This window comes from Apium graveolens, chromosome 4 (genome assembly GCF_009905375.1).
Source record: "Apium graveolens cultivar Ventura chromosome 4, ASM990537v1, whole genome shotgun sequence".
NCBI classification, from domain to species: domain Eukaryota; kingdom Viridiplantae; phylum Streptophyta; class Magnoliopsida; order Apiales; family Apiaceae; genus Apium; species Apium graveolens.
In genome coordinates, this window is record NC_133650.1 from 211,280,009 (window position 1) to 211,352,097 (window position 72,089).

The 72,089-nt window shown below is 37.1% G+C and overlaps 1 protein-coding gene across 1 annotated transcript; it reads left to right on the forward strand.

Annotated features, from left to right (window-relative positions):
• The first annotated feature begins 47,575 nt into the window (after window positions 1–47,575).
• LOC141719347 (protein FAR1-RELATED SEQUENCE 5-like) lies at window positions 47,576–48,379 on the forward strand. Its single transcript, XM_074521721.1, has one exon. It carries the CDS (start codon window positions 47,576–47,578, stop codon window positions 48,377–48,379), a length of 804 nt encoding a protein of 267 aa, XP_074377822.1.
• Window positions 48,380–72,089: the final 23,710 nt, after the last annotated feature.

A 72,089-nucleotide genomic window follows, 5' to 3' on the forward strand; every position in this document is an offset into this window, starting at 1 on the left:
ATTTTTCGACTAGGATTTTCGTCCCTTTCGGTCAGGATTCTTGTTTTTCTGACCGAATAAACCATCTTCCTTGCCTTGGTCGAAGCTATTTCGGGCAGGGCTAGTTCGACCAGGATTTTCCCTTGGTTTCTAGTCGACAAGGTTTCAGGCATGGCTTTCTCGATCAGAATCCTGACCCTTTCGGTCAGGAAATAATATTTTGACCGAATTAATCTTTCTCTCAGCCTTGGTCGATGCCCTTTCGACCACAACTCATTCAAGGAAAAATACAGTTCGTGCCTTGATCGAATTGGGTCAAGAACATGTTAATGCATATATTTTCTTAGGGTCATACGTCTGGGCTGGACTCTATTGGGCCCTTGATTTGGGCCTGGATTTTTTTTTTTTTTTTTTTTTTTTTTTGGGCCACCCTCTTAGTGGGTCTTAATCCTGGGCCCATTCCTTAAATCTGGGTTTTGTTTGTCAACTAATTGGGCCCCCCTTTTTTGGGCTGGTTTTATGGGGCTATCCTTTGGGCCCATTGTTTTTTAACTGGGCTTTTAGCTCACGGGCTTTTTTGAACCCTATTCCAATATGCTGGGCCTTTTAAATGGGTCCCTTTCAAAAAGATATTAGGGCCTCAAACAGGGCTTTTATACCTGGGCCTTAGCTCTGGGCCTTTTTAGCCCTACACACTTGGATTTTCCAAGATTCTTATAAAATTGGGCCTTATCTCTAAGTCCAAATTCCAAGTTCTTTCTTCTAAGGTTTTTCTGGATTCTTCTAGAATCTTTGAAAAATTAAAATTCTTTACTTGGTCCTTCCAGGAATTTCCAGGATTTTCCAGAACCTTCTCTTTGTTGGGCCCAAATGGGCTTTTTGAGGCCCAAACCACCTCTTCTTTGGCTATATAAAGGTGGGTGGGGGGAGTGTTCCTACTCACACTCTTCACTCCTCATTCCTTCCAACTTCCTACTCTCTCAACCTTCCTTCCCTAGCTTTCAGCCTCCTTCCTTCCACAGTTTCCAGGCTTTTCCCAGCTTTACTAATGGCTGACAAGAGTTCTGAGAGGGCGGCCAAGATAGCCTCGGCTTCAAAACGAGGTAAGGATATCGAGATCCGCTCTTCATATATGTCTTTAATTGATATGATTAACACTAGGGGGGATGAATATCCTTCCACTGCACATCTCGACTCCTTTAATCACTGTAATACTTGGCATAACATAGATTTCAATAAACTAAATGCTCGTTATAACGTCCCTCCTCCCTTTAGACTAGTTCCAGTCTCTGGTGGTGACCGTACTTGCCACTGGAGGCCTGATACTCTCTTCATCTACACCGACGCCCTTAATGCTGGGCTTAGGTTCCCTTTCCATCCTTTTATCCCTCATCTTTTGGCTGACTTACAAATTAACCCGTGTCAGCTTCCTCCAAACGCCTGGAGGAATATTCTATGTTTTATGGTTTGTTGTCTTAGGGAGGGCTTTCCTCTTTCTGTAGCCGTTTTTAGGAAAGTCTTTCAATGTTACAATAGTTCTTCCAATATTTGTGGCTGGGTTTATGTCAAACAAAGGCCCAAAAGCAAACATATCTTTAACAGCGCCTCTATTCCGGATAATAATCCAAATTGGAGGAATAGTTTCGTCGGGTTACGTTGGGAGAATGGCGATTGGGGCACGCTCTTTCGATCTTCCTTCGGGAAGGTCAGTGATGGTAGCCTCAAATCCATTCACTTAACTCCTGAAGAAACTATCATTTATAATGGGCTCACTCAGGATGATGGCACCACCACCAGCTGGACTCTTTTAGAAGAGTTTTCCCTGATTCATGTGGGACTATCCTCTGTTTCTCAACAGGGTATTTCTCTTCCCTTCTCAATTTTTCTTTATTTCACGCATTATTAACATCACTTATTTTGTCTTTTGCTTTGTTTCAGCTGCTAAGGAGATTAACGAGGACAATGTCCCCTTGGTCGAGGAAACAGCTAGGATGAAGAAAGCTCGGTTAGCAGGCCTAGACACCCGAGGAAAGGCGACAGAGCCTATCTTCTTGAGAAAGCACAAGGAGCCTATGGGGGAGGCCTCAACTGAAGGAGCCGAGGGCCATAATGCTCCTATCACTGCTGCTGCCCCTGCTGCTGCTGCTACAGGCGCCTTTCAGCCTCTCTGGGGATTCCGCCGAGGGGATACCGTGGTTGGTTCCACGAAGCATGCTTGGGATTGGTCCTACCATAGCGTGACTCCAAAGGACTTTACTGATGTGGTGGCCACCCCTGACCTTGAGAGGATTAAGCTCATGGGAGCCCAATCTCTGGCTTCGGTATGCCTTCTCTTTTTTAAACTTATTTCTCGTTCTTGTAGCACTTTCTTGCCTTACACTTTGTTAATTGTTTTGTTTCAGTCTAACGCCTACTTTCAAGGCGCTGTGAGGCAAGCCGAATCATGGAAGCGGGCTTCTGATAAGGCCGATAATGCCCTCAGGAGGCAGCAGAAGAAGTATGCTACCCTGGAGAAGAAGCTCAAGCGCAAGGAGGAAGAACTCGGAGAGTCTAACGCCGAGCTGGTGGTACTTCGGGCGGAGAAGGATAAAGCTATAGACAATTATCTGGACTCGGAGGAGTTTGCCCAATCCATGAGGATTAGGGATGATTCAGTCTTTCCCGAGTTTTTTAGGACTGGTTGGGACACGGCCCTTGGGACCGTGAACGAGGCTTGTCCTGATATTAACCCGGCGGACTACATCTGCCCTGACGATGAGGCTTTGCTACAGAGGTTTCGTACTCGAGTAGTTGTCTCGGATCATGTTCCTCAGGATCCACTTCTTCCTCCTCCCGAGTCTTCTTCCAGACCTGCTGAGGATGACAGCTCTTCCTCCTCCGAGACGACGGAGACATCTAGCGAGAGCGGAGAAGACGATGATATGGACGCCGAGGGCACCTCAGCTCCTTAGAGCTTTTTCAGCCCTGCGTGGCTTTTTTTATTTTCGAGACTTTATTTATCAAACTTTTGTAACATCTATCAGATCTATCTCATTTATCACCTTTTATGCTTTGCATCCATGCATTTGATTTTTATTTGTTAGGCCACAAACATACTTTGAAGAACTTATGAATTTCATAAAATTGTCTGGGATTCGTCCCTTACACAAGTCTTAATAAATTTCGTAATAAAACTAAAACATATAAATCCTAAGCAAGCAAAGCTTCAAGGTGCTTTTTAACCTACTCGCCATCCTGACGAGTGAGAATCGTACTTCGACCATCTTACACGTAGTAAACCTTCAGGTTTTGTGCGTGCCAGGTTCTCGGGACTTCAAAACCATCCATAGTCTCCAGCTTGTAGGTTCCTCTACCCTGAACGCTCTTGACTCTATACGGCCCTTCCCAATTTGGGGCAAGCTTTCCTTTCTGTCCGACACCAGAAGCCTCTATTTTTCTCAAGACTAGGTCACCTTGTTTGAAAAACCTCTCTTTAACCCTTAGGTTGTAGTAGAACGAAGCCTTTTTCTGATATTCTACTATCTTTGCGTGTGCTTTATCTCGTACTTCATCGATTAAATCCAGGGCTAACTTCTGCCCTTCCTCATTTTCTTTTTCATCAAAAGCCTGAATCCTTGGAGAAGAATGTGATATCTCCACGGGAACTACTGCTTCCGCCCCATATGCCAACATGAAAGGAGTTGCATCTGTCGTGACTCTACAGGTAGTCCTATAAGCCCATAATATGGGAAGTATCTCATCTACCCAATTATTTCTCGACTTTTCGATCCTCTTCTTTAGTCCATCCAGGATTATCCGATTTGCTACTTCCGCTTGCCCATTGGCTTGCGGGTGAGCCACAGAGGTGAATCGTAACTCAATTTCATTTTCTTCACAATACTTCTTGAATTCCTCATTGTTGAATTGCGTTCCATTGTCAGTGACGAGGATACGGGGAATTCCATATCGGCACATAATGTTTTCCCACAGGAATTGTGCAACCTGCTTAGTTGTGATTTTGGCCAAAGGTTTGGCTTCGATCCACTTGGTGAAATAATCAATGGCTACAATCAGAAACTTCCTTTGTGCTGTGGCCATAGGAAAAGGCCCTAGAATATCCATCCCCCACATAGCAAAGGGAATAGGTGAGTTGATAGAGGTCAGCATCTCGGGGGGTTGTCTAGCGACTGGTGCATGCTTCTGACAACGATCACACTTCTTTACATATTCTTTGGCATCAGCCATCATTTCTGGCCAATAGAAGCCTAAACGAGTTATCTTATGAGCCAAGGCCCTGCCCCCCAAGTGTTGCCCACAAATGCCTTCATGCACTTCCTCAAGAGCCAAGCGTGCCTCATCGGGCCTGAGACACCTCAAGTAAGGAACCACGAAAGATCTTTTATATAGAATCCCATCTATCAAAGAGTACCTTAGTGCTCGAACAGTTAACTTCCGTGCCTCAATTGTATCGCTTGGCAACCAACCGGTCTGAATGTGAGCCTTGATGGGATCAATCCATGACGTCCCCAAGCCTACGGGAGCCACAAGCTTAACATCTATGCTTCGTGTCTTCAAAACACGGAAGTACACACTTCCTGAACTTTCTTCAATCTCAGATGAAGCAAACTTTGATAGCGCATCTGCTTTAGCATTTTCTTCCCTTGGAATGTGTTCAACATGGCATTCATTAAATTGGGTCATCACAGCCCTTACTAGGCGAACATACTTTGCCATCGTATCATCCCTTGCTTCAAATTCTCCCTTTACCTGGGATATGATCAACTTCGAGTCTCCACGGACCTTTAAGTTTTTAACTCTAAGTGTCCCAGCTAGACCAAGGCCAGCAATCAGGGCTTCATACTCTGCCTCATTGTTTGTGGTTGGGAAGTCTAGCTTCATGGCATACTCAATTAAGAATCCATCAGGGCTTTGCAAAACCAACCCTGCTCCACTGGAATTTGTTTTTGATGCTCCATCAAAATAGAGAACCCAATATTCTTTCTCCTTGTCCCCATTGTCGACTCCCTTGTCTTGAGGTGTGGTATCTTCCTGCCCCCCGACTTCTTGGTTGGGTATGGTACATTCCACCACGAAGTCAGCTAGTGCCTGGGCTTTTATGGCCATACGTGGCTTATACTTGAGATCGAACTCTCCCAACTCTATTGCCCACTTAATTAGTCTCCCACTTGCCTTGGGACTGTGAATGATATTTCTCAGTGGTTGATTTGTTAGCACTTCAATTTGGTGAGCTTGAAAATAAGGACGTAGCTTTCTTGAAGCCATCACCAAGGCTAAAGCGAATTTCTCAATGGCTGAATAATTCAACTCAGCACCATGCAAAATTTTGCTGACATAGTATACGGGTTTCTGGACTTTCAGTTCCTCCTTAACCAACACCGCGCTCAAGGCGCTTTCTGAAACAGCCAAGTACAAGAATAAAACTTCACCCAGAACTGGCTTGGCCAACAACGGGGCCTGGCCCATATACTTCTTTAACTCTTCAAATGCCTTCTGATTTTCCTCACTCCATACAAAGTCTTTAATATTCTTTAATGACTTGAAGAATGACAAGCACTTGTCTCCTGACTTGGAGATGAATCGTCCTAGCGCAGCAACCCTTCCTGTGAGTTTCTGAACATCCTTGACAGTTTTTGGGGGTTCCATGTCCAGGATTGCCTTTATTTTATCGGGGTTAGCCTCAATTCCCCTCTTTGAGACCATCAATCCCAAGAATTTTCCAGATCCTACTCCGAAAGCACACTTCGTGGGATTCAATATCATCTTGTGGTACCTCAGGACCTCAAAAGCTTCCCTCAAATGGGTTATATGATCAGTCTTTACTAGACTCTTGACTAGCATGTCATCAACATAGACTTCCATAGTCTTCCCAATAAGATCCTTAAAGATTTTATTCACCAACCTTTGATAGGTGGCTCCTGCATTCTTGAGACCAAACGCCATAACAAGATAACAATAAACACCAAAGTCAGTGATAAATGATACCTTTGGAATGTCATCCTTATGCATTTTGATCTGGTTGTATCCGCTAAACCCATCCATGAAACTTAGCATCTCATGTCCAGCGGTGGCATCAATCAAAGTATCAATTCTAGGCAGCGGAAAACAGTCTTTGGGGCATGCATCATTCAGATCGGTGAAGTCTATACACATCCTCCACTTTCCATTAGCCTTCTTCACCATTACAGGGTTTGCTAACCACTCCGGAAATTGAATCTCCTCAATGAAACCAGCCTCTAAGAGCTTTTCCACTTCCTGCTTTATAGCCTCTTGTCTTTCCGGGGCAAAATTTCTTTTCTTTTGTTTCACTGTCTTCCGGCTTGGATCCACGTTTAACTTGTGGGTAATTAACCCCGGGTCTATGCCTGGCATATCAGCTGCTGACCATGCAAACACATCACTATTTTCTTGCAAAAATTTCACTAACTTCCCTCTAAGGGGCTCCTCTAATGTAGCTCCAATGAAAGTCATCCTCTCAGGATTCTTGGGATCTAAAGGAACCGAAACCAATTCTTCTGCTGGCCTTCCTCTATTCTCATCATTTTCTCGAACATCCATATCTTCAATAGGAAGAACCTGCCCCCCGACTCCATCTGCCCTCAAGGAGGCCACATAACAGCTTCTAGCCATTTTTTGATCTCCCCTCTCTTCTCCAATCCCGTTTCGGGTGGGGAACTTCATGACTGAATGGTAGGAGGAGGGGACTGCCTTGAAGGCATGTATCCCTGTTCTCCCCATGATAGCATTATAAGTTGAACTAGCCTTTACCACCATAAAATCCAGCATCTGCGTTGCTTGCCTTGGCTCCGTACCTATGGTGGTTGGTAATTTAATTATCCCTTCCACAGGACATTCTACTCCAGCAAATCCATATATCGGCATGTCGGTTGGTGTCAACTGGGAGTCGTTATACCCCATCCTTAGAAAGGTGTCGTGGAGCAAGATATCCACAGAAGCACCATTATCCACAAGGACCCTCTTAACCGGGCTATTTCCTATTATCGGCGTTATGACCAGCGGGTCGTCATGGGGAAACTTCACACCCTCTAGGTCGGAATCATCAAAAGCCAATGTTACTTCTGTCCTGGCCCTCTTCGGGGCTTCTCCAACAATATGCATAACCTCTCTAGTATATGCCTTTCTGGAATTTTTGGACAATCCAGCAGCGGTTGGACCTCCAAAGATTGTGTTTATCACAGGCCCTCGAGGTCTCGGCCCTCCATAAATGGTGTTTATAACTGGTCCTCTAGGTTGGGGATTCCGCCCCTGATCATCTTGGTCCCTCCTACGATCTTCAAAGTTCTTCCTTCCATTATTGTTTCTGTCTCCTCCATCTCCAGTATACTTGTTCAGCCTTCCTTTTCGAATCAAAAACTCAATTTCATCTTTCAACTGCCTACACTCATCGGTGTCATGGCCAACATCTTTGTGAAACCTGCAATACTTGCCCTTATCTAGCTTGGCGGGATCAGCCTTCAAGGGCTTAGGCCAGCGAATATCTCTGTCTTTCTCAATCTCCATCAAAATCTGACTTCTGGGGGCATTCAGCTTAGCGTATTCAGTGAACTTTTGCCCAGGTCCTCCCTTCTTGGGGGTTGAATCAGGGTTTTGTTCAGTTCTAGGATACTTATCCTTAGCGATATACTCCAAATCAGTTTTTCGTTTCTTGCCTCCAGTGGGCTCATTACTTACTACGGTCTTCCTCATACTCTCTTCAACCTTGATATACTTCCCTGCCCTCTCTTGGAGCTGCAACATGCTCTCAGGGGGTCGTTTGGCCAAAGACATCTTGAAAAACTCATCCCTAGTTCCTTGTTGCAGTGCTATCATGGCTACCTTATCATCAAGGTCTGGGACTTTTAAAGCCTCCTTTGTAAAACGATTTAGGTAATCTCTTAAGGATTCTTTAGCTCCCTGCACAAGACTCATAAGAGATGCTGAACTTTTCTCATGGACTCTTCCACTGATGAATTGCTTAATAAAAGCCTGACTTAATTCTCTGAATGATCCAATAGAATTTGGGGGTAGGCGACTGTACCATCTTTGAGCCATACCCGACAGGGTTTGAGGGAAGGCCCGACATTTTATAGCATCATTCACGGGTTGCAGTAGCAGTGCATTAGAGAATGTCCTAACATGATTAGCGGGGTCTCCCGTGCCATCATAGGCTTTGATAGTGGGCATCTTAAATTTTCTTGAGATATGGGCATTCATTATCTCTTCTGTGAAGGGTGGAGTTGGATCATCAGGATCTCCAAGGGGAAGGAGATTGCTTGGATCAGTTCTTGGGACAGCAGCCCTTCTTCTTACCGGACCATCCAGGTCTATGATAGGAGGAGGATTTCTCCCCCTAGGAGGTATGTGGGGTCTGGTGGCTTGGTGAGCCTCCAAATCACGCCTCAGCCTTTGGATTTCAGCCTCATGAGCCCTGATCTTTTCCTGCACTTCTTGGGGATTCGCCCCTGGGGTGCTTTGGGGGCGTTGTCTTCCATCGGCCATTGGCTCTTTTCCAGGACGCCTCCTTCTCGGGGCCACTTCATCATCCGAAGATTCGGAGTCTCTCTCAGTGTATGGACCAGAAAATTCCCGATCCTCAGGGATAGGATCCAAACCTCGTATATAGGGGGGCGACCGCCCTCGTGCTTCGCTTCGCCCAGCATATCCACTTCCTCCAACCTCAGGGTGAAGGGGCATCCCATAAGGGGGGTTAGTAGTAACAATAGTTGAGTATTCATACCCGACGGGTCGAGAATTCACAGGTATATGTATTTGTTGAACTTGAGGATTCGTACCTTGAATAGTCGGGGGAGTTGTCCCTTGTGGCTGAGGATGAGTTGCCCCTGTCTGGGCTTCCCCCTGAGTAGATGCATAAGTTGAATGGGGAGGAACCTCCACGGTTGATGAAATCACCTGGGTTGTCCCTGATGGTGTTCCCTCCTCCAGAGTGCTGGTTGTTCTCCGTGTTCTCGCCATGGTTGTTGTTCCGTTTTTCCCACAGACGGCGCCAAATGTTATGGATTAAAACTACTATATATAATTGCTGTATTTAATACTAAGGAACGTGAGCTTCGAGGCTCGATTTGACTGCTCTTGTGTTTCGTGACTCAATCTGCCTTAACAAGATGCCTACGTACCTTGCTGATTGCCAAGGATCAAGTCAAAAAACGTAGTTCTGATGGGTGGGGGTGAGACCCCTTATATAGATGTGGGAGTCCTTGAATTGGACTTGGTATAGGAGGCTTGGTGGATAAGCCTCTGAATTAGGATAGACTTAGGAGTCCTAGGAAGTAGGAAGCTGATTCCTTATCCTTTCAGGTCCCCTTGAGGCTAATCTCTAAGGATTTATATCCTCATCGGGACTCTTTTCAACATCTGATTTCTCCCTTATTAATTAATTACGAAATTAATTAATAATCAGGGCTTTTTGGGCCTTTTTTATTCCACCAGGCCTAATCTGGTCCGTCAGACTTAACCTTTCTGGTCTGAATATTATACATCTTATTATTGGGCCTAGCAGCCCATTAATTATAAAATCAGGACTTATTTATCTCTATCAGAAAGCAAGTCACAAAGGCACTGACACATCCTCCATAACTGGTATTCTTCAATTATTGCACATGGATTTGTTTGGACCAGTTAATGTTCTTTCGATGTCAAAGAAGTGTTACTGTCTTGTGATAGTTTATGACTATTCCAAGTATACGTGGGTTTTATTCCTTCACTCTAAGGATGAAACACCACAAGTTGTGATTGATCATATCAAGTTGATCGAGTTAGATTCTAATGTCCCTGTTTGAGCAATAAGGTCAGATAATGGAATAGAATTCAAGAATTCACTTCTCAATGGATTTTGTACAGACAAAGGGATTACAAGACAATATTCAGCTCCTAGAACCCCTCCGCAGAATGGAGTGGTAGAAAGGAAGAATTGTACATTGATTGAAGCTGCAAGAACTATGTTAAGTGAATCAGGTCTTCCAATGTACTTTTGGGCTGAAGCTGTCAATACTGTATGTTATACTCAGAATCGAACTCTAATCAACAAGGACCTCATAAAGACTCCTTATGAGATTATGAATGAACTGAAACCTTCTATCAAATACTTTCATGTATTTGGTGCCAGATGCTTCGTGCTCAAGGATGGAGATGATCGTCATGGTAAATTCGAGGCAAAGGCATATGAGGGTATTTTTGTTGGTTATGGAAGAAGATCATACAGGGTGTATATCATTGATCAACACAAAGTAACTGAAAGTGTCAATGTTACATTTGATGACACTAAACTCCCTAGTATCCAAACTGAAGATCCTTCTGAGAAACTGAAGTTTGATGATATGTCAGATTCAGAATCAGAAAATGATCAAGAACCTGAGGTTGTTGCTGGTGAAGAACCTATTAATCATGATGATACTCAAGGTAATGGTGATGGAAACATTGGCAACAATGGAGATACCACTGCTACCGAGAAAGAATCATCAAGTCAACCTGGAAACAACTCAGGGGGAGATGCTGAAGGATTAACTAGTAGGACACAACATCCCAATGTATTTCAAGGAAAATCATCAAGATCAAATCTTCCAAGACAGACTGTCTGGAATAAAGTTCATCCTTTTGAGTTGATTATTGGTGATTCAGATGTTGGAGTCAGAACTAGACGTGCTACTCAAAATAAATGTCTGTTCTCAGGATTTCTTTCTGAGATGGAACCTAAGAAGATTGAGGAAGCACTGACTGATCCAGATTGGGTGATTGCTATGCAAGATGAACTTAATCAGTTCGAACATCAACAAATCTGGAAACTGGTACCTAGACCTACACACAAGAAAGCTGTTGGTACTCGGTGGGTATTCAGGAATAAACTAGATGAAGATGGTGTGATTATAAGAAACAAAGCAAGACTGGTAGCTAAAGGGTATTCTCAAGCTGAAGGCATTGATTATGATGAAACCTATGCTCCAGTGGCTAGACTAGAGGCCATTAGGATATTTCTGGCATTCGCAGCATTCTCGAACTTTAAAGTTTATCAAATGGATGCCAAGAGTGCATTTCTGAATGGAAAGCTGGATGAAGAAGTGTATGTAGAGCAACCTCCTGGTTTTGAAGATCCATATCATTTGGACTATGTCTACTTTCTTTTCAAAGCTATTTATGGTCTCAAACAGTCTCCGAGAAAATGGTATGACAATCTTTCTGAATTTCTTATTGAAAATGGCTTTATTAGGGGTGTCATAGAGAAAACTCTCTTTTCTAAAAAGCATAAGAATGATACTTTATTAGTCCAAGTCTATGTGGATGATATAATATTTGGGTCTACTAATGATAGTCTATGTAAGAGATTTGCTAAGTTAATGCACAGCAAATTTGAAATGAGCATGATGGGAGAGCTGAAGTTCTTTCTTGGATTACAAGTAAATCAAAGGTTAGATGGAATATTTATTTGTCAATCCAAGTATCTCAAGGAACTCCTCAAAAAGTACAATCTAGAGGATTCTGCATCAGCAATGACTCCGTCATCTACAGCTGTCAAGCTTGGACCATGTGAAAACTCCATTAAGGTAGATGTCACAAGCTATAGATGTATAATTGGCTCGTTACTCTATCTTACTGCAAGTAGACCAGATATTATGTATGCTACATGCTTATGTGCAAGGTTCCAAGCGGATCCTAGAGATATTCATCTCGTTGATGTTAAACGAATCTTGAGATATCTTAAGGGAACACCAAATCTAGGTATTTGGTACCCTAAAGAATCTGGTTTTAACTTTGTTGGATATACATATTCAGATTATGCAGGAAGTGTTGTTGATAGGAAAAGCACCTCAGGGAGTTGTCAATTCCTAGGTAGCAGGCTAGTCTCATGGTACAGCAAGAAACAGTAAACAGTTTCCAACTCAACGGCCGAGGCTGAATATATTGTTGCTGGAAGCTGCTGTGCTCAGATCTTGTGGATTAGGAACCAGTTACGGGACTATGACTCTGTATTGAACAAAATTCCTAATCTATGTGACAATACAAGTGCAATAGCCATCACCAACAACCCTGTGCAGCACACAAGGACCAAGCACATTGACATCAGGTATCATTTTATTAGAGAGCACGTCATGAATGGTACTGTTGAACTATTTTTTGTTCCAACAGAAGAACAAATAACATATATTTTGACTAAACTACTTGATGAATCCACATTTACCAGATTAGTTGGTAAATTGGGTATGTTGAATAGCTTTAGTGATTAAACTAGTTAATATCTGAGATCTGTTCTTGAATGAATTTACAAATGAATTTTTCATGAATGAAAAATTCATTTGCAAATTTATTTTATCATGTTTACCATATTTCTTGCTTATTCCCATGTAATTTTTTATTATCTTATCTTATTTATTTTTTCAACTTGTTAATTTTAATATCTCAAAATATTTATTTTCTCTAAAAATATTTTTCTATGAATTTTATTTGCTAAAATTCAAAAGAAATCTATTTTTGGACTAAAATATAATTATTTCTGAATATTTTAATTATGTAAATATGTTCTGCATTTTTTTTGCCATAGTTTTATTATTCTTTATTTGTCTATTCTGTAATTATTAATATTATTTAAGTTTTATGTAATTTCTAATATTTTCTGTATTCTCTTTTCTATTTTTTAAGTTTTTATATATATATAACTGCAATGACAATCGGCAAGACTATTGCAATTGTCTTGCTGAAAGTCATTCCAGTTTAAATGTGTTTAGTTTAATTTTCAGTATAATTTTATACTGGCATGACAATCGGTATGACAATCAATTGTCTTGCCAGTTATAAAACTTATATTCTATATAATTCTAGTTTTATTTTCTACTAGAATGACAATCGGTATGACTATCGATTGTCTTTCCAGCTGATTCGGTTTAAATTCATGTTATTTTTTACTGGTATGACAATCGGTATGACTATCATATTGTCATACCAGTTATTTTTAGTTTCTTTTAAAAAATCAAATCGTTTGCCTGGTATGACAATCGGTATGACAATCCCGGATTGTCATACCAGTTGTGGTACTTAGGTTCAGTTGTTGTGTTTATTTATTTTCATCAGTTCACAAATCAAGTCAATCGCCTGTTTTTTTTTCTCTCTCTTCGATTATCCAACAGTCACCATTGTTCTTGCTCGAGTTTTTACTCAGCCTAACTAAAAACCTCACCACTGTTATATATACATATACGTGTGTATACATACAGGAAGGAGTGCTGCCAAATTTTTTATGTGTTTATTTCAGTTCATTTTTTTCTTTCAAATCAGTTTTTTTTCTCTTCCCTTTTTCTCTTCAAAAACGAATTTGTTTGGTTTGTGTCTTGTGTTTTTGTATTTCAATTTGGTTTTGTGTCTTGTGAGGTTGCAAATCTAATTGCTTATCTGATTTTGTGAGTTAAAAACATTAACAAGATACATTTCTTTCTAAATTTTTCGGATATAATTGAATTAATTCGAATTATTAATTTTTTTTAATTCGAATTTTCTTAATTTAATTCTTAAAATTCTGAAAGTGTGTGTTTTATTATATTTTTTAAAGGCTCTCAATTTCCAGATTTTCTCGCATAATCATGTTGGGTATTTTAATCCGGATAATTGTAATGTTGAAAAATTTAAGCCTTGGATTCGATTTTTAAACGATCATTCGATTGTTAGCTCTGCTCTTAAATCAAATGTTCAATTAAATATCGATTTGCTTAGACTGATTTGCACAACTTCTACTGTGGCCCCTGATTCTAAATCTTTTTCATTCACCTTGGCAAACACACAGTATGTAGTTGATGAAACAGTCATCAATCGAGCGTTAAATTTTCTAATGGACAATTTCTGTAATTTACCCTCTGACAATGAGATTTCAAACTTCTTCCATGCCATTCACTATCAGGGGGTGATTAATTTAACCAAGTTGTCTAAATCCAATTTGGTTTCTGAATGGGATATTTTCTTCAATACACTTTTCAAAGTGTTTGCCAACTGCACTAAATCCAATTTTCACAACATCACTTCCACTCTGCAGTATATTGGTCTTGCAGTTGTTTTCAATCAAAGGATCAATTTTGGCAAAATACTTATACCCATTCTTCTGAGACGTCTCACTGCAGCTTTGCGTGATCATTTTACGAATCGTAGGGTTTCGTGCTACTACACTCATTTTCTTATGCTTATAGTAGAACATCTTCTCTCACCTGAGCATAAGGCTCTTTTTGCTAACTCATCAGTAGCTGAACCCCCTCCGGTAAGCAAAAAAATCTACACACGCCAAGACACTACCTTCAAATTCATGCAAGTTCCAGTACTTGTATCTGCTTTCATGGCCACTTTCATTCCTTTACCAATTTTCAATCTTCCCGGTCATAAACGCCAAGCTCAACCTCCAGTGGTTCAAGCCACCCAGGCACAAACATTTGTTGGTCTTCCACTGCAGGTAATAATTCCTCACTCTCAAACTATTCCTACTTCTTTTGAAAGACCCCCAGTGGTTGATAGGGCTGACCATGAAGTTGTAGAACCGCAGCTTCAATACCAGGTCATAGAGCCAAACACAGAGTCACAACCTGTCTCAAACTCTCCCCCACTGTCAAAAATGTTACCGAGAAGGTTAGTAGGAGTGTGCTTTTGGATGTGAATGAACCCTCAGCTCTGCCTCCTTTCAAGAAAAGAAGAGCATTTATTGAGGCATCTGAAAGCCCATCCTTGTCCTCTTAACAGGACATGGACTTTGAAATGTCCAATGAACAGTTACTAGAGACATTCTCTCAATATGATGAATCTATTGAAATTCGCCATAGGGCCATGGCATCTTGTACTGAGTCAAGCACAGTTCCATTACTTACAATGGAAGCATACATACCAATAGATGATACTCAGGACATAGAGAGAGGAGTGCACATTGAGTCGGTTACAGTGCCTGCCATAGTTATGGCAGAAGAGCAGTCACATGCTTCAGAGGGAAAATCTGACTCTCAGCCACCTCTAATAGAGTCATTTTCTCCCCTCCCAGATCCAACACCTCTGGCTCCCTCACTGGATTCTCCACTCGCAGATTTATCTGGAGAAAGTGGAGGGCAACTCGGTCAATCTATCCCTGAAGCAATTCAGACATCTATTTCACATGAAAAGATAGATTTGACTGAGGATCGGGACTCGCGAATTCCCATTGCACCACCACTGACCTCTCTTGAAGAGGCTAGGGTGATTTCAATTACAGGTACAGAAGACCAGCAACAGGATGGCTCCTCACGAGCAATTATATTGAGAGAAACACAAGCACGTGAGATGAGTGAACCAAACACGAGAGATATTCAGGTGAACGCACACACAGACACAAACACTGAAAACCTGTTAGCTCAGATTGCTACTCTGAAAGAATAACTTGTTAAAAGTCAGGCTGAGGCTCAAACATTCAAAGCACAAGTGGTTGAACGGTCTTCTTCTTCCACCTCTGTCAACAATCAGCTGGTATTCATCAGGAATGATATCTCATATTTGAAGACCACTGTGATACCAAATCTTAACTCCATTCAGGAATCTCCAACTTTATCAGCCGAAGATATTGCAAACTTCTGCTCTCTCCATACTAGAATGAATTCTCTTGAAGACCTGGTTGAAATGAATCATTCACTGGACTCTTCCAGATTCGTGAAGATAGAAAAGGGAATGGAACATCTCAATGAAGGGATGAAGCACTTGTATTTTATGATTAAAAATTCTCACTGCCCTAATGAAGAGCAAATGGCTTTCTTTGAAGGGCCGTCTAGTGGAGGCTCAGGCTCTGGAGGTAATGGAGGTCAGGAAGGGTCTAAAGGAAAATCTGTAGAGGATTACTCAACTAAGGGGGAGAAGCAGGGAAGAAGTACAAAAGGAAAAGAAAAAGATTCTTCTGCTGGAGAGACAAGGAAGGCTGATGATGTCTACTATAGTGGAGAACAAGATGACTTCGATATTATTGATGTTCCCACTGAACCAGTCTTGGAAGATAAAGATGGTATCTTTGAAGCAGAGGAGGAGAGTAATTTTGAAGAATGGGAAGAGGAAGCTCAAGTGGATCCTATTTTTGAGAAAGAGTTCCAGCAGCCGCAGTCAGAGTTGAAGAGAAAAGAAGCCGAACTTAAAAAGATATCTCAGATCATTGACATGAGGAAAGACATCCAAAGAACAGAAACTCTTCAAAAGCAACGTCTTCATGACATTAAAGCTAAAGAAAGGAGAAGAGATGTCAAGCTGAAGATTGGTGTTAAATGGGATGAAGCAAGAAGAGTTCTTGATATACCTCAGCTGACCACAAACAACGATAGAGAGTTTCTACATCTTCTTGACAGGCTGGAAATTTCTAATCCAAACAATGACATGTACATGAATGCTATCAAGACTGAAATCTCAAGGATCTCAGCTGCTTTTGACAGATCACTAAATGAAATGAGCATATTTGTATATTGTCAGAGTGAAGGATCTTTTAAGGTATCACTTCATCTATTTGAGAATCGTTCTTTATCAGAGATTTGGGTTCTTCTCAACAAAGTCAAAAGAAGCTCAGAATTGAATGAAGTCCTTCATGAAAGGCTAAAAGAGTTTGCTAATAGGGCTAGTCCTCAAGTGGTCAACTTGCCCTTTCAAGTAAGATTCTTTAAGTCGGACTGTCTTCAAATCTGCCAGCTCGATTCATAATCTCTTAAAGACTACTCTGTTAAGCATCTTGTCTGGATGGAACATCACTTAAGAACTACTGGATACTCATCTGAGTTAAAAACTAAAGCTGCTGATCTGATTCAAGCTTATTGTGAAAAGAACATTAAAAGGTACAATCAGTTAAAGAATAAACTAAAGTCAGTTGGAGTTCAACCAGTTAGCCAGACAGTTTCACTTCAGAAAGGGATCGTGTCTATGACAAGGAGTTGCTGCAAGATTTGGAAGAAGGTGAATTTGGAAGAGAAGACAACTGAATTCAATAGCTCAAAACTTAATGTAATATGCTTAAAGCTTTATGAATCAAGATAAACAAATGTATTCATATGTTCAGACTAGGGGAACACCTATCTTGTATTCACTTGTAAATTTCTTTTAGAATCTGTAAAATGTTAAATATAATCCAGAACTTTTCTGCTATTTACTTTGCATATCTGTTTATATCTTTTTCTTATTTGTTAGTTGAGTTATCCTCTAGGTATTTGTTGTTATTGTCTAACAAACAAATAGGGGGAGACTGAAAGGCATATGTCATAGCCTATTTGTTTATTTGAGGATTTAACTCAACTCTAATAAGAATGTAATAAGTAAATAGTAGATCCACCGTCAAAGAGATATCTTAAAGTAACATCTGTCAAAGGATTCAGAAATAATGTTCATCTACAGGCTTGAGGAATTACTTCACTGGAAGAAGTTCAAGAAATTGATCAAGCCTCAGTGATATAAATCAAGCGTGTGGATTTAATCAAGTGACAGAGATCTTGTCAGGGTATCAATTAATTACAGGGATTTAATCTGAAGAAAATCATGTTATCAAAATCAAGACATGAAGAGACGTCACGGAAGTTAGTCATTCATGAACCAGACAGTACATCGAGTGTCAACATTGAAGTGGTGGAATTGATTCATAATTTTCAGTGATTTTCAGAAGATTCTCAGAAGAGTGGTTGTTGTTCAAGAATAGTATTAATTCTCTATAAATTAATTAAGTCAGATAATTTAATTAAGAAAATAAATTATATCTGCAAAGATTAATTTATTGATTAATTGAATTAATTGGTTAATTAATTCTGAATTAATATTCTGTATTTTCAGAATTAATTTTAAATTAATATTCAATATTAATTCAGCAAGACAAATATTTGAACTGGTATGACAATTCAATTGTCATACCGAAAGTCTCTCCAGCTCAAAGGATTGTCTTGCCGATAGTCTTGCTAGTTCATTCAATAGTCTCACCGATTGTCTTGCTAGATCAAAGGATTGTCTTGCCAGTATAATTCAATTGGATTGATTGATTACTTAAGTAAACAAAAGCAGATCATTCAAGACGATCACATTGAATATTCAACCAACTCAAGAACACAGAAAGAAAAGAAGCAGAGAACTTATTATCTTCAACTGCAATATTTCAGGACATTAATTTCTAGTATTTATTGTTAAATTTAAACCACTAGAAATCATTCTCTTGTTCTTGTGTAACTATCTAGCGGATCTAAATCCCTAGAACTTAATCTCAAATTGCTTTTAGCATTTGATCTTTTTATTTCAAAAATAGAAAAAGTTCATGTCAAATTTATTCTAGATTTGGAATAATTTATTTGAGATTAATCCCTTGTAAACGATACCGTTGTTGTAACACCTTTCAAGTTTAATAATAGTTTTATTTAACTTGAATTTTGTTTCACTTTATTATTCCGCATTATATTCGATTAAATGGTATAGTTTGTATTCAAACCCCCTTCTACAAACATATTGGGACCTAACAAATACCCACTCCCAATAACACAGATCGTCAAGTTTATGATGGTGGATCATGAGTCATCTCATAATGCTCTTCTCGGGCAACCATTTGTATAAAATATGCGGGTCATCACCACCATTTATCACTTATCCATGAAGTTTTCAACACCTAACATCATAGGATGTGTCCGAGGATGTCATGCGAAATCAAGGGAATGCTATAACAAATATGTGAGAGAATTCTATAAGAAGAACCCTAGCCGGAATGAAAGGATCAACATGTTGTATTCTTTTAACGAGTTAGAGGTAGAAAATTTGGAAGCTGAAGATACGGACATTGAAGACGAAGTGTAGGCAGATGCGACTTTGGCCGTAAAGGACATAATTTGGAAGACTCCCCTAAAAGAAGATGTGCAAGTAGATAAGATGGAGAAAGATCTCAATCCCAGTCTATGTATGATGTTTGGTTTACACTATGCTGAAGTTATGAATGAAAAATGATGAGTCCTCATGTACGACGCGGCTTCAGCCCCTTAGTCGCCTACGTATGTTATAATTGAGTCAAGTAGGGCTTAGCCTGAATAGTAGACTAGTAGTAACAAAATTTCTCCTAGATTAGGGGGTAGTGCATACGTTAGGGTGCATTACGCCAAAGTGCATTGCACATTGATGAAATTTTGAAATTTTTTATTTTAATGAAATTCTGAAGTTTTTTATTTCAAGACATAAAGCTCAAGTCTCGCCGTTATATTCAAGACATGAAGTACAAATGAAAAGTCGCATGAAAGTCAAAGACAATTTTCGAACACGCAGGGAGAAAGGACATTATTCACGCAAACAAGATGACGCAAAGCTTCCGAGGAAGCTCCACTCTCCTAGGGCGTGCTCAAAGGGGTGTCCACCCTAGGAAGGAATTTGAGAAATTCATGTTTGTGTTTGATTGATCGTTATCTTATTTTTAGTTTTTTGAAGAACTGAAACAATTCAAGGAAGGTAACTTCCAAGAAAGGAGGGAGATGTGAAGACTCCCGAAGAAGTCCTACACCTCATGGGGAGCGCCCAAGGGGTTTTCATCCCAAGAAGAAGATTTTCCGGGTTACGACTTTGTTCACAAGTTCATTTACGAATATGTTTTCAATCGTCAAAAGATTAAAAAAGTTAAGAGAAGAACGTCCAAACATGCAAGAAGGCACGAAGACTTCTGGAAGAGCCTTACACCCTATAGGGCGCCCTCAGGGGGGTGCTCCCCCAATATGGAGATTCCTCCATCATATAATTTTACTCACAAGTCTACTTTTTATTTCATTATTGCTCTTTAAAAATATTAGTAAGAATAATAGAATGACTTTCAAGTATGAAAGAAGATGCGAAGCTTCCCAAGGAAGCTCCACCACCCCTAGGGCGCGCCCTAGAGGGCCCTCCTCCAACATTGAAGTTTTTAATTCAAGTTGTTTGATCTACGAGTTCACTCATCTTCTCATATTAATTTTGGATTTCAAGATTATCAAGAATAACTTTTGGGCATGCTAGGAGGAGCAAGGCACTCCAGAGGGGCCGTATACTTTCCAGGGCATGCCCGGAGAGGTTTTCCCCCCTAAAGGAAGAATTTTTGGAGTTACTTCATTTTAGTTACAAGTTCCTTGGTTGTTTTTGCAAGATGAAAATATTATAAGGCAAAAGTAAAGTGACAACATATGAAATGATATATAATATGGTGTCTAAATGCAAAGTGCGATAGGTAAATGAGTTTGTACAAATTACAGGGACTTTACAAAGGCTCGCACCTCGAATAAAAGTCATAGTGATAGTCACAATGTAGCAAAATATATGGAAAGCAACACAAGATATAAAAGGCTTAAAGGGAGAACCTCCATAAAGACGGATGGAATAGCAAACACACCCCTACACTCGGGGGGTGGACAGAAGATAGTCTGTGTAGGGAAAAGCCATAGTGGGATGAACATCACTCACGAGGATAACATCATCTGTCGGAGCAATATCATCATGAGGAGCACCACCGCCTTCACTAACTCTCAAACATTTAGGAGAAGAGCGGGTGGCGCATGAACAACCTCCATGGGAGGAGGATTAAGGCGCACCTCACGCCAAGAAAAAGGCTAAATAACGTTCATCATGGGAACCACCTTCTCAGAAGCCAAATCAAGCCTACCCGAAGCATTTCAGAATCTAAGGCGCCATACCTAGGAGATAAACATAAGATGGCTCAGTACTAAATATCAAGTAATGCATGGTATATGAAGAAAATACGTGAAATAAAGATATGGGGGTGAAGACGTTAGTAAAGTGAACATAGAGATGATATATGCGCGTATGAAGAAATAAATGCAAAGTATGGCACATAAGGGTGTGAAAAAGAAGTTAAGGAAAAAAACCAAAGGGAGACTACTCCTAATGAAGGTTTTACAACTCTCAGGGTGCACCCTGAGGGTGCGTACTACCTAAGGCGCACCCGGGACATACCAGAGGAAGAAGGGAAACCCTTCTCGGAATCTGCATCATTCATTTTCTTAATGAAAACTCCTTTCTTTCACTTCAAACCCATATTAGGGTGGAAAACTCCAATCTTGCTAAGATTATCTTCCATAACTAGAGCCTCAAGGTTAAATTCCTCTCTAAGAAGATGAAGTATGACATTCTCTCTTTACACGGCCGCACCGCTTAACTTCGAGACTTTTCTATCATCTTTTCAAAACAAAGAAAGTAATGTCACAAAATGAAAGAAATATTGATACAACGCCAAATGAAAGGCAAGTTAGAGAGACGTACAAACATCCAAGCTAAATTGATAGCATGTGATGAAGATGAAACAATGAAGATGACAAAGGAGATGGCTACCGAAGCGAGGTGGTGAAAACCCCAACTTACGGTTGAATTCCTCAAACAAATGAAAGGGAGTAGGCGAGTCATTGATAAAAGAAAAGTGGTTAAGACGCGCCACAATACCAACAAAAATCAAAAATATTTTTAAGAAGATAAGGCATGCCCCAAAAAGGAAACAAGGTCACAACCTGGGCTCTGAAAAAGCTTCAGGTGCGCTCCGCACTATGCGGAGATCGCGACCCGTGAACCCGAAAGCTCCGGGCGCGCCCCAAAAAGGAAAATCTGGGGTCGCGATCGAGAGCCGCATGGCATGCCTCGGGAGCCCCCATGTATGAAGTGGGTGTAATCGATGTCCCAAATTTCAAATTCAAGCTATGAACAAACATAATTGGAAGTCAGTGTGAAGATTCTACAAGATCTGCAAGTTATGCATGTTTAACATGCAAGTCAATGGGAAAGCGTAAGATGAAGAACAGATGTATGCCTGGAAGCAAATTCTGAAATTTGTTAAAGCTTCAACACCGAAACTAACCCCCAGGGGTAGGACGCGCCCCACAAGGTCTCAACGACGGAGTGGAAGAAAAATATTTACGGAAGATATTTGCGGAAGATATTTGAGGAAGAATTTGCGGAAATAAAAACTGAAGTACTTGTTATGGAAGTTGAGAAGAAGAAAAATTTACAACCAAAATTTTCAATTAAAGCATTTTTTGACAGAAGAAATAATATATGCATATGGAATGAAGTTTATTAGCAAAAGATGAAGGGAAGACATTGCGTATAATAAAGGAAGAATTATTCACAAAAGATCGAAGGAAGAAGAAGAAGATTTTCCACCTTGTTTTTTAACAAACTAGAAAATTGGAGGTTAGTTGTTATACCATAAAATCATCATGGGTTTTGATTTGGATGGGTTTTTATAGCATTAATTTTGTGTTCCGGTTTAAAATTTTTAAAATTCAAACTCTATCTTAGCTAGTTTGGCTGTTATATATTTTGTTTTTTAATTTAATTCTATAATTTATATTTTATGAATATAAAAAATTATGAAAATTTAAAATAAAGTATAAACTAAAAAACTATAGAGTGCATATCGTCAAAATATTAAAACTATGGGGTGCATATCGTCATTATATGAACTTTTAAAAGAAATTCTGACTTTACCTTGACGGTAACAATTATTTTGGACAAAAATTATTAAAAGGGTGCAATATGAAGTGAAATTTAAAATTAAGGGATGTATTATATCAAAATTAAAAGTTTAAGATCAAACCGAAAAAATGAATATTTATAAGGGGTGCAAAATTTAATCTTAAATTTAATATGTGAAAGGAATATGTCCTAAGTCCAATCATGTATTAGGATTTAGGAATAACTTTTATGTAATCTGTTTTGATTTCATTGATATTAATAAAAGACTTGTTTTGTTTTTATTACGGGCTCTATCTATTTAAGTGTTTAAATAAGATATACCATATTTTAGAGTAAAGCTTTTATGGATTATGATGAGATCCTAATAGTGAGACCTAAAAGATGATAACTCTAAACTTAAATAGTTCATGGTCATAGGATTACTAACTGGTAATTAATAATCCGCAAAGATCGGTACATACTATGCTTGCTTCATTTTGAAGGATGTCTGTTCTCATAGATATTTGTGTGGTGACACTATAGCTAGTATGTAGGTGCTTATTATAGAATAAGTTCACTGAACATGACTCGCACAGCTGAACAACTGATGGAGTTCACTCACGTGTCAGCAGTTGTTCACATAGTGATAGTTGTACAAGTATCCTTAGACTTGAGGTCATTATAGTCATCTTGTGTACACTGAACTATGATTTGGTTTAGTTCTTAGTCTCCAGGGACAATTATTAGGGCTCTACTGGGTATAGGAATTTGTACACGAAGATATTGTATGATCAATAAAGGATCTACCCCTTCCAGTGAAGGAAGCGAATGTTCAAGGCTGATCCACTTATGCTAGTTCAGGAATCTCTGGCCAGAGTGAATGAAATTAGAAAGGAGTTTCTAATTTGCATAGAACTAAGCATAGTAAATGGTAAGCAAGTGATTAAATTAGATAGGCTTGACACGAGATCCATGCCTTGTATTTAATCAGGACATTGTAGGGTAGAAGGAGTTTATTGTACGGTAACTATTCACTGAATAGGTTCTAGGTATTCTAAGCAGTGAATTCGTATTATCCGGATAGTCACGATATGCTGAGAAGTATCCCTCACGATGTAGAATAAATATGATAATTAATTAATCATATTTAATAAATTAGAGAATTTATATAAATAATGATAAAATAGTTTTATTATTATTTATTTCTACTACCGGCTTAATATTGAACCTACAGGGTCACACCATAAAAAGAGAATGATTTAATGGTGGAGGAATTAATTAATTATGGCAGATAATTATTAATTTATGAAATAAATAATTAATTAGCAAATTTAATAATTGATTAAATGAGATTTAATTGATTATAAATTAATTAAGAAAAGTTCTTAATATTATTAATTAAGAATTTAATTTTTGGAAATTAAATCTAGAGAGAGAATTATTTCTAAAGTGTTTAGAAAAAGGATTAATAATTAAAAGGTGTTTTAATTATTAATGAGAATAATAAATGGGTTAATAATAATAATATTTTATGGGAAAATTTCAGCTGAAAATTTTGCCTATAAATATACTATTATAACCCTATTTTTATTCTAACCTGAACCCAAAAGTTTTTAGAAAACCTAATTCTCTCCACCTCCTCCTCCTCCTTAACATCATTTTCTTGGTGGATACCGGTGGAGTGCTTCACGTTTGAGGAGCAGCTACTAAGGATCTCCGATCGTTGCTTTTGGATCGCTATTAAAGGTTAGTAATCGATTCATATGTTTTAATCACGATTTATATGCTTTTATTTGGATTTTATATGTGTAAAAGTGTTTTACCATGCCTCCGCTGCGATTAAAATCCAACATTGGTATCAGAGCATAGGTTGTATGCATATAGATCTGTGGTAAAAATTTCAGATTGAACAAACTAATAAAAGAAAAGGGATGATGAAAGTCTCACTTCATTGTGGCACTGCAGTCTCCATTTAGTAGACATGGAGAGAGGGCTGCAGATTTGCTAGGATTGGTACACACAGATGTATGTGGACCAATGTCTACGCAAGCCATGGGAGGATTTTCGTACTTTATTACTTTCATAGACGATAGATCTAGATTCGGATATGTGTTTGATGAAACACATGCCTGAAGCCTTTGAAAAGTTCAAAGAGTATAAGTATGAAGTGGAGAAACAAACCAAACATAGTATTATAATTCTTCGATTAGATCGAGGTGGTGAATACTTGAATGGAGAGTTTCTGGATTATCTCAAAGTAAATGGTATAGTCTCCCAGTGGACGCCTCCAGATTGGTATCTGAAAGGAGAAATAGAACTTTGTTAGACATAGTTCGGTCCATGATGAGCTATGCAAATCTTCCAGTATTCCTATGGGGTTATGCATTGGAAACCTTAGCATATTTACTGAATAAGGTGCCTTCCAAATCTGTTCCTCAAACTCCGTATGAGATATGGAAAGAAAGGAAACCGAGTCTTAAACACGTTAAGATTTGAGGATGTCCAGCTTATGTCAAGTAAGTTGACCCAGATAAGCTGGAATATCGATCCGTAAAATATAGTTTTGTGGGATATCCTAAAGAGACTTTAGGGTATTACTTTTACACCGATCATCGGGTGTTTGTCTCCGGACATGCTACCTTCTTGGAAAAGGAGTTTATCCTTGAAGGAAACAGTGGGAGCAAAATTGAACTTGATGAAGTTCAAGAAGCACAAACTACTACGGATCAAGTGGAAACACCTGTTCTGACTGATCAACCTTCTGTGGAATAGCCCATTCATAGGTCAGAGAGAGTGTCTCGCCAACCTGAGAGGTATTATGGCCTTGTCATTGAGAATGACAATGAGTTGTGAATCATTGATGAAGATGACCCTAAGACCTATAATGAGGCTATGAGTAGTGTTGACTCAGATAAATGGCATAGTGCCATGAAATCCGGAATGGAATCTATGTATACGGTATACAAAAGATAGATTATAGCAGATGGCTAGGTGGAGACCTTTAAGGCCAGGCTTTTGGGAAGAGGATTCAAACAAAGGCAATGGATTGACTTTGATGAAACCTTTTACCTGTAGCCCTGTAAAAATCAGTTCGAATTTTGCTTGCGATTGCTGATTACTACGACTATGAGATCTCGCAATTAGCCAGATGGTTTTCTTTCCAAGAGAAATGAAAACCTAGTGTGTAAGTTGCTGCGAACCATATGTGGTTTAAAGCAAGCTTCTCGTAGATGGAACATCCGTTTTGATGAGACAATCAAAGAGTTTGATTTTATGAAAAATGTAGATGAACCATGTGTCTACAAAAGGGTTAGTGGGAGCGCGATAACATTTCTTGTGTTGTATTGAAATAGAGTTTACACACATAATAACATAGCAAACCCACTCACAAAGCTACTTTATGAAAGTCACTTTGATCGTCATAAAGACTAGATGGGTATTAGATACCAGAGTGATTGGCTTTAGTACAAGTGGGAGATTGAAAGGAATATGTCCTAAGTCCAATCATGTATTAGGATTTAGGAATAACTTTTATGTAATCTGTTTTAATTTCATTGATATTAATAAAAGACTTGTTTTGTTTTTATTACGGGCTCTATCTATTTAAGTGTTTAAATAAGATATACCATAGTTTAGAGTAAAGCTTTTATGGATTGTGATGAGATCATAATAGTGAGACCTAAAAGATGATAACTCTAAACTTAAATAGTTCCTGGTCATAGGATTACTAACTGGTAATTAATAATCCGCAAAGATCGGTACATACTATGTTTGCTTCATTTTGAAGGATGTCTGTTCTCATAGATATTTATGTGGTGACACTATAGCTAGTATGTAGGTGCTTATTATAGAATAAGTTCACTGAACATGACTCGCACAGCTGAACAACTGATGGAGTTCACTCACGTGTCAGCAGTTGTTCACATAGTGATAGTTGTACAAGTATCCTTAGACTTGAGGTCATCATAGTCATCTTGTGTACACTGAACTATGCTTTGGTTTAGTTCTTAGTCTCTGTTGGATTTTTAAACGCAGCGGGGCATGGAAAAACACTTTTACACACACAAAATCCAAATAAAAGCATATAAATCGTGAATAAAAATTCGAGAGATCGAATCTAACCTTTTAAAATTAATTCGGAGACAACGATCAGAGATCCTTAGCAGTTGCTCCTCAAGTGTGAAGCACTCCACCGGTATCCACCAAGAAAATGACTTTTAGGAGGAGGAGGAGGTGGAGAGAATTTGGTTTTCTAAAACTTTTGGGTTTTTTGGGTTAGAATAAAATATGGTCTATAATAGTGTATTTATAGGCAAAATTTTCAGCTGAAATTTTCCCATAAATATTATTATTATTATCCCATTTATTATTCTCATTAATAATTAAAACACCTTTTAATTATTAATCTTTTTCTAAACACTTTAGAAATAATTCTCTCTCTTGATTTAATTTCCAAAAATTAAATCCTTAATTAATAATATTAAGAACTTTTCTTAATTAATTTATAATCAATTAAATCTCATTTAATCAATTATTAAATTTGCCAATTAATTATTTATTTCACAAATAAATAATTATTAGCCATTATTAATTAATTCCTCCACCATAAAATCATTCTCTTTTTGTGGTGTGACCCTGTAGGTTCAATATTAAGCCGGTTGTAGAAATAAATAATAATAAACCTATTTTATCATTATTTATATAAATTCTCCAATTTATTAAATATGATTAATTAATTAATCACATTTATTCTACATCGTGAGTGATGCTTCTCAACATATCGCGACTATCCGGATAATATGAATTCACTGCTTAGAATACCAAGAACCTGTCAGTGAATAGTTACCGTACAATAAACTCCTTCTACCCTACAATGTCCCGATTAAATACAAGGCATGGATCTCGTGTCAAGCCTATGTAATTTAATCACTTGCTTACCATTCATTATGCGTAGTTCTATGCAAATTAGAAACTCCTTTCTAATTTCATTCACTCTGGCCAGAGATTCCTGAACTAGCATAATTGGATCAGCCTTGAACATTCACTTCCTTCACTGGAAGGGGTAGATCCTTTATTGATCATACACTATCTTCGTGTACAAATTCCTATACCCAGAAGAGCCCTAATAATTGTCCCTGGAGACTAAGAACTAAACCAAAGCATAGTTCAGTATACACAAGATGACTATGATGACCTCAAGTCTAAGGATACTTGTACAACTATCACTAAGCGAACAACTGCTGACACGTGAGTGAACTCCATCAGTTGTTCAGCTAGGCGAGTCATGTTCAGTGAACTTATTCTATAATAAGCACCTACATACTAGCTATAGTGTCACCACACAAATGTCTATGAGAACAGACATCCTTCATAATGAAGCAAGCATAGTATGTACCGATCTTTGCGGATTATTAATTACCAGTTAGTAATCCTACGACCAGGAACTATTTAAGTTTAGAGTTATCATCTTTTTAGGTCTCATTATTATGATCTCATCATAATCCATAAAAAGCTTTACTCTAAACTATGGTATATCTTATTTAAACACTTAAATAGATAGAGCCCGTAATAAAAATAAAAACAAGTCTTTATTAATATCAATGAAATCAAAATAGATTACATAAAGAGTTATTCCTAAATCCTAATACCTGATTGGACTTAGGACATATTCCTTTCAATCTCCCACTTGTACTGAAGCCAATCACTCTGGTATCTAATACCCATCTTGACGATCAAAGTGACTTTCATAAAGTAGCTTTTTGAGTGGGTCTGCTATATTGTTATGTGTGTCAACTCTAATTCAATACAATATAAGAAATGTTACCGCGCTCCCACTAACCCTTTTGTAGACGCATGGTTCATCTACGTTTTTGATAAAATCAAACTCTTTGATTATCTCATCAAAACAAATGTTCCATCTTTCGAGAAGCTTGCTTTAAACCACATTAATCGCAAGCAAAATCCGAACTGATTTTAACAGGGCTACATGTAAAAAGTTTCATCAAAGTCAATCCATTGCCTTTGTTTGAATCCTTTTCCCAAAAGCCTGGCCTTATAGGTCTCCACCTGGCCATCTGCTATAATCTATCTTTTGTATACCGTATACATAGATTCCATTCTGGATTTCATGGCACTATGCCATTTCTCTGAGTCAACACTACTCATAGCCTCATTATAGGTCACAAGGTCGTCATCATCAAATGATTGACAACTCATTGTCATTCTCAATGACAAGGCCATAATACCTCTCAGGTTGGCGAGACACTCTCCCTGATCTATGGCTTATTCTACAAAAGGTTGTTCAGTCAGAACAGGTGTTTCCACTTGATCCGTAGTAGTTTGTGCTTCTTGAACTTCAACAAGTTCAATTTTGCTCCCACTGTTTCCTTCAAGGATAAACTCCTTTTCCAAGAAGGTAGCATGTCTGGAGACAAAACACCCGATGATCGGTGCAAAAGTAATACCCTAAAGTTTCTTTAGGATATCCCACAAAACTACATTTTACGGATCGATATTCCAGCTTATCTGGGTCAACTTTCTTGACATAAGCTGGACATCCCCAAATCTTAACGTGTTTAAGACTCGGTTTCCTTACTTTCCATATCTCATACGGAGTTTGAGGAACAGATTTGGAAAGCACCTTATTCAGTAAATATGCTGAGGTTTCCAATGCATAACCCCATAGGAATACTGGAAGATTTGCATAGCTCATCATGGACCGAACTATGTCTAACAAAGTTCGATTTCTCCTTTCAGATACCAATCTGAAGGAGTCCAGTGGGAGACTATACAATTTACTTAGAGATAATCTAGAAACACTCCATTAAAGTATTTACCACCTCGATCTGATCGAAGAGTTATAATACTATGTTTGGTTGTTTCTCCACTTCATACTTATATTCTTTGAACTTTTCAAAGGCCTCAGACTTGTGTTTCATCAAACACATATCCGAATCTAGATCTATCATCTATGAAAGTAATGAAGTATGAAAATCCACCCATGGCTTGCTTAGACATTGGTCCACATACATCTGTGTGTACCAATCCTAGCAAATCTGCAGCCCTCTCTCCATGTCCACTAAATGGAGACTGCAGTGCCACTATAAAGTGAGATTTTTATCATCCCTTTTCTTTTATTAGTTTGTTCAATCTGAAGTAAATTATGTCACATATATACAGACCATTATTTAAAGCACCACGTCCATAAAGAATATTATCTCTAAGAATAAATCATTCATTATTCTCAATAATAAATGAAAAATCCAGCCAAGTCTAACATGGGAATAATATTCCTCACAATCGAGGGAACAAAATAACAATTATTTAAAACAATAGTCTTGCCCGTAGGCATATGTAAATGAAATTATTCTACATCTTCAGCAGCAACTCTTGCTCCATTTCCATCAGTAGAATCACCTCCTCTTCCTCAAGAGTCCTACTTCTCCTTGGTCCCTGCAACAAATTGCAGATATGAGAACCACAGGCGGTATCTAATACCCAAGTAGAAATGACATATTCACTTTTATCATGAACATACCTGAATCAGAAGCGGTAGTCTCACTACCCTTCTTCTTCAATTCTGCAAGGTAAACCTTGCAATTCCTCTTCCAGTGCCCCACCTTGTTACAGTGAAAGCAAACAACTTTGCTCTTCGGGTCTTCAGCTTTTGGTGGAACCGGCGTTTTCTCAGCTACTTTCTTCTTCTTGGAAGGGTTCCTCTTCCTTTTCTTAGGATTGGAACCTTCACCAATTAGAAGAACAGAACTCTTCTTAGGGGGAAAATTCGATTCCACAGTCTTCAACATGTTGTGGAGTTCAGGCAGGCTGACATCCAACTTATTCATGTGAAAGTTCACAACAAACTGCGAGAACGAACTCGGAAGCGATTGCAAGACCAAGTCTTGGCTCAGCTCCCCATCCATGGCAAAACCAAGTTGTCCAAGACGTTCAATCAAATTGATCATCTTAAGTACATGGTCATTCACAGATGATCCCTCAGACATCCTACAACCGAACAACTCCTTCGATATCTCATATCGAGCTGTCCTCCCCGCCATATCATACAACTCTTGTAGATGCATGAGGATAGTGTGAGCATCCATATGCTCATGTTGCTTCTGTAGCTCAATGTTCATGGAAGCTAGCATGATGCATTGAGCAACATTTGCATCATCTATCCACTTACAATACACAACATGTTCATCATTATGTGCATCACTAGCAGGTTCAGCAGGCTTAGGTGAGTCAATCACGTATTCCAGCTTCTCAATCCTGAGAACAATTCTCAAGTTTCGAAGCCAGTCAGCATAATTAGGACCAGTCAATTTGTGAGCATCCAGTATGCTCCTAAGTGATAGTGCAGAAGACATAACGTACAAAGTAAATCTGTAAATGATAAACACATAACAACACTTAGCAAATATTCGATTTCATTTCAAAATACTATATGAATCGGGTCTTTATTCATAAGTGGCTCCCACTAGTTTTCCTAATTTATTCAACCCCCTATGTGAAAAATTAAACATTCATAATGCTAGTGGGAATAGGGATCCTACATTCCATTACACAACCCCGGCTGTAGCACGAACCGCCATGCAATGTTCAATAGGCAGACAACTCTTGTCAATTAAATCTCATGTTATTCCCTAATCAAACTTTAGCCTCTTGAATAATTGAGTCTCGGCTGTAGCACGACAAACTCAATATTCTAAGTCAAGTCTAACCCAACATTCCGTACAGTTGAATCAGTCCCCAAAGGCCCACAGCTGTAGCACGTACCGACCATTAGATTCTTATTCAATGTACACATCTCTATGTAATAGACAAGTATTTCTTATTTCGAAATCAAAGCCCTCGGCTGTAGCACGAACCGACAATGATTCAAAAATAAGAACTACTTTTCTATCATGTTGGAAGGCTATAACCGACACAAGCCCGTTGTATCATTGGCCAATTACTACCTGATATTATTTAATTTTAGAGGGATTATATTACGTTACAATCATAATCATATTATAAAGAGATTCTTCCTTTTAAATTAAATATTTCAAATCAATAATCAATAATCAGACGATTCCCAGATCGGGTGGAGCATTGTCAAGAGGCGTCACTTAATAACCCTTTCTTACAGATAGAAATCGGTTGTTGACAGAATCATCTTTTCTCTCATATCGAAAATTCATATTCAATTACGTGTTTCACAAACACAAGAATCTCATGATTGTATTCATAATATTATTATTAAGGTTATGAAACAATTTCACTATACTAGGTTGTCTAACAAACGCCTTATGTTCATTCAAGTTCACCTAAATCTATCATCGCATGATAAACTAAGCATATATCACATATATAAACATCAATAAACATCAAGGTAGGCATGTTACATCATCTAGCACATTCGTCTAAGCATTATACATCTCTATGTATCACATGAAGCATTTAAAAGCAATTTAAACAGTTAAAAACAGCTTAAAAACACTTCTGTTAGCTATAAACAGTTCGAAACAATTTCATAAAATATCATATAATATACCATTAGAAACGTCTCGAAAAGACGAATCCAACGGCACCAAAATCACCCCATTCTGAGCTTCCACGCGCCCGCACGCACCGAAACAAGCTTCCCCACGCCCCGACACGCGCACACGCGCTGTCAGGCGCGTGTCTGACAACCAACCACGCGCTTCACGCGCCCCACGCCCCCACGCGCCCTAACTCCTATGCTGACGTCAGCATGACGTCATCTGATGACGTCAGCATGACGTCAGCATGACGTCACCAGCGCGTGTGTTCCACGCGCCGCGCGTGGCACGCCAGCGCGTGAGCCCTACGCGCGCGTGGTCGACGCGCGGTCCTTCGCCTGTTTTCGAACGTCGCCATCTTCTCTCTCCTCTCATTGGACACCGTGCCGCCGTCTGATCTTTAATTGCTTTGCTTTGTCTTTAATTCCGTGCAACACAGAAAAACACACAGCAGACAATACAAACATATATATATACTATATAATTTTTAATTACGAATTTAATAGATACAACTTCAAAAATTCATAATAAAAAATCTATACATCACAAAATTATGAAAAAAATACCCAGACGATCTACAACACTTGTAGAACCCAGATCAACACTCAAAATTATTCTGAGAAATGATTTCTCATCAGACAAAATTAATCCATAATATAACTTGTAAAAATCATAATTAATTCATACAAGCATATAAAATTTTGAAATTTTTACCACAGATCTATATGCATACAGCCTATGCTCTGATACCATTGTTGGATTTTTAAACACAGCGGGGCATGGAAAAACACTTTTACACACACAAAATCCAAATAAAAGCATATAAATCGTGAATAAAAATTCGAGGGATCGAATCTAACCTTTTAAAATTAATTCGGAGACAACGATCAGAGATCCTTAGCAGTTGCTCCTCAAGTGTGAAGCACTCCACCGGTATCCACCAAGAAAACGACTTTTAGGAGGAGGAGAAGGTGGAGAGAATTTGGTTTTCTAAAACTTTTGGGTTTTTTGGGTTAGAATAAAATATGGTCTATAATAGTGTATTTTGAGGCAAAATCTCAGCTGAAATTTTCCCATAAATATTATTATTATTATTCCATTTATTATTCTCATTAATAATTAAAACACCTTTTAATTATTAATTCTTTTTCTAAACACTTTAGAAATAATTCTCTCTCTTGATTTAATTTCCAAAAATTAAATCCTTAATTAATAATATTAAGAACTTTTCTTAATTAATTTATAATCAATTAAATCTCATTTAATCAATTATTAAATTTGCCAATTAATTATTTATTTCACAAATAAATAATTATTAGCCATTATTAATTAATTCCTCCACCATAAAATCATTCTCTTTTTGTGGTGTGACCCTGTAGGTTCAATATTAAGCCGGTTGTAGAAATAAATAATAATAAAACTATTTTATCATTATTTATATAAATTCTCCAATTTATTAAATATGATTAATTAATTAATCACATTTATTCTACATCGTGAGTGATGCTTCTCAACATATCGCGACTATCCGGATAATATGAATTCACTGCTTAGAATACCAAGAACCTGTCAGTGAATAGTTACCGTACAATAAACTCTTTCTACCCTACAATGTCCCGATTAAATACAAGGCATGGATCTCGTGTCAAGCCTATGTAATTTAATCACTTGCTTACCATTCATTATGCGTAGTTCTATGCAAATTAGAAACTCCTTTCTAATTTCATTCACTCTGGCCAGAGATTCCTGAACTAGCATAATTGGATCAGCCTTGAACATTCACTTCCTTCACTGGAAGGGGTAGATCCTTTATTGATCATACACTATCTTCGTGTACAAATTCCTATACCCAGAAGAGCCCTAATAATTGTCCCTGGAGACTAAGAACTAAACCAAAGCATAGTTCAGTATACACAAGATGACTATGATGACCTCAAGTCTAAGTATACTTGTACAACTATCACTAAGCGAACAACTGCTGACACGTGAGTGAACTCCATCAGTTGTTCAGCTAGGCGAGTCATGTTCAGTGAACTTATTCTATAATAAGCACCTACATACTAGCTATAGTGTCACCACACAAATGTCTATGAGAACAGACATCCTTCATAATGAAGCAAGCATAGTATGTACCGATCTTTGCGGATTATTAATTACCAGTTAGTAATCCTATGACCAGGAACTATTTAAGTTTAGAGTTATCATCTTTTTAGGTCTCATTATTATGATCTCATCATAATCCATAAAAAGCTTTACTCTAAACTATGGTATATCTTATTTAAACACTTAAATAGATAGAGCCCGTAATAAAAACAAAACAAGTCTTTATTAATATCAATGAAATCAAAACAGATTACATAAAGAGTTATTCCTAAATCCTAATACCTGATTGGACTTAGGACATATTCCTTTCAATCTCCCACTTGTACTAAAGCCAATCACTCTGGTATCTAATACCCATCTTGACGATCAAAGTGACTTTCATAAAGTAGCTTTGTGAGTGGGTCTGCTATGTTGTTATGTGTGTCAACTCTAATTCAATACAATATAAGAAATGTTACCGCGCTCCCACTAACCCTTTTGTAGACGCATGGTTCATCTACGTTTTTGATAAAATCAAACTCTTTGATTATCTCATCAAAACAAATGTTCCATCTTTCGAGAAGCTTGCTTTAAACCACATTAATCGCAAGCAAAATCCGAACTGATTTTAACAGGGCTACATGTAAAAAGTTTAATCAAAGTCAATCCATTGCCTTTGTTTGAATCCTTTTCCCAAAAGCCTGGCCTTATAGGTCTCCACCTGGCCATCTACTATAATCTATCTTTTGTATACCGTATACATAGATTCCATTCTGGATTTCATGGCACTATGCCATTTCTCTGAGTCAACACTACTCATAGCCTCATTATAGGTCACAGGGTCGTCATCATCAAATGATTGACAACTCATTGTCATTCTCAATGACAAGCCCATAATACCTCTCAGGTTGGCGAGACACTCTCCCTGATCTATGGCTTGTTCTACAAAAGGTTGTTCAGTCAGAATAGGTGTTTCCACTTGATCCGTAGTAGTTTGTGCTTCTTGAACTTCAACAAGTTCAATTTTGCTCCCACTGTTTCCTTCAAGGATAAACTCCTTTTCCAAGAAGGTAGCATGTCTGGAGACAAAACACCCGATGATCGGTGCAAAAGTAATACCCTAAAGTTTCTTTAGGATATCCCACAAAACTACATTTCACGGATCGATATTCCAGCTTATCTGGGTCAACTTTCTTGACATAAGCTGGACATCCCCAAATCTTAACGTGTTTAAGACTCGGTTTCCTTACTTTCCATATCTCATACGGAGTTTGAGGAACAGATTTGGAAAGCACCTTATTCAGTAAATATGCTGAGGTTTCCAATGCATAACCCCATAGGAATACTGGAAGATTTGCATAGCTCATCATGGACCGAACTATGTCTAACAAAGTTCGATTTCTCCTTTCAGATACCAATCTGAAGGAGTCCAGTGGGAGACTATACAATTTACTTAGAGATAATCTAGAAACACTCCATTAAAGTATTTACCACCTCGATCTGATCGAAGAGTTATAATACTATGTTTGGTTGTTTCTCCACTTCATACTTATATTCTTTGAACTTTTCAAAGGCCTCAGACTTGTGTTTCATCAAACACATATCCGAATCTAGATCTATCATCTATGAAAGTAATGAAGTATGAAAATCCACCCATGGCTTGCTTAGACATTGGTCCACATACATCTGTGTGTACCAATCCTAGCAAATCTGTAGCTTTCTCTCCATGTCCACTAAATGGAGACTGCAGTGCCACTATAAAGTGAGATTTTCATCATCCCTTTTCTTTTATTAGTTTGTTCAATCTGAAGTAAACTATGTCACATATATACAGACCATTATTTAAAGCACCACGTCCATAAAGAATATTATCTCTAAGAATAAATCATTCATTATTCTCAATAATAAATGAAAAATCCAGCCAAGTCTAACATGGGAATAATATTCCTCACAATCGAGGGAACAAAATAACAATTATTTAAAACAATAGTCTTGCCCGTAGGCATATGTAAATGAAATTATTCTACATCTTCAGCAGCAACTCTTGCTCCATTTCCATCAGTAGAATCACCTCATCTTCCTCAAGAGTCCTACTTCTCCTTGGTCCCTGCAACAAATTGCAGATATGAGAACCACATGCGGTATCTAATACCCAAGTAGAAATGACATATTCACTTTTATCATGAACATACCTGAATCAGAAGCGGTAGTCTCACTACCCTTCTTCTTCAATTCTGCAAGGTAAACCTTGCAGTTCCTCTTCCAGAGCCCCACCTTGTTACAGTGAAAGCAAACAAATTTGCTCTTGGGGTCTTCAGCTTTTGGTGGAACCAGCGTTTTCTCACCTACTTTCTTCTTCTTGGAAGGGTTCCTCTTCCTTTTCTTAGGATTGGAACTTTCACCAATTAGAAGAACAGAACTCTTCTTAGGGGGAAAATTCGATTCCACGGTCTTCAACATGTTGTGGAGTTCAGGCAGGCTGACATCCAACTTATTCATGTGAAAGTTCACAACAAACTGCGAGAACGAACTCGGAAGCGATTACAAGACCAAGTCTTGGCTCAGCTCCCCATCCATGGCAAAACCAAGTTGTCCAAGACGTTCAATCAAATTGATCATCTTAAGTACATGGTCATTCACAGATGATCCCTCAGACATCCTACAACCGAACAGCTCCTTCGATATCTCATATCGAGCTGTCCTCCCCGCCACATCATACAACTCTTGTAGATGCATGAGGATAGTGTGAGCATCCATATGCTCATGTTGCTTCTGTAGCTCAATGTTCATGGAAGCTAGCATGATGCATTGAGCAACATTTGCATCATCTATCCACTTACGATACACAACATGTTCATCATTATGTGCATCACTAGCAGGTTCAGCAGGCTTAGGTGAGTCAATCACGTATTCCAGCTTCTCAATCCTGAGAACAATTCTCAAGTTTCGAAGCCAGTCAGCATAATTAGGACCAGTCAATTTGTGAGCATCCAGTATGCTCCTAAGTGATAGTGCAGAAGACATAACGTACAAAGTAAATCTGTAAATGATAAACACATAACAACACTTAGCAAATATTCGATTTCATTTCAAAACACTATATGAATCGGGTCTTTATTCATAAGTGGCTCCCACTAGTTTTCCTAATTTATTCAACCCCCTATGTGAAAAATTAAGCATTCATAATGCTAGTGGGAATAGGGATCCTACATTCCATTACACAACCCCGGCTGTAGCACGAACCGCCATGCAATGTTCAATAGGCAGACAACTCTTGTCAATTACATCTCATGTTATTCCCTAATCAAACTTTAGCCTCTTGAATAATTGAGTCTCGGCTGCAGCACGACAAACTCAATATTCTAAGTCAAGTCTAACCCAACATTCCGTACAGTTGAATCAGTCCCCAAAGGCCCACAGCTGTAGCACGTACCGACCATTAGATTCTTATTCAATGTACACATCTCTATGTAATAGACAAGTATTTCTTATTTCGAAATCAAAGCCCTCGGCTGTAGCACGAACCGATAATGATTCAAAAATAAGAACTACTTTTCTATCATGTTGGAAGGCTATGACCGACACAAGCCCGTTGTATCATTGGCCAATTACTACTTGATATTATTTAATTTTAGAGGGATTATATTACGTTACAATCATAATCATATTATAAAGAGATTCTTCCTTTTAAATTAAATATTTCAAATCAATAATCAATAATCAGACGATTCCCAGATCGGGTGGAGCATTGTCAAGAGGCGTCACTTAATAACCCTTTCTTACAGATAGAAATCTGTTGTTGACAGAATCATCTTTTCTCTCATATCGAAAATTCATATTCAATTACGTGTTTCACAAACACAAGAATCTCATGATTGTATTCATAATATTATTATTAAGGTTATGAAACAATTTCACTATACTAGGTTGTTTAACAAACGCCTTATGTTCATTCAAGTTCACCTAAATCTATCATCGCATGATAAACTAAGCATATATCACATATATAAACATCAATAAACATCAAGGTAGGCATGTTACATCATCTAGCACATTCGTCTAAGCATTATACATCTCTATGTATCACATGAAGCATTTAAAAGCAATTTAAACAGTTAAAAACAGCTTAAAAATACTTCTGTTAGCTATAAACAGTTCGAAACAATTTCATAAAATATCATATAATATACCATTAGAAACGTCTCGAAAAGACGAATCCAACGGCACCAAAATCACCCCATTCTGAGCTTCCACGCGCCCGCACGCGCCGAAACAAGCTTCCCCACGCGCCGACACGCGCACACGCGCTGTCAGGCGCGTGTCTGACAACCAACCACGCACTTCACGCGCCCCACGCGCCCCACGCGCCCCACGCGCCCCACGCGCCCTAAGTCCTATGCTGACGTCAGCATGACATCATCTGATGACGTCAGCATGACATCAGCATGACGTCAGCATGACGTCACCAGCGCGTGTTTTCCACGCGCCGCGCGTGGCACGCCAGCGCGTGAGCCCCACGCGCGCGTGGTCGACGCGCGGTCCTTCGCCTGTTTTCGAACGTCGCCGTCTTCTCTCTCCTCTCATTGGACACCGTGCCGCCGTCTGATCTTTAATTGCTTTGCTTTGTCTTTAATTCCGTGCAACACAGAAAAACACACAGCAGACAATACAAACATATATATATACTATATAATTTTTAATTACGAATTTAATAGATACAACTTCAAAAATTTATAATAAAAAATCTATACATCACAAAATTATGAAAAAAATACCCAGACGATCTACAACACTTGTAGAACCCAGATAACACTCAAAATTATTCTGAGAAACGATTTCTCATCAGACAAAATTAATCCATAATATAACTTGTAAAAATCATAATTAATTCATACAAGCACATAAAATTCTGAAATTTTTACCACAGATCTATATGCATACAACCTATGCTCTGATACCATTGTTGGATTTTTAAACACAGCGGGGCATGGAAAAACACTTTTACACACACAAAATCGAAATAAAAACATATAAATCGTGAATAAAAATTTGAGAGATCGAATCTAACCTTTTAAAATTAATTCGGAGACAACGATCAGAGATCCTTAGCAGTTGCTCCTCAAGTGTGAAGCACTCCACCGGTATCCACCAAGAAAACGACTTTTAGGAGGAGGAGGAGGTGGAGAGAATTTGGTTTTCTAAAACTTTTGGGTTTTTTGGGTTAGAATAAAATATGGTCTATAATAGTGTATTTATAGGCAAAATTTTCAGCTGAAATTTTCCCATAAATATTATTATTATTATCCCATTTATTATTCTCATTAATAATTAAAACACCTTTTAATTATTAATCCTTTTTCTAAACACTTTAGAAATAATTCTCTCTCTTGATTTAATTTCCAAAAATTAAATCCTTAATTAATAATATTAAGAACTTTTCTAAATTAATTTATAATCAATTAAATCTCATTTAATCAATTATTAAATTTGCCAATTAATTATTTATTTCACAAATATATAATTATTAGCCATTATTAATTAATTCCTCCACCATAAAATCATTCTATTTTTATGGTGTGACCCTGTAGGTTCAATATTAAGCCGGTTGTAGAAATAAATAATAATAAAACTATTTTATCATTATTTATATAAATTCTCCAATTTATTAAATACGATTAATTAATTAATCACATTTATTCTACATCGTGAGTGATGCTTCTCAACATATCGCGACTATCCGGATAATATGAATTCACTGCTTAGAATACCAAGAACCTGTCAGTGAATAGTTACCGTACAATAAACACCTTCTACCCTACAATGTCCCGATTAAATACAAGGCATGGATCTCGTGTCAAGCCTATGTAATTTAATCACTTGCTTACCATTCATTATGCATAGTTCTATGCAAATTAGAAACTCCTTTCTAATTTCATTCACTCTGGCCAGAGATTCCTGAACTAGCATAATTGGATCAGCCTTGAACATTCGCTTCCTTCACTGGAAGGGGTAGATCCTTTATTGATCATACACTATCTTCGTGTACAAATTCCTATACCCAGAAGAGCCCTAATAATTGTCCCTGGAGACTAAGAACTAAACCAAAGCATAGTTCAGTGTACACAAGATGACTATGATGACCTCAAGTCTAAGGATACTTGTACAACTATTACTAAGCGAACAACTGCTGACACGTGAGTGAACTCCATCAGTTGTTCATCTAGGCGAGTCATGTTCAGTGAACTTATTCTATAATAAGCAGCTACATACTAGCTATAGTGTCACCACACAAATGTCTATGAGAACAGACATCCTTCATAATGAAGCAAGCATAGTATGTATCGATCTTTGCGGATTATTAATTACCAGTTAGTAATCCTATGACCAGGAACTATTTAAGTTTAGAGTTATCATCTTTTTAGGTCTCATTATTATGATCTCATCATAATCCATAAAAAGCTTTACTCTAAACTATGGTATATCTTATTTAAACACTTAAATAGATAGAGCCCGTAATAAAAACAAAACAAGTCTTTATTAATATCAATGAAATCAAAACAGATTACATAAAGAGTTATTCCTAAATCCTAATACCTGATTGGACTTAGGACATATTCCTTTCAGTCTCCAGGGACAATTATTAGGGCTCTACTGGGTATAGGAATTTGTACACGAAGATAGTGTATGATCAATAAAGGATCTACCCCTTCCAGTGAAGGAAGCGAATGTTCAAGGCTGATCTACTTATGCTAGTTCAGGAATCTCTGGCCAGAGTGAATGAAATTAGAAAGGAGTTTCTAATTTGCATAGAACTAAGCATAGTAAATGGTAAGCAAGTGATTAAATTAGATAGGCTTGACACGAGATCCATGCCTTGTATTTAATCAGGACATTGTAGGGTAGAAGGAGTTTATTGTACGGAAACTATTCACTGAATAGGTTTTTGGTATTCTAAGGAGTGAATTCGTATTATTCGGATAGTCGCGATATGCTGAGAAGTATCCCTCACGATGTAGAATAAATATGATAATTAATTAATCATATTTAATAAATTAGAGAATTTATATAAATAATGATAAAATAGTTTTATTATTATTTATTTCTACTACCGGCTTAATATTGAACCTACAGGGTCACACCATAAAAAGAGAATGATTTAATGGTGGAGGAATTAATTAATAATGGCTGATAATTATTAATTTATGAAATAAATAATTAATTAGCAAATTTAATAATTGATTAAATGAGATTTAATTGATTATAAATTAATTAAGAAAAGTTCTTAATATTATTAATTAAGAATTTAATTTTTGGAAATTAAATCTAGAGAGAGAATTATTTCTAAAGTGTTTAGAAAAAGGATTAATAATTAAAAGGTGTTTTAATTATTAATGAGAATAATAAATGGGTTAATAATAATAATATTTTATGGGAAAATTTCAGCTGAAAATTTTGCCTATAAATATACTATTATAACCCTATTTGTATTCTAACCCGAACCCAAAAGTTTTTAGAAAACCTAATTCTCTCCACCTCCTCCTCCTCCTTAACGTCGTTTTCTTGGTGGATACCGGTGGAGTGCTTCTCGTTTGAGGAGCAGCTACTAAGGATCTCCGATCATTGCTTTTGGATCGCTATTAAAGGTTAGTAATCGATTCATATGTTTTAATCACGATTTATATGCGTTTATTTGGATTTTATATGTGTAAAAGTGTTTTACCATGCCTCCGCTGCGATTAAAATCCAACATTGGTATCAGAGCATAGGTTGTATGCATATAGATCTGTGGTAAAAATTTTAGATTGAACAAACTAATAAAAGAAAAGGGATGATGAAAGTCTCACTTCATTGTGGCACTGCAGTCTCCATTTAGTAGACATGGAGAGAGGGCTGCAGATTTGCTAGGATTGGTACACACAGATGTATGTGGACCAATGTCTACGCAAGCCATGGGAGGATTTTCGTACTTCATTACTTTCATAGATGATAGATCTAGATTCAGATATGTGTTTGATGAAACACATGTCTGAAGCCTTTGAAAAGTTCAAAGAGTATAAGTATGAAGTGGAGAAACAAACCAAACATAGTATTATAATTCTTCGATTAGATCGAGGTGGTGAATACTTGAATGGAGAGTTTCTGGATTATCTCAAAGTAAATGGTATAGTCTCCCAGTGGACGCCTCCAGATTGGTATCTGAAAGGAGAAATCGAACTTTGTTTGACATAGTTCGGTCCATGATGAGCTATGCAAATCTTCCAGTATTCCTATGGGGTTATGCATTGGAAACCTTAGCATATTTACTGAATAAGGTGCCTTCCAAATCTGTTCCTCAAACTCCGTATGAGATATGGAAAGAAAGGAAACCGAGTCTTAAACACGTTAAGATTTGAGGATGTCCAGCTTATGTCAAGTAAGTTGACCCAGATAAGCTGGAATATCGATCCGTAAAATATAGTTTTGTGGGATATCCTAAAGAGACATTAGGGTATTACTTTTACACCGATCATCGGGTGTTTGTCTCCGGACATGCTACCTTCTTGGAAAAGGAGTTTATCCTTGAAGGAAACAGTGGGAGCAAAATTGAACTTGATGAAGTTCAAGAAGCACAAACTACTACGGATCAAGTGGAAACACCTGTTCTGACTGAACAACCTTCTGTGGAATAGCCCATTCATAGGTCAGAGAGAGTGTCTCGCCAACCTGAGAGGTATTATGGCCTTGTCATTGAGAATGACAATGAGTTGTCAATCATTGATGAAGACGACCCTAAGACCTATAATGAGGCTATGAGTAGTGTTGACTCAGATAAATGGCATAGTGCCATGAAATCCGGAATGGAATCTATGTATACGGTATACAAAAGATAGATTATAGCTGATGGCCAGGTGGAGACCTTTAAGGCCAGGTTTTTGGGAAAAGGATTTAAACAAAGGCAATGGATTGACTTTGATGAAACCTTTTACCTGTAGCCCTGTAAAAATCAGTTCGAATTTTGCTTGCGATTGCTGCTTACTACGACTATGAGATCTCGCAATTAGCCAGATGGTTTTCTTTCCAAGAGAAATGAAAACCTAGTGTGTAAGTTGTTGCGAACCATATGTGGTTTAAAGCAAACTTCTCGTAGATGGAACATCCGTTTTGATGAGACAATCAAAGAGTTTGATTTTATGAAAAACGTAGATGAACCATGTGTCTACAAAAGGGTTAGTGGAAGTGCGATAACATTTCTTATGTTGTATTAAAATAGAGTTTACACACATAACAACATAGCAGACCCACTCACAAAGCTACTTTATGAAAGTCACTTTGATCGTCATAAAGACTAGATGGGTATTAGATACCAGAGTGATTGGCTTTAGTACAAGTGGGAGATTGAAAGGAATATGTCCTAAGTCCAATCATGTATTAGGATTTAGGAATAACTTTTATGTAATCTGTTTTGATTTCATTGATATTAATAAAAGACTTGTTTTGTTTTTATTACGGGCTCTATCTATTTAAGTGTTTAAATAAGATATACCATAGTTTAGAGTAAAGCTTTTATGGATTATGATGAGATCATAATAGTGAGACCTAAAAGATGATAACTCTAAACTTAAATAGTTCCTGGTCATAGGATTACTAACTGGTAATTAATAATCCGCAAAGATCGGTACATACTATGTTTGCTTCATTTTGAAGGATGTCTGTTCTCATAGATATTTGTGTGGTGACACTATAGCTAGTATGTAGGTGCTTATTATAGAATAAGTTCACTGAACATGACTCGCACAGCTGAACAACTGATGGAGTTCACTCACGTGTCAGCAGTTGTTCACATAGTGATAGTTGTACAAGTATCTTTAGACTTGAGGTCATCATAGTCATCTAGTGTACACTGAACTATGCTTTGGTTTAGTTCTTAGTCTCCAGGGACAATTATTAGGGCTCTACTGGGTATAGGAATTTGTACACGAAGATAGTGTATGATCAATAAAGGATCTACCCCTTCCAGTGAAGGAAGCGAATGTTCAAGGCTGATCTACTTATGCTAGTTCAGGAATCTCTGGCCAGAGTGAATGAAATTAGAAAGGAGTTTCTAATTTGCATAGAACTAAGCATAGTAAATGGCAAGCAAGTGATTAAATTAGATAGGCTTGACACGAGATACATGCCTTGTATTTAATCAGGACATTGTAGGGTAGAAGGAGTTTATTGTACGGTAACTATTCACTGAATAGGTTCTTGGTATTCTAAGCAGTGAATTCGTATTATCCGGATAGTCGCGATATGCTGAGAAGTATCCCTCACGATGTAGAATAAATATGATTAATTAATTAATCATATTTAATAAATTAGAGAATTTATATAAATAATGATAAAATAGTTTTATTATTATTTATTTCTACTACCGGCTTAATATTGAACCTACAGGGTCACACCATAAAAAGAGAATGATTTAATGGTGGAGGAATTAACTAATAATGGCTGATAATTATTTATTTATGAAATAAATAATTAATTAGCAAATTTAATAATTGATTAAATGAGATTTAATTGATTATAAATTAATTAAGAAAAGTTCTTAATATTATTAATTAAGAATTTAATTTTTGGAAATTAAATCTAGAGAGAGAATTATTTCTAAAGTGTTTAGAAAAAGGATTAATAATTAAAAGGTGTTTTAATTATTAATGAAAATAATAAATGGGTTAATAATAATAATATTTTATGGGAAAATTTCAGCTGAAAATTTTGCCTATAAATATACTATTATAAACCCTATTTTTATTCTAACCCGAACCCAAAAGGTTTTAGAAAACCTAATTCTCTCCACCTCCTCCTCCTCCTTAACGTCATTTTCTTGGTGGATATCGGTGGAGTGCTTCACGTTTGAGGAGCAGCTGCTAAGGATCTCCGATCGTTGCTTTTGGATCGCTATTAAAGGTTAGTAATCGATTCATATGTTTTAATCACGATTTATATGCTTTTATTTGGATTTTATATGTGTAAAAGTGTTTTACCATGCCTCCGCTGCGATTAAAATCCAACAATATGAAACTATTAATTTAACAATATAAAGTGAGAGCTAATATCAGTCTACATGTATTGTATTTCGTACTTTTTTGGTTATCTCTTATGAAATGTTACGAAACAAATGTTCGATTAACGATATGTATTATACTTCACTAGCTTTAAAACCCGTGCGATACACGGGTCTTCATTATATTTTTATATTATTTAAATTTATAATAAATTTCCTTTTCGATCATTACTTTATAAGTATATTTATAAATAATAATATAAATATTTGTTGTTGACAAGATTCGAACCTGAATCTTGGGTAGTGTATAAATAATAATATAAATATTTGATGTTGGTGAGATTTGAACCTGAGAGCTTTAGTAGTGTATAAATAATAATATAAATATTTTTTGTTGGTGGGATTCGAACCTAGGAGCTTGTAGTGTATACTCTTTTCGTATTTGAATCTAACGGTCCTGATCACTTAATTTAAAAGATCTGACGGTCATAAATGAGGATAATCAAACCAACCAAAAAAATGCATACCAACCAAAATAAAAGGCATACCAAATTATACCACATTCCGGTTATTATAGTATAATATAGATTAGTTAGGTTACTAATTTTATGTTCTTATAATAAATATTTTAGTTATTAAATATTATATTTAATTATAACTATCTTGGTGTATTTAGTGCTCTTTTTGGTTACACTATTCTTAAATAAAGTATTAAAAAGTATTATTAAAACCTTATTTATTAAAAAATGATTTAATATTTTATTTATTTATAAACAATTATTTAAAATATCTTTCACGTATATATAATATACTTTATTAATAATATATGAATTGTTTTTAATTTTTACGTGTGACCCGGGAAGTTTTACTTAGGGCTAAGTAAATGACTTCCCATTTTGAACGATTATTTAGAGTTCTTACTAATTTTTGATATCTCTATTTTGTTCAACTAAATCATTTTTTTGATACTGGTTTCGGTATTTCAAATACCATATTTATCAACCAAATCGGTTATTTCTAATCTATACTATATTATAATAGATGAAACATTAAAAATTTGGTAGTTGGTCAAGTACCAACCTGCTGAAATTACCTAATTACACTTACTTAATTATTATTATTTCAAAAATCAGCTCATATTAAAATCTCAAAATTATCAATTAATGTGATGTTTAATATAAAGGCCTAATGGTCTCCATTGTAAAGGCCTAATGGTCTCCATTGTAAAGGCCTAATGGTCTCATGCCATTGTACGCCTTATGCTCCAACAATGTAGATCAAATTGGATCATAATAAGGTGTTTTTTACGAACTGAATCATAATAAGGTGTTTTTTACGAACTGGATCATAATAAGGTGTTTTTTACGAACTCTCTCATCCATGATTGTTTAATTTCTGATTTGTTATCCACACTTTAATCTGTTTCTGGGGTTTACTAATATTTGCAGTTTTATATTAGGGCTACTGTGTATACGAACCCTATACCCTATGAGAGCAGTTTAAATATTAATATAATATTATTTTAGGGGAGGGGTCTGTAGCAACTGTTTGCTGTTAACAGGTTGTTAACAAATAGTTTATCAGCCGTTGGATGGGGGATTAACGGGTGAGATGGCATCCAGACCGCGGAAATTTTCAGCGGTTGGTCTGGATGGACTGCGGAAAATTTTCGCGGTTGGGTACTGTCCCCTTATCCCCAGCATCCCAACAGCAGCTCATTTCACCACAAAACACCAAAATTTCCAAGAAAAATTCTACTCTCTCCAAGTTTACATTTTAGGCGATTTTGGGGCATTTTCATCAAGAAATTCAAGTAGTTTTGTCAATTCAAGGTATATTTCTTCCCTTAAATTTCACATTTTCATGGCGGATAAATTATTTGCTCGTATGTTTCCTCTTAAACGTCAAAATGAAAAAAAAAGCCTATTGATCATAGTTTACATCTTGATGATTTAAATACTAGTGAAGAACCTAAAACCCCTGTATATGTTGAAGATGATGATTTTATAGATAGAAATGAGGAATTTATTAATTTAGATGACGATTTGGTTGACGTTGAAGATGAAAATGATGAAAATGAGGTTGAAAATGATAGCGATAATGTTGAGGGTGAGGATGAAGATGAAGATGATAATGTAGAGGATGCAAATTTGTATGAAAATGTTGATGGGGGGGAGTTCCATATTTGAATCAAATTTTTCAAAGTGTGGATGAGGCCGGTCATTTTTTTAGGGCTTATGCTTTACGAAATGGATTTGCTATTAAAATTCAAGCTAGCCATCGTAATAAAGACAACGAGATATATGGTCGTTTATATGTTTGTAGGCTTTATGGAAAAAGTGCCATCGCCGAGAGTAGTCAAAATAAACGGCATAGAGAGGTTCTTCCTAAAAGCGAGTGCAAGGTGAGGATGTATATCAATTATCAAAAGAAAAAACGTCATTGGGAGGTAACTAGCCTTGAATTGGTACACAACCACGGTCTTGTTTCCCCTAGTAAGATGAATTTGGTACAATGAGAAAGACACGTCAACACCGTAACCCGTAGTTTGATTAAAATGCTTTATGGTTCGGGGGCTCGTAATTGTCAAGTGATGAATGTGATTGGTAACATTCATGGAGGTAATGATAAAGTTGGTTTCAATGTTCAACATGTTAGGAATGTGTTAAGAGATGAGAGGAAGAAAAGGTTTGAGATTAGTGACGCCCAGGCGAAGTTGGACTTGTTACATAGGTTGAATGAAGAAAGTGGTTCTAAATATTATATTAAGACCGAAGTCGATGAAGAGAATCTCTTGAAGTGTCTAGTATGGATTGATCCGAGATGTATAATTGCTTACCAAAATTTTGGCGATGTTATGGCTTTTGATACAACTTATCAGACAAATAGGTATGCAATGCCATTTTTCCCATTTACCAGAGTCAATCATCATTATCAATCGGTAATTTTCGGGTTTACATTGATGCGGGATGAACACGCGTTGACTTTTGAGTGGATTCTTCGTACTTGGCTTGAAGGTGTGGGGAATAATCCTCCATTGACTATAATCATGGATCAAGATCAAGCCATGGCAAGCGCTATTGCGGTTGTACTCCTGAATACTACCCATTTATTGTGTTCTTGGCACATTAGTCAAAAATTCCCCGAGAAATTAGCTCATTATTATCCGGCTTTTCCGGAATTCAAGACGGACTTCAACCATTGCATTTATAAATCTCTCACCAAATATGTTTTTGAGGCTAGATGGGCGTCATTTGTGGAAAAGTATTACTTGCAAGATCATAAATGGTTAAATGGGTTATATGAGTTGAAGCGCAAGTGGATTCCTCCATATACTAGAAACACATTTTCGGCGTTTTAAAATAGTACATCGAGGAGTGAGGGGATGAATTCTTTCTTTGATAAGTATGTGAGTTCGGCAATGGGTTTGAAGGAATTCATTGAAAATGCCCAAAAAGCATTGGCAAGGCAATTCATGAGGGAGAAGGAAGAAGATTATGTCACCATTAATCTAAAACGTCCCATGAAATTGCATACCACATTGGAGTATCATGCTTCTTGTATCTACACTAAGGAAATGTTTAGAAGATTTCAAGATGAACTGGTTGAGTCTTCAAAATACTTTGTTGAAAAAGACCGACGAGCTAGTGAAGAAGATGAGGGAATGGGGGATGTTTATACGTACTATAGTTGTTTTAGGCCTATGTCCGAGCCTACGAGGAGAAATGTTTATTTTGTGGCATTCGAGAAAGCGAGCTCTTTGGGAATGTGTACGTGTAGAATGCTTGAACATTCGGGGCTACCTTGTAGACACCTATTGGCGGTCTTCACTAAGAAACGGGTTTCGGAAATTCCCCCGTATTACATAAATTGGAGGTGGACAATGCATGCCAATAGAGCTGATGGTGTGTTGCCTTATAATTTGGATGTTGGACAAAGTCATGAGATGACATCAACCGATCTATTTAATAGCATGACAATGTTAACCATGAGTTTTTGTCAAAGTAGCATTGCATCCAAGGAATGGTATGTCGTTGGAGTGATGAACCGAGAAATACCAATTCTCGAAAGGATAAGCGTTGAAGGAATTAAATCTTACGAAAGCAATTCGCATGCTCCAAATGCAAGTGCTCATGAAAAACCAATTCTTGACCCTATTATGTCCCAAACTAAAGGGAGGAAGAAGGACGTTCATTTCAAAAGTCCCATAGAATCGATTGGTAAAAAGGAGAAACCGCCAAGAAAGTGCACCTATTGTCAAATGGAAGGCCATGATAAAAGAAAGTGTGCTAGTAGACTAAAAGATCTTAAAAATGCTCAAGAATTGCAATATAATTAGTAGTGTAGTATTTTGTAACCGAATGTTGTAATCTTTTAATGGATTTGAATTTTAAGTGTTTAACATTGCTTTCTTTTCTGTTATGTTTTCTTGTCATATAATTGCCAATTATTGTCATTTAATTGTGTTTTATTGTGATAGGTAACATGACTAGCGAGTATAGTGGTGACAACAAATCCGATCATAGTTGTGGTTCGGTTTCCCACGTTAGCAACAAATTCTCGGACTCCCTACCAAGAGACTCGTGGTATGAGGACAATGACGAGGAAGATATGGTCTCACCAACCTTTAGTGAGATGGAAGATGTATGTGCCGAGTTGATGCCCCTTGTGGACAATGACGAGCCGCCCCATGTGGAGGAAGAGGAAACGAACTTGTACCCACCCGATGAGGAGGCTTAGAGGGCCAAAAATTGGATCGAGGCATGCAATTGGATGGAGGGTACTGAACCGTGGATTTTGGTGAACTCTCATCCGGATCCGTACTTCCTTCCGATCTTGAATTTGGGCAACAACACGCCCGATGGAAAATGGAAAAAATCCGGATGGAGTGGCGGTAAGCTTCTTAAATATGATCGGATTACCTATATTATAAACTTGAGGCCTCGTGAGGGTTGTAATATGGACCAAATGTGCATTGAATATGTGAAGGGTTGGGTTTCACACCTAACGGGAGGGACGGAGAGGGAACGCGACACATGTTTTGCAAGATTTCGTCTCTACAATGGCTCGAGTACTATTCCCGTTACCATTTGGAACGACTTCAACCTTTACCCGTGGAAACTTACGGAATGGCATATCCGTGATGGTTGTGTACTTGTTCTCTACCATATTACATGCTACGTGGATACTACGCAAGGAGTTTCTCAACACCGGTTATCTGGTGGTCTTTCTAATATACTAGGTATTTTTGGTTAGGATCAATATATTTCGTAAAATTTAGTGGTTGTATTGATGGTGTAATTTTCATTCAAACCTATGTACTCGTATAATTTTCATTGAATTTGAGCGAAAAGTATGTATTTTCTATGAATTCAAGTATGAATATTAAGATTGAAAGTCTACCTATAAATTTAAGATTGAAAATTAAAATTTACAAGTCCAACTATACATTAGAAATTGTTATGAAATGTATTGAAAAGTTTTTTTTAACATTTGGACAAAATGTTGACTTTTGTTGACTTTTTAAGGAATTTTCAAACTAATGTAAAAATAGAAAAAAAAAATATTTTTGTTGAAAATCACTCATTACCATATTTTAAGACTTTTGAGAGTGGTTTCGATTTTTGGAAGTTAGTTTAGGACCAACTTCCAAAAATTAAAAAATTTCAACAGAAGGTTACTTAGCTTACCCAATTTTCACTATGTGTTCTGCTCTGTTTTTGGGGCAAAAAACCAAACACATGGACTGCGGAAATTTTCCGTGGTTGGGCTGACGAGAGACCGCGAAAAATTTCCGCGATTGGGGTCTGGAATTTTTTTTTTCAGCCTAAAAACAGAGCATAATCCAGCCTGCAAATTCAAACCAAAAAACACCAAAATCAGATTCCAACCTGCATGCAACCCAACCAAATCCAAATTCACAACAAAAATCCAAATTCGCAATAATCCACCAAATTCACAACAATCCACCAAAATCCAAAATCCACAACAATCCACCAATAGCAACCAAAATCCAAAAAAATCCACCAAATAAAATCCAACCACATACGAAATAAAATCCAACGACATACGAAATAAATTCCAACTACATACGAAATAAAATCCAACTACATACGAAATGAAATCCAACTACATACAAAATAAAATCCAACTATATACGAAATGAAATCCAACTACATACAGAATGAAATCCAACTACATATGAAATCCAATCCAACCACATAAGTACTACGAAGCTTCGTGACGCCTACGCATATAAATCCCGGGAATCCCCCTTGCCTTCCCTAGCTGAAGCTCATTGGCTATCCGATACCTAAAGGTATCCACCTCCTCTTGCGACCAATTCGGTACCTCGGCTAAGTCATATCCTTGTGTGAAGTAGTCCATGTACTTCATCACATGAACACCGCAATCATTAGAGTTTCGTTGCTTTGGCCTAGACGGTAGAGCTAAGACCTCGGCTGAAGTAGGGTCACGCCCCTCGGCTGGGTGTATCCTATGCAATAGCCTCGGCAACAACCATGACTGCAATGAAATTATGATTCGAGAATGAATATAATATACAATTGGTAAGGACTATATAGAAGACAGTAATAGTAGAGGAACATACCACCACTAGCATATCCTCACGATAATCCAACTCGTCATTCATTGAATCTATGATAAGACCTTCAAATCGTCTAGTACCGAACATGAACAAAACCCAATGCACATCTCCGACATAACATGGGATGAATGTGTAGTCCGCCTCGAGAACAGAAGGACCAACAGTAGCACTGGAAAAACCAGTAAAACTACGTAATGCTTTATTCCATGCCCTCTGTAATGTATCTCCACCGACCCTCGATGCTTTTCTGATTTTCTTCACATGTCCTTTCCCAAGAACCATGAAGTAGGGATCCATGAAATAATACACGGGTTTCCTCTCCCATATACCTCCAGTATGAATCTCCTCCTCCCGACTCCTTAGCAATCCCTAAAAATATATATGAATGCAACAAGTAAAATAAATGCAACAAGTAAAATGAATGCAACAACTAAAATGAATGCAACAACTAAAATGAATGCAATAACTAAAATGAATGCAATAACTAAAATGTATTAGACAACTAAAATGTATTAGCAATGAGTAACGAACAATACCATATAAGTGTATATGATCCTGTCATCAACCCATGTTCCTGGAGCCAGACTCTGCATAGCTGATGTATGAACGTGATAGTCCTGAACGCTAAGACCACCAGGAATCCTCGGCGCCATCCCAAAGCCCCATCCCCAATCTGAATATATAGCATTCTTCTTTGTCATGCTGAGACTCTTAGTGATACTCCACTTCTCCTCTTTCATCCTGCGGGATGCAAGCTTCGCGGGCCTACTAGATGAGGCAATAGCCTGGGGTGGCTGAGACACATACTGGGATGGTTGTGTCATGTCAACGACATCCTGGGCAGGAATGGCTGGAATGTCAAAGTCGTCAGCCAAAGGTGGAATGAAATCTGGTTTTATATTCTGAAATGTGGGAGGTCTATAGGCAGGTCCTTTGATCTTCTTCATCAACCGAGAGAATGGTGTGATGAAGGTACCAGAAATCCTCCCAAACTCCTCCACAAGCTCAGGAAGAACCCTAGCATCCAGCTGCTTCAACATATTAATCCTGACAACCATCTACAAACAAAAACAAGCAAACATTTTTTCATTAATTCCACAAGGATATCATATCATCAAGATGAAATATGTGTGAATGCAAATTTTGTAGTGTGTGGTGTAATGTGAAATATGCATATTTGTAAAACACTTACATCTTCATATCCCTCGAGGCTATCATATAACTCCCTCATCTTGTACTGCTGTTGAGGCTGTGGATCGGGCTTCCCTATGCGCATACGAGATATATCAGCATACCACGCCATGTAATCAGCCTCCGAAGCTATGTCTACCGAGTCATCAACAAGTCCATCCAAATCTGAACAAGACCTGGCCCATTTTCCAATATCAATAAACCACCGCACCAGCCAATCCTCCCCTGCAAACGTGGAATCCTTAGCCCACCTGTAACCAACCATGTTCACCGGTGCCCGTGGAATCTGGGGACTAGAACCAAACTGTCTTAACACCCTGTCCGGATGCTGCCACTCGACCACGTCATAACATACAAGGGGAACTCGACTACACCCAGCTAACTATGCATGTATCATCTCACTGTCCATAACATCCTCGAACCTAGCATACGGCCTCCAGACCACCTCATCACCAGCAACACCATCTAACTCACCCCTATAGAATGATAAGCTGTGGTGAGGACCTGACATTTTGCGCTTCTTCCAAACCCCGACATGAGTATCACTAGAATGGGCCTATCCCTCAGCAACCGAATAATCCTCCTGACCGGGAGATCGTAAAGGCACGCCAATACGAGAAAATCTCTCATAAGACCAAACCTATAACACCCAGACACAACAAGCAATGCTCTTGCTGCCCTTCCTTGCAACAATCTCCAAACCCCGGTATATATGAGCTAACACAGCTGCACCTCAAGCATAATAAGTAATCTCCCACATATTAATCAATGGGTGCATATACCGAACATGAACAAAAGACCGGTTGATGCTGGGGAAGGGGATACAACCCATAAGGAATAGCAGATACGCCTTAGTATGTACAATCGTGGCCCTCATATTATTCTTCTCAGGCTTCTATGCACCATATCTCTCAAACAACCACCCTAGATTAATGTTATTCAGATACAAAGCCTAATTCACCTCCTCCTCGGTCAAAGGGTCAAACCTGTTATGTTGTGAATATGTTGTGTACTTGATGATTTCTTGAACAAAACACCTTGGTAGATTTTACTTAGTGAAAATGTAGCACTCGACGGATAAGGATTATAGTCCCGACAGATAAAACATTTTAGTCCCGATGGATGATGACTTATTATCCATCGAGTGATTAGCTTATGTAACAATAAGTCTGTAGCACATTTCTGCATACACATTGTTTAGAATCTGTAGTAGTACTTAAGTCATGTTGATTGTAACTAGATATACAGAATAGGTTGATTAATTGTACATAGATGATGTCTTGTAATTCTACATAAATGAAATGGAGTCAAGTACCTCATTGCTACCCAACGGATAAACAACAATGAATTCGACGGATGATCAACAATCCGACGGATGATCAATAACACGACGGATGATCATAAACCCGACGGATAAAGAATTCAAATATCTGTTGACAGTGACAACACAGTCACATGCGTCGAGTGTATGCAAATGGAATGTGGTAGCCTATTCAACTGGGTTTTCGAGAACAAAGAAGCATTGCCATTTCCATGCTATTATGAAGTTATTTAAAGATGCTGGAATAGAGTAATGAAGTAGCATTGTATTAGACTAGATAGTTTTTATTTTATTATCTTATCTTCTTGCTTTGTAAATCTTGGTGATATATAAACCAATGAAAGGCATATGTCATAGCCTATTTGTTTATTCGAGGATTTAACTCAACTCAAATAAGGATGTAACAAGTAAATAGTGGTCCTATCGTCCGAGAGATCTCTCAGAGTAACATATGTCAAAGGATTAAGTAACATTGTTCTTCTACAGACTTGATGACTTAATTCACTGGAAAAAACTCAAGAAATTAATCAAGCCTCGGTGATATAAATCAAGATTGTGGATTTAATCAAGTGACAGAGATCTCGTCAGGGTATCAATTAATTACAAGGATTTAGTCTGAAGAAAATCAAGAGTATCAAGGTCAAGGAATGAAGAAACGTCACGGAAGTTAGTCACTCATGAACCAGACAGTACATCGAGTGTCAACATTGAAGTGGTGGAATTGATTCATAATTGACAGTGATTTTCAGAAGATTTTCAGAAGAATGGTTGCTGCTCAAGATTAGTATTAATTCTCTATTAATTAATTAAGTCATATAAATTAATTAAGAGAATAAATTAAATCTGCAAAGATTAATTTATTAATTAATTAAATTAATTGATTAATTAATTCAGAATTATTATTTGATTAAAATCTATTTTAATCCAGCAAGACTATCTTTTGTATTAGCAAGACAATCGGTATGACAATCAATAGTCATACCGAAAGTCATGCTAGTGCATTTAGATTGTCTTGCCGAAAGTCCTATCAGTTCAATTGGTAGTCCTACCGAAAGTCTTACCAGTTCAAAGGATTGTCATGCTGAGCTAAATGGATTGTCTTGCCAGTTAAAAATCACAGGATTCTTTATTTAAAAACACTGCAGCTGTTTTTCAAGAGATGCAGAGCATTGAATATCATACAGAAGAACACAGAACAAAAAGAAAACCTGCAGAGAACTTATTGCAAATTCACAGATCATTTATTTCTGTTATTTATTGTTAAATCCAATCCACTAGAAATACCTTTCTTGTTCTTGTGTAACTATCTAGCGGATCGAAATCCCTAGAACTTAATCTCAAATTGCTTTTAGCATTTGATCTTTTTATTGCAAAAATAGAAAAAGTTCATGTCGAATTTATTCTAGATTTGTGATAATTGATTTGAGATTAATCCCTTGTAAATGATACCGTTGTTGTAACACCTTTCAAGTTTAATAATAATTTTATTTAACTTGAATTTTGTTTCACTTTTTTATTCCCAATTTTATTCGATTAAACGGTATTATTTGTATTCAACCCCCCCTTCTACAAACATATTGAGACCTAATAACCAAGAAGTAGCAAATAGAAAGGTAATCTGAGATACTAGCAGGGAAACATTTGTAAGCTGAACTCTTAGCATTTCTCTGAATTCTTAGTTCTTCAATATTTGTAAGCAGCTGTGAGCTTTTTGCACACAGAGTTCTCTCGATATATATTATATATCTTTGGTGGAATCATTCAATCCACCAAAAAGTTTTTAAAGACTCTTGTTTTTAATTACTTGTGTTTTGATTCATTTCAAGTAACTATTCTGCATTCTGCTAATCAATTCACACATATATATATATTTAAGTGAGAACATTTTATTCAAGAAAAAGTTTCAAGAATTCCATTCAACCCCCTTCTGTATTTCTTGTTACATTGTTAAGGGACTAACAATTGGTATCAGAGCAAGCTCTTGAAGAACAAAGAGTTTAAAGATCAAAATAATATAGCAAGATGAACAAGAAGGATGTTGGAGTCAAGATTCCTTTTCTGGATAAAGATAATTACCATCATTGGAAGGTAAAGATGAATCTTCATTTGCTTTCTCAAGATGAGGCCTATGTGGACTGCATAGAAAGAGGCCCTCATGTTCCAATGAGAGCTGCAACTGGAAATGAGCCATCTGTCCCCAAGCCAAGGCATGAATGGTCTGATCCTGATATTGAACAAGTCAGGAAGGATAAAAAGGCCATGAATATCCTGTTTAATGGAGTTGATGGTGATATGTTTGATAACATTATAAACTGCAAAACTGCCAAGGATGTTTGGGATACAATACAGATCATCTGTGATGGCACTGAGCAAGTTAGAGAAAACAAGATGTAGCTACTGATTCAGCAATATGAGCATTTTCATAATGAAGAAAGTGAGTCCCTCACTGACATTTTTAGTGGGTTTCAAAAACTGCTAAATGCTCTAAAGTTGCATGGAAGGGTCTATCAGACAAAAGACTCCAATATGAAATTCCATAGATCTCTTCCAAAGTAATGGAAACCAATGACAGTCTCATTAAGGAACTCACAAGATTATAAGGAGTTTACTTTGGAGAGACTGTATGGCATCCTGAAAACTTATGAGCTTAAAATAGAGCAAGATGAGAGGATGGAGAGAGGAAAGAAGAAAGGAGGGTCCATTACACTAGTTGCTGAGTTAGAGAAAGAGAAGGAGATGAATATGGAAGCTGTTGAGTCAACTTCAAGGGTCTGTGAAAGTAAGGGCAAGGGGCTTGCAGTAGAAAATGAAGATTCTTTGAGCCAAGATGACATGGAAGACATTGATGATCATTTAGCATTTCTTTCCAGAAGATTTGCCAAGCTCAAGTTCAAAAAGAGCTTTGGAGCAGCCAAGCCAAATAGAAACATAGTGGATAAATCAAAATTCAAATGTTTCAAATGTGGCTTGACAGGGCACTTTGCCAGTGAGTGTAGGAAGTCAGATTCCAGTAAGAAAAAGTTTGAGCCTGTGGATTATAAGCAAAAATACTTTGAGCTGCTCAAACAAAAGGAAAGGGCTTTCATTACACAAGAAAATGACTGGGCAGCAGATGGTCTGGATGAAGATGAAGATGTCAGCTATATCAATTTATCCCTAATGGCCAAGTCTGATGAAACAGAAACAAGTTCTTCAAGTAATCAGGTAATTACTACAAACCTTGCACATTTATCTAAAGCTGAATGTAATGATGCTATAAATGACATGTCTACAGAGTTATATCATTTGTGTGTTACACTTAAGTCTCTTACTAAAGAAAATACTAAAATCAAAGAAAACAATTTGTTTTTGAGTGAGAGAAATAATGTGCTAGAGTCTCAGTTCATTGATTTTGAAAAATTAAGAATTGAGTGTAAGATTTCCAAGGAGGAATTAACTGAGTCCTTGAAGAAAGAAGAAATTTTGAAGAAGCAGCTCGAGCGTGAACAAGAGGTAATTAAGGTATGGAAAACATCTAGAGATGTCCATGCTCAAATTACCAAAGTTCAAGTAATCGAGTCCTTCTGTGATGCAGCCTGGAAAAAGAACAAGGAGAAAATAGAACAAAATTTGGTGGATGGAGTGCTAACAGATGTAGACTCGATGGATGATGAGGATCATCCGTCGGATAACAAAAAGGGTTATCCGTTGAATGATGAAAATCCTCATTCGTCGGCTGTAAGCAAGCCTATCAATAAAGCCAAACTTGTTAAGCTGAATGAAAAGTATAGATCTATTTCCAAGAACTTTGTTTCAGGAGAATCAAGTCAAGTTAAGAAAGGGAAAAAGGCTAATGTTGGTCACATGACTGTCAAACAGTTAAGTGACAGACTTGAAAGGATTGAGGTGAAAACAGAGGTTGAAAAGAAAAATAATAGAAATGGTAAAGTAGGGATTAACAAACATAATAACTACACACCTGATAAATATGCTCCTAGAAAAATCTGTTTCAAGTGTGGTAGTGTAAATCATTTGTCTGTTAATTGCAAATCTGCCATGCCTACTTCCATGTCTGTGCCACCTCCCTTTTCTAACATGAATGCCATGCCTCCCATGCCTATAAATGCTATGTCAACACAGAATTTGAATGCACAGTTTGCTAATATGCCATTTTCACTTAATCCCTATTATGCTGCATTTAGTATGCCATAAATGCCATTTAGCATGCCTTACTGGAATAACATGTTCACTAATAGCATGACATTTCATGTTGATTATAATATGCATGATAATTCTGTTGCAATGAATGGTTTCAAAGGCCCAACTCAAATGACCAAGGATGAATCTGATATCCTCAAGTCAAATGATATAAAGCCTAAGAAACAGAAAAAGAAAGCTAACAAGGCAGGACCCAAGGAAACTTGGGTACCAAAATCAACTTGATTTGATTTTGATGTGTGCAGGGAAACAGAAAGACTCTTTGGTACTTGGACAGTGGATGTTCAAGACACATGACTGGTGATTCTACCCTGCTGACAGAGTTCAAGGAGAGAGCTGACCCAAGTATTACTTTTGGAGATGACAACAAGGGTTATACTGTGGGATATGGCTTGATTTCAAAGGACAATGTCATCATTGAGGAAGTTGCCTTAGTGGATGGTCTCAAACACAACTTGTTGAGTATCAACCAGCTTTGTGATAAAGGCAACTCAGTAACTTTCAACTCAAAAGCCTGTGTTGTAACTAACAAAAGAAGCAACAAAGTGGTTCTCACTGGTGTGAGAAAAGGAAATGTGTACCAAGCTGATTTCAACTCATTTAATACAAAATCTGTTACTTTTCTTCTCAGTAAAGCAAGTCAGGATGAAAGTTGGCTATGGTACAAGAAGCTATCCCATTTAAACTTCAAGACCATGAATGAGCTAGTAAAGAAAGAACTGCTAGAGGCATTCCTCTAGTGGAGTTTTCTAAGGATGGACTGTGTGATGCCTATCAAAAAGGGAAGCAGATTAAAGCATCATTCAGGAAGAAACTTGATTCAATAATTGAAAAACCTTTACAACTGTTACACATGGATTTGTTTGGACCAGTCAATGTGTTGTCCATCTCAAGGAAAAGATTTTTCCTAGTAATTGTAGATGATTTCTCAAAGTTCTCTTGGACATATTTCCTAAAGTCTAAAGATGAGGCTAGTGAAATCATCATCAATCACATAAGACAAGTCAATAATCATCCAGATTTCAAGGTTAGAAGAATCAGGAGTGACAATGGAACTGAGTTCAAGAATTCTGTCATGAGAGCATTTTGTGAGGAAAATGGGATTCTGCATGAGTTTTCAGCAGCAAGAACTCCACAACAGAATGAAGTAGTGGAAAAGAAGAACAGATCACTTATTGAAGCTGCAAGAACAATGCTTGAAGAATCTAAACTACCAACATATTTCTGGACTGAAGCTGTAAATACTGCATGCTACACTCAGAATATTTCTCTGGTTAATCAAGCAAGATGCATGACTCCCTATCAATTGTTCAAGAACAAGAAGCCAACTCTAAATTTCCTTCATGTCTTTGGTTGTAAATGCTATATTCTGAGAAATCAAACTGATCAAAATGGGAAGTTTGATGCTAAAGCAGATGAAGGAATTTTTGTCGGATATGCTGTTGGTAAAGCATATAGAGTCTACAATCTAAGAACCAACATTGTTGTGGAATCAATACATGTTATGTTTGATGATAAAAAGATTGAAGGACTTCAAGATGGAGATTACCATGAGAGCCTCAAATTCGACAATGTGGAGATGGTTAGTGATGACAGTGATGATGAAAGTGATCAAGAAACAGTATCAAAGGATAATGCAGAAAAATCTACTACCAATGAAGCACAAAACTCAACATCTGTCGAGTTGCATAATGCTTCATCCGTCGGGAGGCAATCTGCGTTATCCATCGGGAGATAACCAGCTTCATCCGTCGGTACTCAAAATTTACCATCCGTCGGGTTATTAAAAGGAGCAGAAAGTCGGGATAGATCACCTATAAAAAGTTCCCTTTCTCAAATCAAAGATCCACAAACTCAGGAGGAGTTTCTAACAATCAAAACTCAATCACACATCAAGACAACATTGAGGCCTCTTCATCTAGAGCTAATCTACCTCAACAAAGAAAATGGACAAAAGATCACCCCTTTGAGCTCATAATTGGTGATGCTTCTTCTAGAGTTCAAACCAGGAGAGCAACTCAAGAAGAATGTATATACATTAGCTTTCTTTCCAAGGAAGAACCAAAGAAGGTAGAAGAAGCTTTGTTGGATCCTGATCGGGTGGAGCATTGTCAAGAGGCGTCACTTAATAACCCTTTCTTACAGATAGAAATCTGTTGTTGACAGAATCATCCTTTCTCTCATATCGAAAATTCATATTCAATTACGTGTTTCACAAACACAAGAATCTCATGATTGTATTCATAATATTGTTATTAAGGTTATGAAACAATTTCACTATACTAGGTTGTCTAACAAACACCTTATGTTCATTTAAGTTCACCGAAATCTATCATCGCATGATAAACTAAGCATATATCACATATATCAACATGAATAAACATCAAGGTAGGCATGTTATATCATCTAGCACATTAGTCTAAGCATTATACATCTCTATGTATCACATGAAGCATTTAAAAGCAACTAAAATAGTCAAAAACAACTTTAAAACACTTCATGGAAATATAAACAGTTCAAAATTTTTATATAAACTAAAATTGATCACTCCATTAGATCCGCCTCGGAAAAATGAATCCAACGGTATATTGCACGCCTAAAACGGAGTTACGAAACTCCCAGAAAATCAATTTTAATGTAAACAGTCGGGCTGTAACGCATTATAGGAACACGTTACAATCCCTGTAACGCATTCCGGTAATGCGTTACAACCCTTTTAACCAATTAAAAGGTGTAACGCATTCCGTGAATGCGCCACAGGGTGTAACGCATTCCCGGAATGCGCGACACCTTTTTTTTTCTTTTCTTTTGCAGCAGCCGCCGTTGCCTCGAACTTCGCGCCTGACAGCGCCTGACAGCCGTACCTTTTCTTTCTTTCCGTGCAGCAGCATCAGCAGACAACACAGACATTACAGCAGATGCAATATATATATATACTTACAATTTATATATATATGAATATTTAATTACGAATTTAATTGTAAGAACTTCAAAAATTCATAATAAAAAATCTATACATTCTAAAATTATGAAAAAATACCCAGACGATCTACAACACTTGTAGAACCCAGATCAACATTCAAAATAATTCTGAGAAACGATTTCTTATCAGACAAAATTAATCCATGATATAACTTGTAAAAATCATAATTAATTCATACAAGCACATAAAATTCTGAAATTTTTACCACAGATCTATATGCATACAACCTAAGCTCTGATACCATTGTTGGATTTTAATCGCAGCGGAGGCATGGCAAAACACCTTCGCACATATAAATACCAAATAAAAGCATACAGATCATGAATAAAAATTCGAGGGATCGAATCTAACCTTTAAAATAATTCGGAGACAACGATCAGAGATCCTTAGCAGTTGCTCCTCAAGTGTAAAGCACTCCACCGGTATCCACCAAGAAAACGATGTTAAGGAGGAGGAAGGAGGTGGAGAGAATTGGGTTTTCCAAACTTTTTGGGTTTTGGGGTTCAATAAAAATAGGGTCTATAATAGTATATTTATAGGCAAAATTTTCAGCTGAAATTTTCCCATAAATATTATTATTATTATCCCATTTATTATTCTCATTAATAATTAAAACACCTTTTAATTATTAATCCTTTTTCTAAACACTTTAGAAATAATTCTCTCTCTTGATTTAATTTCCAAAAATTAAATCCTTAATTAATAATATTAAGAACTTTTCTTAATTAATTTATAATCAATTAAATCTCATTTAATCAATTATTAAATTTGCCAATTAATTATTTATTTCACAAATAAATAATTATTTGCCATTATTAATTAATTCCTCCACCATTAAATCATTCTCTTTTTATGGTGTGACCCTGTAGGTTCAATATTAAGCCGGTAGTATAAATAAATAATAATAAAACTATTTTATCATTATTTATATAAATTCTCTGATTTATTAAATATGATTAATTAATTAATCACATTTATTCTACATCGTGAGGGATACTTCTCAGCATATCGCGACTATCCGGATAATATGAATTCACTGCTTAGAATACCAAGAACCTATTCAGTGAATAGTTACTGTACAATAAACTCCTTCTACCCTACAATGTCCCGATTAAATACAAGGCATGGATCTCGTGGCAAGCCTATCTAATTTAATCACTTGCTTACCATTTACTATGCGTAGTTCTATGCAAATTAGAAACTCCTTTCTAATTTCATTCACTCTGGCCAGAGATTCCTGAACTAGCATAAGTGGATCAGCCTTGAACATTCGCTTCCTTCACTAGAAAGGGTAGATCCTATATTGATCATACACTATCTTCGTGTACAAATTCCTATACCCAGTAGAGCCCTAATAATTGTCCCTGGAGACTAAGAACTAAACCAAAGCATAGTTCAGTGTACACAACATGACTATGATGACCTCAAGTCTAAGGATACTTGTACAACTATCACTATGTGAACAACTGTTAACACATGAGTGAACTCCATCAGTTGTTCAGTTGTGCGAGTCATGTTCAGTGAACTTATTCTATAATAAGCACCTACATACTAGCTATAGTGTCACCACACAAATGTCTATGAGAACAGACATCCTTCATAATGAAGCAAGCATAGTATGTACCGATCTTTGCGGATTATTAATTACAAGTTAGTAATCCTATGACCAGGAACTATTTAAGTTTAGAGTTATCATCTTTTTAGGTCTTACTATTATGATCTCATCATAATCCATAAAAAGCTTTACTCTAAACTATGGTATATCTTATTTAAACACTTAAATGGATAAAGCCCGTAATAAAAACAAAACAAGTCTTTTATTAATATCAATGAAATCAAAACAGATTACATAAAAGTTTTTCCTAAATCCTCATACATGATTGGACTTAGGACATATTCCTTTCAATCTCCCACTTGTACTAAAGCCAATCACTCTGGTATCTAATACCCATCTTGTCTTTATGACGATCAAAGTGACTTTCATAAAGTAGCTTTGTGAGTGGGTCTGCTATGTTGTTATGTGTGCCAACTCCAATTCAATACAATATAAGAAATGTTACCGCGCTCCCACTAACCCTTTTGTAGACGCATGATTCATCTACATTTTTGATAAAATCAAACTCTTTGATTATCTCATCAAAACGAATGTTCCATCTTTCGAGAAGCTTGCTTTAAACCACATATGGTTTGCAGTAGCTTACACACTAGGCTTTCATTTCCCTTGGAAAGAAAACCATCTGGCTATATGCCAGATCTCATAGTCGTAGTAAGCAACAATCGCAAGCAAAATCCAAACTGATTTTAACAGGGCTATAGGTAAAAAAATTCATCAAACTCAATTCATTGCCTTTGTTTGAATCCTTTTTCCAAAAGCCTGGCCTTAAAGGTCTCCACCTGGCCATCTGCTATAATCTATCTTTTGTATACCGTATACATAGATTCCATTCCGGATTTTATGGCACTATGCCATTTCTCTGAGTCAACACTACTCATAGCCTCATTATAGGTTACAGGGTCGTCATCATCAATGATCGATAACTGATTGTCATTCTCAATGACAAGGCCATATTACCTCTCAGGTTGGCGAGACACTCTCCCTGATCTATGAATGGGCTGTTCCACAAAGGTTGTTCAGTCAGAACAGGTGTTTCCACTTGATCCGTAGTAGTTTGTACTTCTAAAACTTCATCAAGTTCAATTTTGTTCCCACTGTTTCCTTCAAGGATAAACTCCTTTTCCAAGAAGTTAGCATGTCTGGAGACAAACACCCGATGATCGGTGTAAAAGTAATACCCTAAAGTCTCTTTAGGATATCCCACAAAACTACATTTTACGGATCGATATTCCAGCTTATTTGGGTCAACTTTCTTGACATAAGCTGGACATCCCCAAATCTTAACGTGTTTAAGACTCGGTTTCCTTTCTTTCCATATCTCATACGAAGTTTGAGGAACAGATTTTGGAAGGCACCTTATTCAGTAAATATGCTGAGGTTTCCAATGCATAACCCCATAGGAATACTGGAAGATTTGCATAGCTCATCATGGACCGAACTATGTCTAACAAAGTTCGATTTCTCCTTTCAGATACCAATTTGGAGGAGTCCACTGGGAGACTATACCATTTAGTTTGAGATAATCTAGAAACACTCCATTAAAGTATTAACCACCTCGATCTAATTGAAGAATTATAATACTATGTTTGGTTTGTTTCTCCACTTCATACTTATATTCTTTGAACTTTTCAAAGGCCTCAGACTTGTGTTTCATCAAACACATATCCGAATCCAGATCTATCATCTATGAAAGTAATGAAGTATGAAAATCCACCCATGGCTTGCGTAGACATTGGTCCACATACATTTGTGTGTACCAATCCTAGCAAATCTGCAGCCCTCTCTCCAAGTCTACTAAATGGAGACTGCAGTGCCACTATGAAGTGAGATTTTCATCATCCCTTTTCTTTTATTAGTTTTATCAATCTGAAGTAAATTATGTCACATTTATACAGACCATTATTTAAAGTACCACGTCCATAAAGAATATTATCTCTAAGAATAGAACATTCATTATTCTCAATAATAAATGAAAATCCAGCCAAGTCTTACATGGGAATAATATTCCTCACAATCGAGGGAACAAAATAACAATTATTTAAAACAATAGTCTTGCCCATAGGCATATGTAAATGAAATGATTCTACATCTTCAGCAGCAACTCTTGCTCCATTTCCCATCAGTAGAATCACCTCCTCTTTCTCAAGAGTCCTACTTCTCCTTGGTCCCTGCAATAAATTGCAGATTTGAGAACCACAGGCGGTATCTAATACCCAAGTAGAAATTTGATTTAATGACATATTCACTTCTATCATGAACATACCTGAATCAGAAGCGGCAGTCTCACTACCCTTCTTTTTCTTCAATTCTGCAAGGTAAACCTTGCAGTTACTCTTCCAGTGCCCCACCTTGTTATAGTGAAAGCAAACAACTTTGCTCTTGGGGTCTTCAGCTTTTGTTGGAACCGGCGTTTTCTCACCTAATTTCCTCTTCTTGGAAGAGTTCCTCTTCCTTTTCTTAGGATTGGAACCTTCACCAATTAGAAGAACATGACTCTTCTTATGGGGGAAATTCGATTCCGCAGTCTTCAACATGTTGTGGAGTTCAGGCAGGCTGACATCCAACTTATTCATGTGAAAGTTCACAACAAACTGTGAGAACGAACTCGGAAGTGATTGCAAGACCAAGTCTTGGCTCAGCTCCCCATCCATGGCAAAACCAAGTTGTCCAAGACGTTCAATCAAATTGATCATCTTAAGTACATGGTCATTCACAGATGATCCCTCAGATATCCTACAACCGAACAACTCCTTCGATATCTCATATCGAGTTGTCCTCCCCGCCACATCATACAACTCTTGTAGATGCATGAGGATAGTGTGAGCATCCATATGCTCATGTTGCTTCTGTAGCTCAATGTTCATGGAAGCTAGCATGATACATTAGGCAACATTTGCATCATCTATCCACTTACGAAACACAACATATTCATCATTATGTGTATCACTAGCAGGTTCAGTAGGCTTAGGTGAGTCAATCACGTATTCCAGCTTCTCAATTCTGAGAACAATTCTCAAGTTTCGAAGCCAGTCAGCATAATTAGGACCAGTCAATTTGTGAGCATCTAGTATGCTCCTGAGTGATAGTGCAGAAGACATAACGTACAAAGTAAATCTGTAAATGATAAACACATAACAACACTTAGCAAATATTCGCTTTCATTTTAAAACACTATATGAATCGGGTCTTTATTCATAAGTGGCTCCCACTAGTTTATCTAATTTATTCAACCCCCTACGTGAAAAAATTAAGCATTCATAATGCTAGTGGGAATAGGGATCCTACATTCCATTACACAACCCCGGCTGTGGCACGAAACGCCATGTAATGTTCAATAGGCAGACAACTCTTGTCAATTACATCTAATGTTATTCCCTAATCAAACTTTAGCCTCTTGAATAATTGAGTCATGGTTGTGGCACGATAAACTCAATATTCTAAGTCAAGTCTAACCCAACATTCCGTACAATTGAATCAGTCCCCAAAGGCCCACGGCTGTGGCACGTAACGACCTTTAGATTCTTATTCAATGTACACATCTCTATGTAATAGACAAGTATTTCTTACTTCGAAATCAAAGCCCTCGGCTGTGGCACGAAACGACAATGATTTAAAAATAAGAACTACTTTTCTATCATGTTGGAAGGCTATGACCGACACAAGCCCGTTGTGTCATTGGCCAATTACTACTTGATATTATTTAATTTTAGAGGGATTATATTATGTTACAATCATAATCATATTATAAAGAGATTCTTCCTTTTAAATTAAATATTTCAAATCAATAATCAATAATAAGATGATTCCCAGATCGAGTGGAGCATTGTCTAGAGGCGTCACTTAATAACCCTTTCTTACAGATAGAAATCTGTTGTTGACAGAATCATCCTTTCTCTCATATCGAAAAGTCATATTCAATTACGTGTTTCACAAACACAAGAATCTCATGATTGTATTCATAATATTGTTATTAAGGTTATGAAACAATTTCACTATACTAGGTTGTCTAACAAACGCCTTATGTTCATTTAAGTTCACCTAAATCTATCATCGCATGATAAACTAAGCATATATCACATATATCAACATGAATAAACATCAAGGTAGGCATGTTATATCATCTAGCACATTAGTCTAAGCATTATACATCTCTATGTATCACATGAAGCATTTAAAAGCAACTAAAATAGTCAAAAACAGCTTTAAAACACTTCATGGAAATATAAACAGTTCAAAACTTTTATATAAACTAAAACTGATCACTCCATTAGATCCGTCTCGGAAAAACGAATCCAACGGTATATTGCACGTCTAAAACGGAGTTACGAAACTCCCAGAAAATCAATTTTAATGTAAACAGTCGGGCTGTAACGCATTACAGGAACGCGTTACAATCCCTGTAACGCATTCCGGTAATGCGTTACAACCCTTTTAACCAATTAAAAGGTGTAACGCATTCCGTGAATGCGCCACAGGGTGTAACGCATTCCCGGAATGCGCGACACCCTTTTTTTTTTCTTTTCTTTTGCAGCAGCCGCCGTTACCTCGAACTCCGCGTCTGACAGCGCCTGACAGCCGTACCTTTTCTTTCTTTCCGTGCAGCAGCATCAGCAGACAACACAGACATTACAGCAGATGCAATATATATATATACTTACAATTTATATATATATGAATATTTAATTACGAATTTAATTGTAAGAACTTCGAAAATTCATAATAAAAAAATCTATACATCCTAAAATTATGAAAAAAATACCCAGACGATCTACAACACTTGTAGAACCCAGATCAACATTCAAAATAATTCTGAGAAACGATTTCTTATCAGACAAAATTAATCCATGATATAACTTGTAAAAATCATAATTAATTCATACAAGCACATAAAATTCTGAAATTTTTACCAAAGATCTATATGCATACAACCTAAGCTCTGATACCATTGTTGGATTTTAATCGTAGCGGAGGCATGGCAAAACACCTTCGCACATATAAAATCCAAATAAAAGCATACAGATCATGAATAAAAATTCGAGGGATCGAATCTAACCTTTAAAATAATTCGGAGACAATGATCAGAGATCCTTAGCAGTTGCTCCTCCAGTGTGAAGCACTCCACCGGTATCCACCAAGAAAACGATGTTAAGGAGGAGGAAGGAGGTGGAGAGAATTGGGTTTTCCAAACTTTTTGGGTTTTGGGGTTCAATAAAAATAGGGACTATAATAGTATATTTATAGGCAAAATTTTCAGCTGAAATTTTCCCATAAATATTATTATTATTATCCCATTTATTATTCTCATTAATAACTAAAACACCTTTTAATTATTAATCCTTTTTCTAAACACTTTAAAAATAATTCTCTCTCTTGATTTAATTTCCAAAAATTAAATCCTTAATTAATAATATTAAGAACTTTTCTTAATTAATTTATAATCAATTAAATCTCATTTAATCAATTATTAAATTTGCCAATTAATTATTTATTTCACAAATAAATAATTATTAGCCATTATTAATTAATTCCTCCACCATTAAATCATTCTCTTTTTATGGTGTGACCCTGTAGGTTCAATATTAAGCCGGTAGTAGAAATAAATAATAATAAAACTATTTTATCATTATTTATATAAATTCTCTAATTTATTAAATATGATTAATTAATTAATCACATTTATTCTACATCGTGAGGGATACTTCTCAGCATATCGTGACTATCCGGATAATATGAATTCACTGCTTAGAATACCAAGAACCTATTCAGTGAATAGTTACCGTACAATAAACTCTTTCTATCCTACAATGTCCCGATTAAATACAAAGCATGGATCTCGTGTCAAGCCTACCTAATTTAATCACTTGCTTACCATTTACTATGCGTAGTTCTATGCAAATTAGAAACTCCTTTGTAATTTCATTCACTCTGGCCAGAGATTCCTGAACTAGCATAAGTGGATCAGCCTTGAACATTCGCTTCCTTCACTGGAAGGGGTAGATCCTATATTGATCATACACTATCTTCGTGTACAAATTCCTATACCCAGTAGAGCCCTAATAATTGTCCCTGGAGACTAAGAACTAAACCAAAGCATAGTTCAGTGTACACAAGATGACTATGATGACCTCAAGTCTAAGGATACTTGTACAACTATCACTATGTGAACAACTGCTGACACATGAGTGAACTCCATCAGTTGTTTAGCTCTGCGAGTCATGTTCAGTGAACTTATTCTATAATAAGCACCTACATACTAGCTATAGTGTCACCACACAAATGTCTATGAGAACAGACATCCTTCATAATGAAGCAAGCATAGTATGTACCGATCTTTGCGGATTATTAATTACCAGTTAGTAATCCTATGACCAGGAACTATTTAAGTTTAGAGTTATCATCTTTTTAGGTCTCACTATTATGATCTCATCATAATCCATAAAAAGCTTTACTCTAAACTATGGTATATCTTATTTAAACACTTAAATAGATAAAGCCCGTAATAAAAACAAAACAAGTCTTTTATTAATATCAATGAAATCAAAACAGATTACATAAAAGTTATTCCTAAATCCTCATACATGATTGGACTTAGGACATATTCCTTTCACATGGTTGGCTCACTTCTGTACTTAACAACTAGTAGGCCACATATAATGTTTGCTACATGTTTATGTGCCTGATTTCAGGCTGATCCTAGAGAATCTCACTTAATAGCTATTAAGAGAATTTTCAGATATCTCAAGGGAACACCAAAACTTGGCATTTGGTACCCTAGAGATTCTGGTTTTGATCTAACTGGTTATTCAGATGCAGATTATGCAGGTTGTAGAATTGATAGAAAAAGTACAACAGGTTCCTGTCAATTTCTAGGAAACAAGCTTGTGTCCTGGTTCAGTAAAAAACAAAATTCAGTTTCTACTTCTACAGCTAAAGCTGAATATATTGCTGCTGGTAGTTGTTGTGCACAGATATTCTGGATGAAAAATCAATTGCTTGACTATGGTTTGCAAGTTGAAAGGATTCATATTTTCTGTGATAACACAAGTGCAATTGCCATCACTGAAAATCCAGTACAACATTCAAGGACAAAGCACATAGATATCAAGTACCACTTCGTAAGGGAGCATGTAATGAATGGTACTGTGGAACTATATTTTGTTCCAAGTGAGAAGCAGCTTGCAGATATCTTTACCAAGCTACTGGATGAAACCACCTTTTCAAGGTTGGTAAGTGAGTTAGGTATGCTTAATTATTCTTAAATCTATATGAGATAATTTGCAAGTTGATATGCAGCCAGAAATTTAATTGATTTTTCAGTCTTGGATGAAATTTTGGCTAAGTCAAAATTTACATCTCGATGGATGATCCTTATCCATCGAGTTTGATCATCCGTCGGCATACTATTTGCTAATAAAAATCAATTATTTTTCTGGAATATTTTATGACTCGACGGATAACTGTCTATCCTCATCCGTTGAATTGTCTTAATCTCAGCCGTTAATTCCCTGAACATTATCCATCGAGTATACTTACAGTTTGTAAGCATAACACGACGGATAATGGATGGAATTTTTACAGTTTATTTTTAAACGGCTATTTTAGGCAATTTTCATTGGTTACTTTATTTTACTTTATTATTTTTAGCAGTTATTTTTTTTAGATAGTATAAAAGCTTATTTCATTTCAATTGCTTTTCTTTTATCATTCTCAAATCAATTGCTCAAATTTCCTTCTCATTCAAAGCACTTACTCTTTCTCTTCAAGCTCTCATTCTCTAACAATGGCGCCCGTTGTCAAGATTATGTCTCAAACTGGGTTCATTTATGAGAAGAGCAATTTCACTGCATTAGTAAACATCAGCAATCTGGTGACTATCACAAGATGATGGACTTTGTGAAGAATTGCAAGCTTAGTTATACCATGCTGGAATCACCCACAATCTTTTGTGAGGTTGTTGAAGAGATGTGGACAACTGCTACATACAACTCAACAGATAAGACAATCACACTCACCATTAATGGTAAAGAATTCTGTATCAATAGTGATGTTATAAAAGCATGTTTCAAGATTCCTGATAACACTGTGACCTCACCACACACTGACACTGATATAATCAATATGCTTAATTCTATGAACTATGTTCTTTCTACTTCTAAGTTAAGTGACATTAGGAGACTGGGCCTTAGGAAAGAATGGAGTTTTATGTGTGATGTAGTGACAAAGGTCTTTTCAGGTAAAGTCAGTAATTTTGATTCAGTCAATATCTCCATACTTAACATGCTCTACATGCTAGTTACAGATAAATTCTATAATTTCAGTGACCTTGTTTTGTTTGAGTTAGGTTTCAAACTAGGAGAGTTAAATAAGAGAGGTAAGAATGTGTATTATGCTAGATTCTTTTTATGATGTTAGCTGACCATCTCTCTGAGGGTATTGTGCTTGAGAACCCTAACAAAAAATTAGATTGTTGGGTTCAAGAGAGAAGGCTCATTACAGATTTGAACAGGGCCAATCACCACAAGGAGGTGCCACTGTTCTATTTCCCTGTAATGGAAGCACCTCGGGTAAGTGAGGTAAGTTCATCTATTCCTACCTCTATTCCAACCTCACTAATTTCTTTGAGTTCTAGTGTGGCTATGGCAACTGTGCCAATGACCCAACAGTTGCCTACCCAAGCCACCAAACCTGCAAACATTTCAATATCCAAATCAAAGAAAGCCCCCTCTAGTATCTCTCAAAAGATGTCAGTTGCAAAATCCACCAAAACCAAAGAGGGGAGTGTGAAGGTGGGTAAAATAGGTGAGGGAAGGGGTGAACAAAAAGAAACCCTAAGAATAAGGATGGAGAGTTGAGTGGTTCCCAGCCTAGCCACACTGCAGTTTCTCAACAAACTGCAGTGCTTAAAAAGACTAAAAGCTCACTTCTAGCTGCATCCTCCCAAAAGGATGTAGTTATTGAACAAAGCTCTCAACCAAGAGCACAGGCCAAGAGGGTTAGGGACACAAGCTCACCCCAAACTTATGCCAGAAAGAAGAAATCTAAAACCATTGGGGATGCACAGGGTACACATACTGTGTAAACTGGTGCTAAAGACACAATCACTGCACCTTCACAAATTCAGTTTGATGTGACTCCAATAAATGTGGAGTCACAACCA

Excerpts from the sequence above, each read along its gene's own strand:
- LOC141719347 (XM_074521721.1), top strand. The coding sequence starts at position 47,576 with ATGCTTTATGGTTCGGGGGCTCGTAATTGTCAAGTGATGAATGTGATT.